This window comes from Salvelinus namaycush, chromosome 3, assembly GCF_016432855.1.
Source record: "Salvelinus namaycush isolate Seneca chromosome 3, SaNama_1.0, whole genome shotgun sequence".
NCBI classification, from domain to species: Eukaryota; Metazoa; Chordata; class Actinopteri; order Salmoniformes; family Salmonidae; genus Salvelinus; species Salvelinus namaycush.
This window is the reverse complement of record NC_052309.1, coordinates 92,410,667-92,482,755: the sequence shown is the minus strand read 5'-3', so window position 1 is coordinate 92,482,755 and position 72,089 is coordinate 92,410,667. Positions and strand designations below refer to the sequence as shown.

At 43.2% G+C, this 72,089-nt stretch overlaps 1 protein-coding gene across 1 annotated transcript; it reads right to left on the bottom strand.

The window, feature by feature from the left end:
• Nucleotides 1–12,686: 12,686 nt before the first annotated feature.
• spag9a (sperm associated antigen 9a) lies at nt 12,687–62,039 on the bottom strand. The gene is made up of 30 exons (XM_038987596.1): nt 61,477–62,039; nt 51,322–51,442; nt 45,292–45,362; nt 43,147–43,241; nt 37,623–37,773; nt 33,757–33,895; nt 33,501–33,594; nt 33,213–33,346; nt 31,148–31,205; nt 29,703–29,855; nt 29,411–29,462; nt 29,060–29,190; nt 27,654–27,710; nt 26,111–26,287; nt 24,473–24,602; nt 24,281–24,373; nt 23,788–23,910; nt 22,176–22,362; nt 21,745–21,954; nt 21,262–21,451; nt 20,973–21,089; nt 20,655–20,735; nt 19,579–19,646; nt 19,053–19,201; nt 18,392–18,563; nt 17,574–17,687; nt 16,955–16,999; nt 15,748–15,924; nt 15,446–15,589; nt 12,687–15,302 (listed from the first exon to the last, which is right to left on the bottom strand). The coding sequence occupies exons 1-30, from the start codon at nt 61,774–61,776 to the stop codon at nt 15,184–15,186; spliced, it is 3,852 nt and encodes a 1,283-aa protein (XP_038843524.1). The 5' UTR covers nt 61,777–62,039; the 3' UTR covers nt 12,687–15,183.
• Between the last annotated feature and the right edge of the window lie 10,050 nt (nt 62,040–72,089).

Below are 72,089 nucleotides of genomic sequence, written 5' to 3'. Positions count from 1 at the left end.
GCCTGTATATAGCCTCGCTACTGTTATAGCCTCGCTACTGTTATAGACTTGCTACTGTATATAGCCTCGTTACTGTATATAGCCTCGCTACTGTTATAGCCTCGCTACTGTTATTTTTCACTGTCTTTTTACTGTTGTTTTTATTTCTTTACTTACCTATTGTTCACTGAATACTTAAAAAAATTCAATAATTGCACTGTTGGTTAGAGCCTGTAAGTAAGCATTTCACTGTTGTATTCGGTGCACGTGACAAATAAACTTTGAATTGATTACAAGGTGTCAACTTGTTCCTTTTTTCACATCTTCACAGCTTCCCTCAAAAACAGTTACAGTTAGGACTGAGAGTCTGTGTAACTGTCTGAGATGATTTGATTTGCCTTATCTCGTGCCCACATGCTGCCAAGATGTTTTCCTGTGAACACAATTTATGTGAACACAATTTCTGTGAACATGAATTCTGTGAACACAGCACAATAATGGACAGCCTCAGTTTAGAAGTCGCAGTCAAGGACAGAGAGATCCTCATAGCTGTAAAATATGTTATCTACATTTTAATGAATCATCTCATCATCATGCACCATCAAACAGATCTCTTGGAAGAACCCACACCATCTATTAAATTACATTTCTCCAGTGGCTGTAAAGGTCGTCTTGTGGTGAATGAGCGGACCAAGGCGCAGCGGGTGATGAAGACATAATGAATATTTATTAACAGAACGACGAAACACGAAAACTCTTAAACAAACTACAAAACAAATAAACGACGTAGACTGACCTAAAACATGAGAACTTACAAATACACGAAGAACGCACGAACAGGTACAGACTACAAACAAACGCTACAGTCCCGTGTGGTACGAACATACATACAGACACGGAAGACAATCACCCACAAACAAACAGTGAGAACAGCCTACCTTAATATGGTTCTCAATCAGAGGAAACGTCAAACACCTGCCTCTAATTGAGAACCATATCAGGCAACACATTAAACCCAACATAGAAACACAATACATAGAATTCCCACCCCAACTCACGCCCTGACCAACTAAACACATACAAAAACAAGAGAAAACAGGTCAGGAACGTGACATAACCCCCCCCTCAAGGTGCGAACTCCGGGCGCACCACCAAAAGTCTAGGGGAGGGTCTGGGTGGGCATCTGTCCACGGTGGCGGCTCAGGCTCTGGGCGTGGTCCCCATCCCACCATAGTCAATCCCCGCTTTTGTAGCCTCCTCCCAATGACCACCCTCCAAATTAACCCCACTGGATTAAGGGGCAGCACCGGACTAAGGGGAAGCTCCGGACTGAGGACAGCAGCTCCGGACTGAGGGACGGCAGCTCCGGACTGAGGGACGGCAGCTCCGGACTGAGGGACGGCAGCTCCGGACTGAGGGACGGCAGCTCCGGACTGAGGGAGGGCTGCTCATGGCTGGCTGACGGCTGCTCATGGCTGGCTGACGGCTCTGGCTGCTCATGGCTGGCTGACGGCTCTGGCTGCTCATGGCTGGCTGACGGCTCTGGCTGCTCATGGCTGGCTGACGGCTCTGGCTGCTCATGGCTGGCTGACGGCTCTGGCTGCTCATGGCTGGCTGACGGCTCTGGCTGCTCATGGCTGGCTGACGGCTCTGGCTGCTCATGGCTGGCTGACGGCTCTGGCGGCTCATGGCTGGCTGACGGCTCTGGCGGCTCATGGCTGGCGGAAGGCTCTGGCGGCTCCTGTCTGGCGGAAGGCTCTGGCGGCTCCTGTCTGGCGGAAGGCTCTGACGACCCCTGTCTGGCGGAAGGCTCTGGCGGCTCCTGTCTGGCGGAGGGCTCTGGCGGCTCCTGTCTGGCGGACGGCTCTAGCGGCTCCTGTCTGGCGGACGGCTCTAGCGGCTCCTGTCTGGCGGACGGCTCTAGCGGCTCCTGTCTGGCGGGCGGCTCTGAAGGCTCGGGACAGACGGGCGGCTCTGAAGGCTCGGGACAGACGGGCGGCTTTGAAGGCACGGGACAGACGGGCGGCTTTGAAGGCTCGGGACAGACGGGCGGCTTTGAAGGCTCGGGACAGACGGGCAGCTCTGACGGTGCTTGGCAGACGGGCAGCTCTGACGGTGCTTGGCAGACGGGCAGCTCTGACGGTGCTTGGCAGACGGGCAGCTCTGATGGTGCTTGGCAGACGGGCAGCTCTGACGGCGTTGGGCAGACGGCCGACTCTGACCTGCTGAGGCGCACAGTAGGCCTGGTGCGTGGTGCCGGAACTGGTGGTACCGGACTGGAGACACGCACCTCAAGGCTAGTGCGGGGAGCAGGAACAGGGCATACTGGACCCTGGAGACTCACATTAGGCCTAGTGCGTGGTGCCGGAACTGGTGGTACCGGGCTGGGGATACGCATCTCAGGGCTAGTGCGGGGAGCAGCAACAGGACGTACAGGACTCTGGAGACGCACAGGAGGCTTGGTGCGTAGTGCCGGAACTGGTGGTACCGGGCTGGAGACACGCACCATAGGGCTAGTGCGTGGAGGAGGAACAGGGCTCTGGAGACGCACAGGAAGCCTGGTGCGTGGTGTAGGCACTGGTGGTACTGGGCTGGGGCGGGGAGGTGGTGCCGGAAATACCGGACCGTGCAGGCGTACTGGCTCCCTTGAGCACTGAGCCTGCCCAACCTTACCTGGTTGTATGCTCCCCATCGCCCGACCAGTGCGGGGAGGTGGAATAACCCGCACCGGGCTATGTAGGCGAACCGGGGACACCATGCGTAAGGCTGGTACCATGTAAGCCGGCCCGAGGAGACGCACTGGAGACCAGACGCGTTGAGCCGGCTTCATGGCACCTGGCTCAATACTCAATCTAGCCCGGCCGATACGAGGAGCTGGTATATACCGCACCGGGCTATGCACACGTACAGGAGACACCATGCGCTCTACTGCGTAACACGGTGTCTGCCCGTACTCTCGCGCTCCACGGTAAGTACAGGGAGTAGGCGCAGGTCTCCTACCTGACTTCGCCACACTCCCTTTTATCCCCCCCCCCAAGAAATTTTTGGGCTTGACTCACAGGCTTCCGTGCTAGTCGCGTACCCTCATAACGCCGGTTCCTCTCTCCGGTTGCCTCTGCTCTCCTAATCGCCTCCAGCTGTTCCCATGGGAGGCGATCCTTTCCAGCCAGGATCTCCTCCCATGTGTAGCAACCCTTGCCGTCCAAAACATCCTCCATTCCTGTCCATTCCTCCTTCGTGCGCTGTTGCTTTCTCCCGTTACACCGCTGCTTGATCCTTTGTTGGTGGGTGATTCTGTAACGGTCGTCTTGTGGTGAATGAGCGGACCAAGGCGCAGCGGGTGATGAAGACATAATGAATATTTATTAACAGAACGACGAAACACGAAAACTCTTAAACAAACTACAAAACAAATAAACGACGTAGACTGACCTAAAACATGAGAACTTACAAATACACGAAGAACGCACGAACAGGTACAGACTACAAACAAACGCTACAGTCCCGTGTGGTACGAACATACATACAGACACGGAAGACAATCACCCACAAACAAACAGTGAGAACAGCCTACCTTAATATGGTTCTCAATCAGAGGAAACGTCAAACACCTGCCTCTAATTGAGAACCATATCAGGCAACACATTAAACCCAACATAGAAACACAATACATAGAATGCCCACCCCAACTCACGCCCTGACCAACTAAACACATACAAAAACAAGAGAAAACAGGTCAGGAACGTGACAGTGGCCCATTTAATCAGAATCACGTGTGGGCGTTCACAACTGGTGATTGTGTAAAAGATGCGGTGCTTAAGCTCTATTATAAGCCGCATATTCTCATCAGTTGTATAGAAAGTCACTCCATTAACCATGTATAGGTAGAATGTGTAGACTAATATATACAGCACGTATTCTGTACCTATAGAATGTCTATGTATATATTAGTGAGTAACACTTTCATGGTCTCAGGTTGTACATCTTTTAAACAGGACCACCCACACTGACTGGGTCCCCTCTCCAAATATAGGCCTGTTTTCACAGTCCACTTCTCCCCTACACCCCCCTCTGCCCCTCTTCCTCCACTTCCCACCATAGCTCGCACTCAAGGTGTTATGGGGCTTGAGTTAGCTTACCCCCAAGGCTGACAGATTTTTAACCCATGAGGGTAACATCTTTTTGGGGTTGGAACTAATCAGTAGCTCACCACTTTTCTCCGATGCATGACACAAACACAAACACAAACACACACACACACATATAGAAAGAAACACAAATACAACAATTTTTGTTTTATATTTCAACATGACTCAATACATGTCAAACAGCATACTGTAAGCACACATAAAGAAAAAATGCAAACATACAGTAAATATATTTTGCATATGCAAAGGAATAAAATACTGTATTTTAGATCAATTGTATGGAATAGATAAAGAAACTGTCAAAATACAGTAAAATCAAGATCATAATCCAAAATGTCTGTTTTGTTCCTGGCACAGATTTTCATCAACATCCCAGGCATTGCCAGACAGCGGGGGAAATATCTTCTGGCATGACACATCCACCCCTGACAGGACTCTGCTGGAATGGCACCACAGGCCTCCTCAATTGCCTGGAGAAAGGCCATACGTTCATGGGGTTTGCGATCATACACCTTCCACCGCCATGCTGAAAACAACTCCTCAGTGGGGTGAGATATGGGGAATATGGTGGGAGATAGAGAACTGTAAACCTGGGATGGTCATGGAACCAGTTGCGGATCTGAGCAGCCCGATGGAAACGTTGTCCCAAATTAGAACATACATTTGCTGCTCAGGATCACCTGACCCGCTCTGCTCTGGCTGAAAAGGTGTTCAGGAAATATGAAAGAGATGGGCATTGTTGTATGGTCCAAGGGTGGCATGGCAGTGGAGAACCCCATTGAGGCTCATAGCTGCTCAGATGGTGACATTTCCCCCGCGCTGGCCAGGTACAGTACCTCAATAATGGCGCGTTGACCAATGATCTTCCCTCCTCTCCTCCTCGTCTTTGCTAAATTGAATCCAGCCTCATCTATGAATATGAGTTCCTGGGGGATGGGACTTGCATCCAACTCCATGATTCTCTGAAATGACAGTAAATACTGTAATTGCTGTATAGTAAAGTTCACTGGCATCATCAATGAGTCTCTAATGTTTCAATAGTGTAGTACTACTACATTGCTTACTTGCACACCGTTTATCCTTCACTCTGGGAATTCCTTTCAAATGGGACTCGATTTGCTTCATCCGGAGATGGTGTTTCTTAAGGATGGGGGCTGTGGTTGATAAGCCCCCTCTGATGTTATGGAAGATGGCAGGGTTTTCAATAACCTAGTTGTGAAGGTTGTGCCAAAGATTGAGAATTGTGTGTTGTGTTTTGCCAAATGTTTGTTATAGAATTGCAATCTGAGTGTAAAGCAAAACATGGGCCAGTAGTAATGTAGATCTGGTGTCTGGTTTTGCTAAATGAGTTAAAAGTGTGGGTCATTGTGCCTCGTGGGCCAGTTTTAGTGTGTAAACAATTGGGCAAAAACGTTTTTTTTTTACTCTCCAGCTGTTGGTTGTGCCGTTTACGTATACTCACACACGTCTGAGAAGGTGCTGAAAGGAACAGGAGGAAGCTTTCATGTCACCTCCTCATCAAAGGGTGATGACAGACAAAACAAAGGGGGTGAGATGCACACGAGGAAACACACAAAGAACCAACACACAGACATACACAAAGATACACATAATGCTCTACAGCTTGGCAGAGTAATGGAGAATGTGATGTAACAGAGTCAGTATTTCCCCCTGGCTGAGGCTTCAAGGGTCGTCAGTGTGATCAGAGTGAGGGGGCTATGGTGGGCAGGCCATGGTGCTGGGGAAAGGTCAGGGGAGCTTTAGGTCCAGTGGGAGAGAGGGGTGGGGGAGAGGGAATGGGACAAAGGAGGGGAGAGATGGAAAGAGGTAGGCAGGTTGGGGACAGGAGAGAGGGAGAAAGGAAGGGTTGGGGAGAGGAGAGCAGAGCAGAGCAGAGAAATGAAGGGTTGTGGGGAAAACAGGGTAGAGAAGAAGAACCATAGGGTAGAACTGAGAAAAGGGTAAAGGGTGAATTGAGAAAGGTGGGAGCAAAAGGAATGAGAGATAAGTTGAAAACAACTGTCCACCCCCCTCCTCTCCTCTCACCCACTGCCCAGCAGTTGGTCAGGTCTCTGAGGGACAGGTGACGTTGGGTGAGTGTTTACTGGACATGTGACGCACACCAGAGCAGAGGGAATGTGTGGTACGTCAAATGAGACGAGGGGGAGAAGAAGAGAGAGAAACAGAGATAGAGATATAGAGACAGACAGACAGAGAAGTACAGACATAAGGGAAAGAGTTAAGCGAGAGAGTGAGAACAGCAGGCAGAGTGTGTCTGTGTAACAGTAGCCGGGGCTAAGGGGCCAAGGGAGATCTATAAAGGAGAGAAGGAGTGTTATATTACCCATGTTCTCCTGCTGCCCCCAGCTACCGTCACGCTCCACTAGGTGCTGATGTCACTCACTCACGTCCCAACACTCAGACACACACATTAAGACACGGATGCATGCACATAGTTACGAACGCACACACACACACACAAGGACACAGAATCAGACCCACATGCACAAAGGTACTTACTGACATACTGTACACACACACACACCCCAGCTAGCAATGAGGAATTGGCCCAGAAGCAGCGCTCTTCCGGGGGGCTGGAACTGATTGAATCGGCCCGCAATGGCCTTTGATGGGGAGAACATCCACACCCTAGAGGACGTCCTCAAAATGAATGACTGCCCAGAATCGGCCCAAGTACATCAGGCCGTTTCCGTCTACCCGAATTCAGCCGACTTTTCTGACATCTTACCAGAATCACCCCAGAAGCGCCCGATGCAATTTTAAATAAATGTATACAAAATTACCCGATTTAGTAATTTAAAAATGACTATACTATATATACATTTTATTCATACACATTATACCCATTCACAATTTTTTGGGGGAATACATTTACCCCCTTTTCGTCATATCTAATTGTCTTATCCCATTGCTGCAACACCTGTACGGACTAGGGAGAGGCGAAGGTCGAGAGCCGTGCGTCCTCCGAAACACAACCCCGCCAAGCCGCACTGCTTCTTGACACAATGCACACTTAACCCGGAAGCCAGCCACACCAATGTGTCGGAGGAAACACCGTACACCTGCAGTGATCCTGCTCTTACCCTACTTCTTCAATGAAGACCCGAGTGGCCTTTATGTCCGTGACCAGGTATGCCTATGCACAAATGATCTGTTTCTTCATAAACATAATTTCATCATCTCTTGAAGACTGAAACAGGTTTCCTTCTCATCACCCCGAGAACACATCCCCACAGTGAAGCGTGGTGGCAACATCATGCTCTGGGTATGTTTTTCCTTGGCAGGGACTGGGAAACTGGTCAGAATTGAAGGAATGATGGATGGAGCTAAATACAGGGAAATTCTTGAGGGAAACATGTTTCAGTCATCAAGAGATTTGAGACTGGGATGGAGGTTCACCTTCCAGCAGGACAATGACCCTAAGCATACTGATAAAGCAACACTCGAGTGGTTTAAGGGGAAACATTTAAATGTCTTAGAATGGTCTAGTCAAAGCCCAGACCTCAATCCAGTTGAGAATCTGTGGTATGACTTAAAAATAGCTGTACACCAGCGGAACCCATCCAACTTGAAGGAGCTGGAGCAGTTTTGCCTTGAAGAATGTGCAAAAATCCCATTGGCTAGATGTGCCAAGCTTATAGAGACATACCCCAAGAGACTTGCAGCTGTAATTGCTGCAAAGGGTGGCACTACAAATTATTGACTTTGGGGTGGTGAATAGTTATGCATGCTCAAGTTCTGTTTTTTTGTCTTATATCTTGATTGTTTCACAATAAAAAATATGTTGCATCTTCAAAGTCGTAGGCATGTTGTGTAAATCAAATGATACAACCCCCCCATCTATTTTAATTCCAGGTTGTAAGGCAACAAAATAGGAAAGATGCCAAGGGGGTGAATACTTTCGCAAGCCACTGTAGATAGACAGGTGCCTTTCCAAATCATGTCCAATCAATTGAATTTGCCACAGGTGGACTCCAATCAAGTGTAGAAACATCTCAAGGATGATCAATGGAAACAGGATGCACCTGAGCTCAATTTCGAGTCTCATAGCAAAGGGTCGGAATATTTACGTAAATAAGGTATTTCTGTTTTTTGCAAACAAATCTTAAAACCTGTTTTCACTTTATGGGTTATTGTGTGAAGATTGATGAGGAAAATGTTGAATTGAATCTATTTTATAATAAGGCTGAAATTTAAGCGGTCTGAATACTTTCTGAATGCACTGTAATACTGTAGTTTTTACTGTAGTATTCTCCAGTATACTACAACATGCTATAGTAAGTATTACCCATGATTGAGGGATACTACCGTGTGTAGTATAGTATCCTATAGTATACTACAGTTTAGTATTCTATAGTAAACTGTAGTATTTTTTCATGTGGGCAACTCACTCTCACATACTCACAATCCAACGCCCTCACATCCCTTTTACCCCCAAACACGCAGGTCTCCTACACTCTGACGCTCATCACCTATTCAACAACACTTACTCCCTCATTCACATATTCACTAAACCACTCTCTCACTAACTCACCTATTCACTTCTTCATTCACCCACTCTGTAATGTATAACCCCCTAGTCCTGTCTTCAGCTTCACTCACCTCCTCATACTCTCCTAGCTATCTCACTCCCTAGGGCACATGAGAAACACTGCTTAGAGATAGGATAAAAAGATAGAGAGAATGATCTGAGACAGAGAGTTGAGGAGAGAGAGATGGAGAGAGAGAGAGAGGGAGGGAGTAAGAGAGAGAGATAGAGAGAGCGACAGAGAGCGGGAGAGATGGAGAGAGAGCGATAGAGAGAGAGATTGAGAGAGGGGGAGGGAGAGAGAGAGATGGAGAGAGGAGTGAGAGAGAAAGAGAGAGAGAGAGACGGAGAGAGAGACAGAGAGAGAGAGACGGAGAGAGAAGGAGTAAGAGAGAGATAGAGAGACGGAGAAAGATACAACCTATATTTATGTTGATTTATTTTCCCTTTCGTACTTGAACTATTTGCACATCATTACACCACAGTATATATACATAATATGACATTTGAAATGTCTTTATTCTTTTGGAAGTGTAATGTTTACTGTTAATGTTTTATTGTTTATTTCACTTTTGTTTATCTATTTCACTTGCTTTGGCAATGTAAACATACGTTTCCCATGCTAATAAAGCCTTTAAATTGAAAGAGAGAGAGAAACACAGTTCCATGTTCTCTTGCTCAGAAAACATGAAAAAGTGGGCCACAGAACAACAACCCCAATGCATACACCTAGACAGATAGATAGGACTGACAGGACTGTGCATTAAACCCAGCATACATATAGAAGGAACCAGTCTCTCTCCACTGCACCCATATAGACATGACCTCCCTCACTCACGGAGCACATGGTGTTACGTTGAATACCGTCCCCCTCTCAACCCCTCAGCGCTTCCGTCACACTCTACAAATAACTCACACAGGGTCCCCAGACACAGCCACACTCCCCTAGCATTGTTTATATGCCCTCACAACTTCTCATTGGTCGATACAGAGATGTCAATCATTGTTTACCTACTCTCGTGACCTTTTATTGGTCAATATGGAGCTGTCAATCATGTCCAAGCGCCGCCCAGTCCTGTGTTTTCTGTTTATTTGTGTGCGTTGTGTGTGCCTCCTGACAGTGCTGTAATGTGCTGTACTGTGCTGCGCTGGCTAGGAAAATGCTTACTGCAGCCGTGACTGTGAAATACTGCACGCTTCCACGGGCGGACAAGGGCACACACTCCTCATTCAGGGGCTTTAAATCACACAGCACTGGAGGAGGTAAACACGCACGCACACACACACAACATAAACACGTGAGTGCACACACGAGCGCGCGTACGCACGCACACATCCCCACTGCGGAATAGGTGAGAGGGTGATTTTTATGGTCCTGTTGTCCTCCTGTCCCCGTTAATGGTCAGCCCCTCCCTGCACCTGAACATCCTGTACACAGAAACACAGAGAGTGAGGATCAGTAATTGAAGAGAGGGAATCAGTCACTGCTGGACTGAACTGGACATGGGTGTCAATGAACTCCTCTATGGGGGCAGAGTTCAATACATGGTTGTATGTGTGTGTTTTGTGTCTGGTCAGGCTCTGTGGAGTAGACACAGTGTTAAATGTCTGCCGGGACACATGGGCATCTTTACACACATTAACAACAATAGCTGTGGCTGAACAGTTTGTGGGGAGACATTTTGTGCATGTGCTCACACACAGAATTACGTAAGCATGCTCGCACACACTGGCTGCTGTACATACACAGGAATTTCGCTCTCTCTCTCTCCTCTTCTCCTTCCTGTCATCTGCCCAGCCTCTCCCCTTTTCTATCTCCTTTAAAATCTTCACCTCACCCAATCTATTCTCCTATTCCCTCTCTCCCCTCTCATTTTCTCATCTACCCTCTCTCCTCCCCCTCTCCCACCGTCTCTCTTTCTCTCTCGCTGACCTGGCCATTTGCCCTGTGACACTTCCCTCTCTGGCAGCAGGGCCAAGTCCCTCTTCTGTCACTACATGTCATCACCCTCTCTCTTCTCCCTTGTCTCTCACTTTTCACCCCTCCCACCCTCATCTGACTCCCTCATCCTTAGGGCTCAGTCAGGGTGAGAGACAGAGTTATGCTGGTTTCGAGGCAGGGTTAGACAGACAGATTGGATGGATGGGTGGACTAGAGAAAGGCACAGGCACCAGAGCCTCATCCCACCCTAGCCTCTGTCTGAGACCACTAGACAGACAGGAAGAGAGAGATAGAGAGAAATGGAAACATAGAGAGAACAGCTGGTCTGGTAATGGTAGCGGAGTCTAACTCCATGTACTGGGCAATAGTGTAGGATAGACTGGGCTAGTCTGGGAGATAGTGTAGGATAGACTGGGCTAGTCTGGGAGATAGGGTAGGATAGACTGGTCTAGTCTGGGAGATTGGGGAGGATAGACTGGGCTTGTCTACCCCTTGACTGCTGTAACAACAGCCTACCACAGAGCACCATACTACCTAGTACACAGGATCTCTTTCTCTATCTCTGTATCTCTGCATGTCCCACCGGAACAGTCTCTTTTTCTCTCTCACCTACCCCATCTCCCTCTGTGTAACGTGTGTGGGAGACGATCCGTGAAATCCACCTGATAACCAAGTATACCGTTACCCTGCTGCTGCTGTGGAGTCATCACCTGGAGAGCAGTTGGACCTACAGGCAGGAGAAGGAGAGGAAGGAGAGGGAGGGAAAGAGGTGAGGGGGTGGAACACAAAAACACAGATGTATCTACATAAACACTAGCTATAGCTGGCATGCCAGAGGTGTTCTGACTGTGTACCATAACTGTCTCTCTCTTCATAAACAGCATTAAAACGATGCAGGCCAGGCTATTGAACGTCAGAGGTGTTTTTCTAACAGATTACCATCATCCCTCTGAGGCTGAACGAATGGCAACAGTAGCAGTAGCTCGCTAGGCTACATAACAGACTCAGAATCCCCTCTCTGGTTATGCGTGACATCAGACACCCAAGCACGTCAGCATGCGTGTACATATGTCCGTAGGATAGACTGGGCACAGCCCCTGCATGGCTTATGAGAGGAGTTGGGTGGAGCAGGGAGTGGGAGGAGGGGGAAAATTACATCACAATACAATTTCATGGAAGTAGTTTAACGTGCTGTAGCCCTTGACTGTGTGCAGAATAATGTTGCCCCCTACTGGTAGAAAATGGGACATGCATGGCTCTAAGCTCTTAAAAATGCAAATGCCACATTGAATGCTGCTAATGGATTTGTGCAACTCATCTATCCATTTTTACTCCACTTTCTACAACACATTTGTCTCATTGAGATAAAAGTGAGAATGTATTGTTTTGACATGTAACTTCTGCATTTGAAACAGGTTATCACTAGGTTTAAGGTCACATTATAATTCATAATATATTAAGGGAAAGGGGGATACCTAGTCAATTGTACAACTGAATGCCTTCAACTGAAATGTGTCTTCCCCATTTACCCCAACCCCACTGAATCAGAGATGTAGTATTTCTGTGTGATTTTATGCCGCTTCCTAGCTGTCACCTGTGGAATGCATTGACGCACAACTGCTATGTTAACTTGACTTATAAATGTCAATAAAACAATCAATCAATGAATCAATCAGCTGAATCAATAAATCATTAGTCATGAATTCCCCATGAAATTGAGTTTAATAGATTGTTAAAAATAAGGCTATGATGCTGTTTTAGCAAACATTTACCAGGAGAAACCACAGTTATGGCCATACGGCTTTAGGGGCCCAGAGAAAGGCCTGGTACATACTACAGACCATCCTCTGCGGTACTGGAGATACACATATGCACACACTCACGCGCGCGCGCGCACACACACACACACACACACACACACACACACACACACACACACACACACACACACACACACACACACACACACACACACACACACACACACACACACACACACACACACACACACACACACACACACACACACACACACACACACACACACACACACACACACACACACACACACACACACACACACACACACACACACACACACTCAAATGCAAGCCACACACACATGCAGACATCCACCCACCCAAAACGGTGGCAGTTAACAGGGATTTGAACCAACCAATACATAGCAGTGTTCTTTAAAAAAAAACATGCATAGCTTAGTACCATGAATGTGTTGTTCTCCTGATCAGTCCACAGACGTTACTGTTTAGCTTTGATCCTTGTGTATTTTCCATTTTCTATTAGCCACGGTTTCATTTTATGGCACCATTATCACTGATCAGTTTGAATATTCTCCTATTATGTTTTCCATGTAGAAAGTTACATTCTGAACCACCGAGGCTCAATAAGAAAAATAAATACTGGAATGGCTACAACACGATATGGACGTGATTTCTTCTGAATTGGAAAATAAATAGGCCGAGGCCTAACCAATCCCAACCCAGTTTCTTTTCTTCAAATATATAAAAATTAAACACTTGTCTATTGGTTTTTCTGCTTTCAGGTTACAGACACCATCAAAATACAGATTCATTTATAGAAGTGTCTCACAGACAACAAGTACAAAGAGCACAAAATCAAAAGTAAAAAAAGTTATTTGAATGCATTTGTAAAAACACAAAAACAAATGAAACACAAAGCAAACTTAGTTCTGTGTGGACAATGATTTTTAAGGTGCAACGTAAACACTTACGTTCATTAATAAATTCCCTGTGAAATATACAATTTTTCAGAGATGAAACCTTAAAAAATATATATTCATCATCAAATCATTGCTATTATGACTTTACTTAAAACCCCCAGAGAAGATGCAAATGGATAATGTTAGATACGAATGACATTTAATATTCTTTTCATACTTAATTTTTTTGTCCTTTGGTAACTGGGTACACCTTGACAGAAATAAATAGTCCGTTACACCCTTTTCCCCTAAAATAGTTAGCACATGTTTAGTATAAGTGCACATTACCACGGACGGGTGTTCTACTTCAAGCGGCCTACATTATGTTTAAAAGTGTCAGGGAGCTCTAGCATGAGGGAAGACCCTAAATTGCAGCAGGAGCACATTTCCCCAAAATGGCGGAACAGAGAGTTTGGCCCAAAATGGCAGAGCAAGCAGACATTTGGACGGAGATACAGTACAAGACTTCCCCAAGCAGGCTGATACTAACTTAAGCACCGTTACAGTACTTCAAAATGGATCTTTTCTCCCCGATTACTTCAAGAAAGTGAGGAAATAAGAAAGGCTTTTGAAAGTATTGGAACAGGGCCCTACATTCCATCTCACAGTCCTTTCTACACACATAGGTGCTCAAACATTGCTCACATTACCAACACCACAAAGGTAACAAAAATAAATCTGTTTTGTTCAAAGCTTACGATCTAAAATGCTCGACACGGTAAAGGCGACAGTGAACCCACACACATACAGTCCCATATCGTAACTTTACAAAATAAGATATCATCAATTCAGTGCAAAACCACTTAACCATTCCCTTTTGTCTTCTGTTTCTAAACATACAATACTGATGTTCCCTTATTTAATGTCATCTTAAATCAATATAATGCAGTTCCTCATCTTTGTTGACTGTACTGTTATTTTAATTATTTGTTCATCCTGTGCCATTATTGTATGTGCAGTAAATATCATATAAGAAGTTTGCCTCACAGGAAAATGACGTTATTTGACCCTTATTGAACTATGGGAAGTACGTAGCACCTACACATGGTGGTACAGTACATATGTAATAACCTGGCATAATATAAGCCTGTCCCTTTATAGTAACTGTCCAGTGTTTCCAGATTTCAATGAAATATGACCTATAATTAATGACAATATGAGTGACATAGTTTTCCTAGTTTAAAAATGTTTAATATGTAAAAAGAAAGCTGCTATTCTATGGAATGGTGTGGGCTTACCCCAACAACAGAATGGTGTGGGCATATACCGGTCATTAAAAATATTTATGTGAGTAGACCGCTGATTGGCCAGCTCATCCTCTTCAGGAGGATGACATCATCCTCAATGAGGAAATAGCAAGCATTTTTGAAACGGTCTGCTTGAGATACAAGTTTGAGGTGGGGGTTTTGAAGAGTCAACAATATTATTTGAGTATGAGTTAACAGAATACAAACTTCTAAAAGTGAGATTTTCACTGGACAGTTACTTTAAAACACTGAGCTGCATTTATACCGCATCGACTTCTAGAATGTGCTGCAGATATCTGGAGCAAGTGAAAACAACGGTTTGAAAAGGGCCCGGTGAACTGCACTTAAAAAGAGTGTACTTATCTATCCCATGTGCACTTATCAGGAGTTGACTTCACTTTAACCTTAGGGCCCCAAATGTATGGATACATTTAAAACAGACACTAAAAGAATCCTTAGCAACAATGTAGTCATCCACAGTAGTAATAATAATATCAATAATAACAACTTAAAACCTAAGGGAGGGGCATGCGGGGGGGTTGTGCGACCGAGTAGTGATGTGGCAGTCTGTGATCGGCTCACTCCTGGCAGGAAGTGACTTGCCAGACGATGATGTGGCTGCGTTCTGGTTTGGCGGGGGTGGCCTGCTTCATGGTGGGCTCCGATAGGCTGCCATCCACCTCTCCTACATCATCACCTGTTGAGGAGAGATACGTCATATAACGTCATACCCACACACACACACACACACACACACACACACACACACACACACACACACACACACACACACACACACACACACACACACACACACACACACACACACACTCTACTCACCCATTCTGAAGTCGATGTAGCCTTCTCCTCCACTCATGACCAGGAAGGTTTTGGCAGGTTCAGAGGTCGCCATGTCAGACGACTCAGAGGCGGGGTCATCCGACCCAGAATCCCCCCCGGGTCCGGGGGACGGGATCACCTGACCTGGAACAGGAAGTTAAGTATTGAGTACTTCCTCGGTCAAGTTCAGGAAGAAAACTGAATGAAACAGGTAGGGACTGCCTGCGCACAATCATTTTAATTTTCTGTTGCAAAATGTTTCTCGTTGCACACCCTAATGATCATTACCCCTTGCTGCTTACCTGGGACTGCTGCAAAGAACTTGACTGCGTCTCTGTGTCCGTGGAAACACAGCTGTGCCTGTGCCATGGAACAGTAGGGCACGAAGCTGCCTGGCAAAGTGCTCTCCGTGCCCTCCTCACTGAACACCCGTACGGCACCGCCAGGGCGATTTGGCACTGCACCCGCTGTCTTGTTGGCTACAACGTCACAACAACAACAAGACAACTATAGAGTTAAAAACAAAACCTATAGAGTAATGATGACCGGAAAAACTCCTGGCCTTAAATGAAGAATTTCTTAACTGTAATGTTTTGCGAAGTGAATCGATTTAGCTTGTTATCCATCCATAGCAAGCGGCACACTGCAAAGCCTCCATTATAAAATGGATGTTCGAGCCCTGAATGCTGATTGACTGACAGCCATGGTATATCAGATCGTATACCACGAGTATGACAAAAAATTGTACTGCTCTAATTACGTTGGTAACCAGTTTATAATAGCAAAAAGGCACCTTGGGTGTTTGTGGTATAGGGCCAATATACCACGGCTAAAGCCTGTGCCTAAGAACAGCAAGGCCATCCTGAAAACACATACAGTAGATCCAAAGCCAAGGTCACGCTGTAAACATGCTACACTTGGAAAGGAAGGAGTCATTATGAAATGAATGGAGTGAAACATTTAGAAACAATGCAGACAAGTTAAAACTAAAAGACATTGCCCTGACTGATTGCCCTGCACAGACAATGAAGCAGTCAGTTGGGTCTGTCTGTTTGTCTAGCTGCATAGAGAGAAGCAGAAAACAAACTGTTGTCTGTCTGTTTGTCTAGCTGCATAGAGAGAAGCAGAAAACTAACTTAAGGAGACCAGAGATCAACTATTAGGATCAGAAACAACATTCAGGGAGAGACCAGAGACCCACTACTAGGATCAGAAACAACATTCAGGGAGAGACCAGAGACCCACTACTAGGATCAGAAACAACATTCAGGGAGAGACCAGAACTGACCAAAGAGCACAAACCAGGCCCATATACACGGAGAGGAGGATAGAGAGAGAGAAGGGTAGAGAGGAAAAGAGGAGAAGATGCAGCTATATGGAACTGACTAGGAATAGAAGCACTAGAGATAGAAAGGGCAAGACAGCAGGAAAGAGAAGGAGGGATAGAGGGACAGAGGGAGAGAGTAGTAAAGAAAGAGAGAAGTTTGGTTAAGTGTGATGGAGACTCACCCCTGAGGCCCCTCAGTAAGACTCCATGCTGAGGAGGACCTATAGCTTCAGTGAAAGAGGGAGGAGAGGAGGAGGGATATATGGGGCAGCGGAGGAGTATAGAGTCTATGAATACCCACTCTCTCATTTACAGACAGCTAATTGGAGCTGTTTCATTGACTGTGTGAGTGTTAATGAAGCAGGTTGGTATTTATTGGGATGACTCATGTACTGAGGCAGCTCAGCAGGATAGCCACTAGCTGGCACAGCCACAGACATTAAACCCTGTAACCACACTGTTAACCTTATGCCTAACCTTAAATTAACACCAAAAAGCTCTTTTCTGTTTTCATTACTTTTTACAATACAGCCAATTTTGACTTTGCAGCTGGCCCATCAAGGGGAAATCGCTCAATAAACGTCAACCTGCGTGAATGAATGGGCCAAGTTAAAGTAGATACACCTTTTCACCACCCAACAACTACAGGGGCTTGAAACATATTTGTTGATCGTTACGTTGTTATAAAACTTAGTCTTTTGAGGGACGTGAACATTTTCAAGGGGCAAGGAACAATGAATGAGGGAAGGTGAGGAGAGGAGGCCATCTTCGATGACTGAGATGTAGCTCGTATGGACTTACCTTCTGACAGCGGGATGGAGATGATGACACCATTTCCTGTTCCGACCCACAGACGGCTACAGGATATCATGAGGGCTGTGATCCTGACGAAGGAGAAGCCCAGTTTACCCGTACCTAGAGAAGAGGAGAGAAGAGAGGACAGGGTCATAACACTGCTTAAACTCATGCTAAATTGACAGTGTAACAGGGTAACGTACACTGAGTGTACACAACACTTCCCATGACAGACTGACCAGGTGAATCCAGGTGAAATCTATGACCCATTATTCATGTTAAATCCACTTCAATCAGCGTAGATGAAGTGGAAGAGACAGTTGAAAGAAGGATTTTTAAGCCTTGAGACAATTGAGACGTGGATTGTGTGTGTGTGCCATTCAGAAGGTGAATGGGCAAGACAACAAAATGTAAGCATGGTACTGTTTTGATGATGTGTTTGATGTGATTTTCGATTTGATTTGCATTGACGTCAGAGTGGTTAGAGGGACAATAGAGCCCTGAGTACCGGGCCATTAGCGACCTGACGGTCGTTAGCGAGTTGGGTACTACTGTACCAACGCATGTCCAGAGTGCATAAGAGAAGATTACTGTGAATCAACGGTCATGTGGAATTTGACTGAGGTCATGACACATGACGCCGGTGTGGTGGTAATACGGTAACTGCAACAGCCCTAAGCACAATCATTCACGTATTCCCCATGCATTCTATTGAAACAAAGTTATTTTTCATCTATCATCCTAAAACTCCTCTGCTTTGTCAATGTCAATACTTCATGCCAATAAAGTTGTATTGATTTGAACAGTGAGTCAATGTACAGTACCCAGCATCTTGGAGACGTAGGGCTCTATGTCGACGTCCTGGAGGTGCTGGTAGGTGTGGGCGTGGAACAGTCTGAGGGTGGAGTCCAGGCGGATGGATACCCAGATCCCATCTCCCACCCAGGCCAGCTGACGCACCTGACTCTCCTTCCGGGGGTGGGCGTCAAACAACTTCTACACAGGAGGAAATAGATAAGTTAGCATTATAACCATGTTAAACCACACTATATCACTATTAGATATTGCACAGACATCATGGGCCGATATACAGTGTATATTCTATTTGATTGAGGTTGTACATTTGAGAGAATAAACAAATGTTAGATCACAAGAAACATAAGACACTGATCTCAAAGGTCAAAGTGGGCTGGAGTTATTGGAACCTACGTGGAATAAGTCACCAAAGGGGCTTTATCAATTTCATGGATGAAAGACTTAAAAGTAGAACTACAACAATTAGAACAACAAAACATCTTCAAACCAAAAGGGAGATTATAGTGTGAAACTTCCTTTTGGGAATTTTGGAAAAGATTTCTAACGGCTGTGGGGAAAGTCATAAGGATTCACATTTATCTAGCACTTTTCCGAAACACAAATCGCTTTACACTGTTCCCCCTTCTACCATCAGAAGGTTTACAGTATAAACCATGTCAGATGATGTACCTCTATCCTCATGGCCTTGGGTTGGATGACGTAGATCTTGTTCCTGTAGCCACACCACACCTTGTCATGCACCACTGTCATACAGCGGATAGAGTGGTGCGGCCGGCCCAGGTCTAGTAGGTGGTAGTTGGTCAGATCCCACTGTCCATCTGCATAGGGAGAAACACACAGAGAAACGATATGCTTGTGACACAAAATGGCTGCCAAGCCGTTTTACTCCAGGGAGCATCACAATAGCAGGTTGACGTTTATTACAGTCTGGTCCTGGAGGCAGAACTGAGTGATTTCCGCTAGATAGGCCAGCTGCAAAGTCACAATTGTCTATATTGTAAAAATGCATATAAACACACATTTGCTTTTGGGTCTTAATTTAAGGTTAGGGTTAGGCATTAGGGTTAGCAGTGTGGTTACGGTTATGGTTAGGTTTAAATTAATATTGTATTACTTTGTGGCTGGGCCAGCTAGAAGATTCATTACAAAAACGCTAACCAGCATCACAATATGGCTTGAATCAATGCATCCTTACCCAGGCCTCTGTGGAATATAGCCAACGTGCCGTCCGCCAAGGCAACCAGGACTCTTCCTCTCACATGCCTGCAGACAGAGAGCACACATAGACATGTCTGGTGAGATATACATGGCCTGAATACTCACTACAAGACATGTCTGGTGAGATATACATGGCCTGAATACTCACTACAAGACATGTCTGGTGAGATATACATGGCCTGAATACTCACTACAAGACATGTCTGGTGAGATATACATGGCCTGAATACTCACTACAAGACATGTCTGGTGAGATATATATGGCCTGAATACTCACTACAAGACATGTCTGGTGAGATATACATGGCCTGAATACTCACTACAAGACATGTCTGGTGAGATATACATGGCCTGAATACTCACTACAAGACATGTCTGGTGAGATATACATGGCCTGAATACTCACTACAAGACATGTCTGGTGAGATATACATGGCCTGAATACTCACTACAAGACATGTCTGGTGAGATATGCATGGCCTGAATACTCACTACAAGACATGTCTGGTGAGATATACATGGCCTGAATACTCACTACAAGACATGTCTGGTGAGATATGCATGGCCTGAATACTCACTACAAGTACTGTCTGTCTCTCTTTGGGAACCTTTGTGTGTGAAATAATCAAAAAATCATATCAATCATGTACAGTACCAGTCAAAAGTTTGGACACACCTACTCATTCAAGGGTTTTTCTTTAATTTTACTATTTTCTACGTAGAATAATAGTTAAGACATCAAAACTACGAAATAACACATATGGAATCATGTAGTAACCAAAACAGTGTTAAACAAATCTAAATATATTTAATATTTGAAATTCTTCAAAGTAACCACTCTTTGTCTTGATGACAGCTTTGCACACTCTTGGCATTCTCTCAACCAGCTTCAAACTTTTGACTGGTACTGTATATAAATGACAGTACTAGTGGAGTCCTCAGAGTACTCACACTATGTTGAGGATGGAGTCCTCAGAGTACTCACACTATGTTGAGGATGGAGTCCTCAGAGTACTCACACTATGTTGAGGATGGAGTCCTCAGAGTACTCACACTATGTTGAGGATGGAGTCCTTTAGCTTGATGGCGTGGAGACACTTCCTCCACCGAGCCACAGACGAGTGCACATACAAACTAGAGAGGGAGGAGACAAAGATTTAAAAACACAAACCCCAAATGAATGGGGATGATTTTCTACAGATAATTATACGGATCAGGGTGCATAAACAAAAATAAAGATTAACAGAGAAATTACAAAAAATGTATAATGCGTTTTTCTTTTCTTGACCAAAGAGATTCTACTGTATATTCCATACTCATTTATTTCTGTGTGGCCCTAGTGGCCCCTGGTGACCACTCCCTTGTCCTCACCATCCGTCCTGGGCCCCCAGCCACATGGTGGGCAGGGCGCTGCTCATCCTCTGGACGTCCTCCCCAGCAGGGAGCATGTCGTCGGGAAGAGACGCCTCACCCACCCCCTCCTGGTCCCTGGGAGACAGAGAGAAAGAACAGGGCTGGTGAGCTTTAGTGTATCAAACACACATTAAGAAAGTCATACATTCTTTAATTACTCATGTATATAACCCAGTGCCTTAAACAAGGGACCAGAGTTCTCCCTGGTCAGGTCACTACTAACTAGTACTAGGTCAGACAGTCTCACCTCTGTGTGTCTGCAGTGGAGGACTCATGGTGGCCGGCTCCCAGAGGGTCTGTGAACACGTGTTCTGTGTAGATGCCTGACTGACTGACGACCAGCCCCTGGCTCTCCTCCCCCTCCTCTGTAGCCTCTGTGGCCTCTTCCGCCGTGGGGACCCCATCCTCTGCAGGACTGGGCTCTCTGGACAGATCCACTGTTGGGTGGAGGTAGGGGGAATATGTAGAGAGAAAATATTACAGTAAGTATGCATTAGATACAAAAGGATGATTCAGTGTGGAACCCAGGGCATACCCCAGTTTCAATGTGTATGAAAGTGTGAAAATGCCAACACTAAAACCCCTTATTCAACTACATCTGGTTGAATCAAATGGTATAGTTCTGGGCAGGATCAAATGCCTTCAAACCCTGTATCTCTCCAGGACTAGTGATGGAGGTGACCACTGCTATAATGTCCTGAACCGCGGCCAGTTCCTGTGTCTGTGTTACCTGAGCTGTGCTGGGCCGGGAGGTCATTGAGCCCTGCCCTGGCCATCTGGAGGACGGCGGTGGTCCCTTCCATTGCCAAGGCGCCGTCGCTGCCCGTGGAGCCCAGACTGGCCACGCTGCCTGCCAATGACACGCCATCAACTGGCCCGGACTCCTGGTCCTGGGGTACAGGTAGCTCCTCCCCTGCAGGGTAGTCTGTCTCCAACACACCTGACAAACAGACATGTGAAAACACACAGAAGTGAGCACACACACACACAGTACCGTTTTATTAATTCCATTCAGACATTACAATGACCCCCTTCATCTGATTGAAAGTAAAACCAGCCAACACTGACATATACAGACCCATCTTGAAACATACGTACTATCTTAATACTATAAATTCCTCATAAACTGTACACAAACATACACAAACATCACACACACACCTGGTATGCTGGCGATGCAGAGGACGTGTGAGTTGCAGGCGTAGAAGCTGTCCAGCAGGTCAGAGGGCTGGTTGGCCTCCAGCACCATGACTTTAGTAGAGGAGTGGGTACTGGTACAGATCCACACCCTGCAGGACATCTCATCCTGCAGACGCAGCTCCTTGTCCTTCTCACCTTTCTCCTGCTCCTGGAGCAAGGACAGGACAGGCTGATCATGAGCAAGGACAGGACAGGCTGATCATGAGCAAGGACAGGACAGGCTGATCATGAGCAAGGACAGGACAGGCTGATCATGAGCAAGGACAGGACAGGCTGATCATGAGCAAGGACAGGACAGGCTGATCATGAGCAAGGGCTCCATTATACCAGGACTAGTATGTGTAAGGGCTCCATTATACCAGGACTAGTATGTGTAAGGGCTCCATTATACCAGGAATAGTATGTGTAAGGGCTCCATTATACCAGGAATAGTATGTGTAAGGGCTCCATTATACCAGGACTAGTATGTGTAAGGGCTCCATTATACCAGGACTAGTATGTGTAAGGGCTCCATTATACCAGGACTAGTATGTGTAAGGGCTCCATTATACCAGGACTAGTATGTGTAAGGGCTCCATTATACCAGGACTAGTATGTGTAAGGGCTCCATTATACCAGGACTAGTATGTGTAAGGGCTCCATTATACCAGGACTAGTATGTGTAAGGGCTCCATTATACCAGGACTAATATGTGTAAGGGCTCCATTATACCAGGACTAGTATGTGTAAGGGCTCCATTATACCAGGACTAGTATGTGTAAGGGCTCCATTATACCAGGACTAGTATGTGTAAGGGCTCCATTATACCAGGACTAGTATGTGTAAGGGCTCCATTATACCAGGACTAGTATGTGTAAGGGCTCCATTATACCAGGACTAGTATGTGTAAGGGCTCCATTATACCAGGACTAGTATGTGTAAGGGCTCCATTATACCAGGACTAGTATGTGTAAGGGCTCCATTATACCAGGACTAGTATGTGTAAGGGCTCCATTATACCAGGACTAGTATGTGTAAGGGCTCCATTATACCAGGACTAGTATGTGTAAGGGCTCCATTATACCAGGACTAGTATGTGTAAGGGCTCCATTATACCAGGACTAGTATGTGTAAGGACTCCATTATACCAGGACTAGTATGTGTAAGGGCTCCATTATACCAGGACTAGTATGTGTAAGGACTCCATTATACCAGGACTAGTATGTGTAAGGGCTCCATTATACCAGGACTAGTATGTGTAAGGGCTAACAATGTTGACTTGACTGAGCCCTGTCATGATGGCTTGAGGCCAGTGCTCGTAAATATGGGAGCTTTAACTTGTGTCTGTATGTATTACTATCCAGTCTTCTTTCTCCAGTCATTTACAGTACAAGCTCTCAAAAACAGAAATAAGCTGTTTTAAACACATTTATATTGTATAAAGTTCCAGCATACAGTACTTTTGTTGACTGATATACAAGCTCTCTAAAACAGTCAGAAGTTTCCATATACTGTCCTGTGATCCTGATGAGACACCCCCCTTATGTCAAGGTGCTTAAGGTACGGGCACATGCTCAAAACACCTCCCCCTTACCTTGTTCTCTGTCTCTAAATGGTCCAGGCTGCTCACAGAGCCCTTCCTGCTCTGTCCTTCCAACATGGACCCTCCCTCTCTGATCGTACCTCCTGACAGGTTCACACCCGCAGCACACCACAGCTGCAGACATATCAATCAATCAAACAACCTCAAATTTAGAGAAATTGCATTTAAAAAAGCTCAATACACCACAGGAGGTTAGTGGCACCTTAATTAGGGAGGACAGGCACGTGGTAATGGCTGGAGCGGAATGAGTGGAAAGGTATCAACAACATCAAACACAAAGTTTCCATGTATTGGATGCCATTCCATTTGCTCCATTCCAGACATTATTATGAGCTGTCCTCCCCTCAGCAGCCTCCATTGCAAAACATGTAATATACTTGTGTATCACAACTTGGTATTCAAATGTTGCATTGTGCACAAAAGTAATGTATGTTTTCACAGATCAAAATGAAGTTAACTTAATCCCAGTGTGTGCTGTGCTCACCTTCATAGAAGCATCTTTCTGGTCCAGGGGCCTCAGGTAGACTGGCACAGGTAGATTCTTCTCTTTGTTCTCTGTTGGGCCCCCGTTCACTACCTGAAAGGATACACAAGATGTCATATAAAAAAGAAAAACTTGGATATGGTTATTATTGCGAACTCTCTCCCTCTCTCTCTCCCTCCGCTCCTCTCCTACCTTAGATTTGCTGGGTAGACTCCATCCATGGGCCTGTACCTGTCCATCCTCCTTCTGCATGTGGGCTTTGACCTGTCTGTACTGGGCCCTCTTTTGCTCCCTACGGGATGGAGAGGCGCACGGGTCCATTCTGACAGGGAGGGAGACAAGACAAAAAGGGAATTTCATTACAAAAAATGACATTATGGGCTGGTTTGCTGAATCCTGGATCAGAGAGCACTGTCAAATGAGATTCTCCAATGAAAAGGCTTTGAGGTCCAGAAATATGCCCAATATGGGTCATGAGAAACAAGCCCTAGGAGTATATGAACATTTGTGTAGCATGGTTATGAAGAGTTCTAAAATAGAACAGGTTATGAAGAGTTCTAAAATAGAACAGGTTATGAAGAGTTCTAAAATAGAACAGGTTATGAAGAGTTCTAAAATAGAACAGGTTATGAAGAGTTCTAAAATAGAACAGGTTATGAAGAGTTCTAAAATAGAACAGGTCATGAACAGTTCTAAAATAGAACAGGTTATGAAGAGTTCTAAAATAGAACAGGTCATGAAGAGTTCTAAAATAGAACAGGTCATGAAGAGTTCTAAAATAGAACAGGTCATGAACAGTTCTAAAATAGAACAGGTTATGAAGAGTTCTAAAATAGAACAGGTTATGAAGAGTTCTAAAATAGAACAGGTTATGAAGAGTTCTAAAATAGAACAGGTCATGAAGAGTTCTAAAATAGAACAGGTCATGAACAGTTCTAAAATAGAACAGGTCATGAACAGTTCTAAAATAGAACAGGTCATGAACAGTTCTAAAATAGAACAGGTTATGAACAGTTCTAAAATAGAACAGGTTATGAAGAGTTCTAAAATAGAACAGGTTATGAAGAGTTCTAAAATAGAACAGGTCATGAACAGTTCTAAAATAGAACAGGTTATGAAGAGTTCTAAAATAGAACAGGTCATGAAGAGTTCTAAAATAGAACAGGTCATGAAGAGTTCTAAAATAGAACAGGTCATGAAGAGTTCTAAAATAGAACAGGTTATGAAGAGTTCTAAAATAGAACAGGTTATGAAGAGTTCTAAAATAGAACAGGTTATGAAGAGTTCTAAAATAGAACAGGTTATGAAGAGTTCTAAAATAGAACAGGTTATGAAGAGTTCTAAAATAGAACAGGTTATGAAGAGTTCTAAAATAGAACAGGTCATGAACAGTTCTAAAATAGAACAGGTCATGAACAGTTCTAAAATAGAACAGGTCATGAACAGTTCTAAAATAGAACAGGTCATGAACAGTTCTAAAATAGAACAGGTCATGAACAGTTCTAAAATAGAACAGGTCATGAACAGTTCTAAAATAGAACAGGTTATGAAGAGTTCTAAAATAGAACAGGTCATGAACAGTTCTAAAATAGAACAGGTTATGAACAGTTCTAAAATAGAACAGGTTATGAACAGTTCTAAAATAGAACAGGTTATGAACAGTTCTAACCATCATAAGTAGTTGACCCACATATCCATGATTCTATTATAAGTGCTGTGTAATACATGGAGTGAATGAGCATGGCTCATCATGGCAGAGGTCAAGAGAGGAATAAGGAGAGCTACAACAGTACTAACACATGACAGAATGAGTGCTGTGTCACTACTCACTCCTCGTTGAGGAAGTCGAAGGCCTTGGACTTCTCGGTGGGGAACTGGGAGAAGGTGCTGCTCCTCTTCTTCATTCCCCCTCCTGCAGGGGGCATGTACTTCACCTCCCTCCCATGGGACTCCGCCTTCTTCATCACTGCCGTGCTGGTGGAGGAGGGACTAAAGAGACGGCTGAAACTGCGGGGGGGAGAGAGAAACCATAGGGATGCGAAGGGGGAGGGGGGGGTTGGTATAGGGAGGAGCAAGGCCGGGGGTCAACCACCAACCAACAGTAAACAGTCACCCACCACCACCACCATCACCTCAAGTATAGTGAAGTGAAGCATGCTGGGGATTTGGGAACGTTGATTAACAGAGCCAAAGCCCATTCATCACAATACCACTCGTGGCCCCTTAACTGAACGGGAGTCATACATTTTAATATATAGTATTATAAGCCTACATACAGTACACTAGTACTGTACATTAGGACACCTACACCTGTGTATTTCTGTGTTTGCATATACGTTTTGGCATATGTTATCTGAATGTTGATAGCAGATAGTAATCTGATAGTGTGGGACAGATGGTAATCAAGCAGATAGATTTCAATAGACTGCATAACATGTGTTTACAATGAGCTCCACAGCACAGTAAGAGGAAAGAGCCCCATGTTAAGACAGTCACAGTAAAACTCACAGGGATGAAGGAGGACACCTCTGTCAGTTGATCAAAAGAAGCATGCAATTATATTTTTCATTGTTTTCTTCATATGTCTACACATCATACTGTAATGGACAGTAGATCTTACAAGAGTGCGCATTAATAAAGAGTTGGACATATTTAAATCTCTGCATTACAGCAGGTTATAGGCCTATTGCAGAATTAAGCACTTGTCCATAAATTGTCCTCTAAACAAATACAACTTCTGAGAGGACATGAAGGAGATACAATCAGCTGACATAGACCTCTCAGCAGTCTTTAAGCAGACTAGCAGGACAACATAAGGCAAAATAGGCAGGCGGGGGGGAGGGCAAGAGAATCACATGGGACTGATTTGTTTGTGGATTGGATGGAAAACATGAAGAGTAGTACACATCCAGGATATGTCTATTGTTCAGGGGACTGTAGCAGACCTGGGTTCAAATACTATTTAAAATCGTTCAAATACTTTGAACGTTTGCTTTAGCCTGCATGGACTGCCAGGTGGGCGGGATATGCGCAGTTGGGAATTTTCTATTGGTTCCGTTGCAATAGGCAAGCTCAATCAAGCAAAGCTAAAGTATTTGAAAGGATTTGAAATAGTATTTAAACCCATGGCTAGACTGTAGTTACTGTACCAAGGGGCAAGAGAGGGATGGCTATGACTTTTAAAACATTTACCTAAGACTGAACATTTAATAGCACATCCAAAAAGAAAGAAAACAGGGATGGAATTTCCAGAATGTTAGCATATGATATCATGATGATAGTGTTGAATACATCATATCAGAAATGTATATAATTCCTATGAGTTATTTCGTACAGGTAGTCATTGAAGGAAAGATTATTTGAGACTGCTTACAATTGCCAGATGCTGGATTTCTTCTTCTCAGTAAGGGAAGGGTTTTCTCTGGAGGCTCTGGTAAGACAACACAACATGGCATCATGTTAAAGGGACAGTTCAGCAGAATTACTTACGACATTGGTTAGTTTAACAAAACCAAAGTGTTGATTGCAGTCACTCCTTGTCCATAAAATGCCTTCTAAGTAAAGAGATATTTAGATAACTATGTAATTTCTCTGAACTATCCCTTCAACTCATTCATTTAAATTGGTAGAGCAAGGATAGAGCAGAAGGATGATTTCAGTGAAGTCTCAGAGTGGAGCTTAAAGAGTGTATATGAAAGGGGTTGTGGAGAAGGAAACCCTTCACTAGGCAACATAGTATTATGTTTCATTCTATTTATTAACATTTGATCTCCAAAAGTTTGGTGTTCTGAAACAATGGACTTTGACGTCTCTCTGGGAACCAGTTACAAAGCAACTGCAGCATATTACTATAGCAGAGGCCAAGGAAACAACTGGGGAAAGGATGAATATGTTGTATCCATAGTCCTTTGCCTATTCCTTCATATAGGTATCTGATTCTACAAAATATATATATATATATATATATATAGATAGTGAGCCTCTCTCTCTCGTTAGCTAGCTGGCTATGGCTATCCAACACTGGAACTCTTCCATGTCAAGGTAAGCTTTTGGTTTAATAAATGTATTGCCACGGGGCTCACCAGTGTAACTGCTGAACTGCTTACTGACTGTACACCGTACTGCATGATTGTAGCAGGTTTACTAACACATTAGTTCTTGTAGATATGTTGACTATGACATTAGCTAACATGGTGAAAACAATGTAGGCTTGGTGTAGTGGTTAGCGATCATTTGCACCTGGTCACAGACAGCTGTTGTGTTGTGCAATGACGTCCACACGCGAAGGGAAAGGGTGAGAAGAGGAGAGAGCGTGGATATGAGAAGGAATCATACAACAAACAAAGTGATTATGCTGTTTGTATGTGGCTTCTATGAAAGTGAACTGTGTTTGCGGGTGATCAGGGGTGAATTCATTCTACCGATTCTGTTGAATAAATAAATCTTAAACGAAAGCAAGCGGAAAAAAATGGGGAATGTGAATGACATTTATCCAATATGCTGTAATAGAAATAAGGCCATGCTCATTAAAAATTGTCCTCCCTGATCTTAAATGGCACCGACCGCCACTGACTCAAGTGTATGGCAGTGGCCTAGTTTCAAGTCTAGCATTCAGATTAAGAGGAAAGCCCTGGTTTAGTGGAAAATGTGGAGATAAAATTGACCAAATTGTTTATTTGGCCATATTGTTTAAAAATACATGGTTAGCTGAGGGATTGCATTGTATACGGGCTCTATTCGATTCCTTTCAATCATACTCTCTCCTCTCCTCCTCCTCACCTGATCATCTCTGTCCACCTAACAGCCTCCTGTAATTCCATCAGTCTCTCCTTGTACTGGTTCCTCTCCATGAGGACTCTAGCCATCTCCACCCTGGTGAACCTCTTTCTCTGGGCTGTAGGAACGTCACTCTGGAACAGCAGAGAGAGAGGGTGTTTTTTATTGGTCGGACATACAACGCACCAATCACAGTAACAAGCTGAATTTTAAGGAAGGTACATTTTGCAGCAATATGATAAGAATATACATTTAACAGTGATTACAATATAGAAAGGGGCACCACTAAAGGACATGAAGAGGTACAGTCACATTATACAGGACAATGTTATACATATGGTAAGAGGCACTCACATCCTCTTCCTCGTTTGGCTTCCCTTTCACCTCCTCCATCTCCACACGCACTCTGGAACAACAGAAGAATTGGTTCAATCAGGTTCATCAACGATATGCTATGCCATGTGTTCATGTTGACAGTTTACTCTTGGTGATTTCCCTAAAAACAGTCTTATAATTGGGTGGCCATATGAATATGGTGTGTTGCTGTTGTCCAATCAAATCAAATCTGATTTGTCACATGCGCCGAATACAACATGATCAGTTGTGTGTAGTGTGTTATCGTGTGTTGTTGTTGTTATTGACCCACTTCTTGAGCTCCTCCTCCAGCTCTCTGTTCTTCTCCTCCAGGTTTTTCCTGGTCTGTGTCACGGCGTCTAGTTCCCCCTGCAACACTTCCTTCTCACACGACAGCTCATCCACCCGCGCTATCAGGTCATTCTTCACCACATTCAGAGCGTTCCTACAGGAAACAAGGGGGGAAAGGAATGAATGTGACACCTTACAACACTGCATGCAAGATGTTTGTGTTATGTTGTGCTTCCAGTATATCGTCCAGTATAGTGGGATCTACAAAGCTATCTAAATATGGAATTGACTTTAGACCAGTTTAAAAGACTAATAACATTTTAATAACTTTGGGAGGTATACATTGAACAAAAATATAAATGCAACATGTAAAGTGTTAGTCCCATGTTTCATGAGCTGAAATAAAAGATCCCAGAAACAAAAAGCTTCTTTCTCTCAAATGTTGTGCTGAAATTTGTTTACATCCCTGTTAGTGAGCATTTCTCCTTTGCCAAGATTATCCATCCACCTGACAGATGTGGCATTTCAATAAGCTGATTACACTGCATGATCATTACACAGGTCCACCTTGTGGTGGGGACAATAAAAGTCCACTCTAAAATGTCATATTTTGTCACACAACACAATGCCACAGATGTCTCAAATTGAGGGAGCGTGCAATTGCCACGCTGACTGCAGGAATGTCCACCTGATCTGTTGCCAGAGTATTTCATGTTCATTTCTCTACCATAAGCCACCTCCAACGTCATTTTAGAGAATTTTGCAGTACAGCCAACTGGCCTCACAACCGCAGACCATGTGTATGTGATCGGGGGGGCGAGCGGTTTGTTGATGTCAACGTTGTGAACAGAGTGCTCCATGGTGGCGGTGGGGTTATGGTATGGGCAGATAACGTGATGAGATATTGAGGCCCATTGTCATGCCGTTCATCCGCCTCCATCACTTCATGTTTCAGCATGATAATACACGGCCCCATGTCACAAGGATCTGTACGCAATTCCTGGAAGCTGAAAATGTTCCAGTTCTTCTATGGTCTGGATACTCACCAGACATGTCACCCATTGAGCATGTTTGGGATGCTCTAGATCGATGTGTAGGACAGCGTGTTCCAGTTCCTGCCAATATCCAGAAACTTCGCACAACCATTGAAGAGTGGGACAACATTCCACAGGCCACAATCAACAGCCTGATCAGCTTTATGTGAAGGAGATGTGTCATACTGACAGGTTTTCTGATCCATGCCCCTACCTTTTTTTAAGGTATCTGTGACCAACTGATGCATATTTGTATTCCCAGTCATGTGAAATCCATAGATTAGGACCTAATGAATTTATGGAACTCTGTAACTCAAATCCTTGAAATTGTTGCATGTTGCGTTTATATTTTTGTTCAGTATAAACGTCAAATAAATCTAAAACTATACCACTCTCAGTGTGTTTTTCTTACTTTGTCTCCATTAGTTGTGTGTTCTCCGTGATCAGGTTCTCAACCTCACGACCCATACCTGTAAATAAGGAGCAACACCAGCCAGGGGAGAAATTACCTAGTTTTCTGCTTTGTGTTCATACAACTGGAGTTTATAGAACAGCATGTATAGAAGGCCTGGATTTATCCAAAATAAATCAATATTTATGGAGGTGCGTTTACTTCAATGGATGAACACAGTCACATTGACTGACTTAAATATTCATATAGATAAAATAAAGAATCAGTCCATTCAGGGTGTTAAATATCTCATAGTGAGATATTTCTAAGAAATACAAAACAGGGACAACCCCAACAGCCACCACACAGAACATGTTACATGTCGCAACAGAGTAGGATGGAGCGAGCGGGTGAGGTCTTACCAAGCAAGCTAAGATCTGAGAAAACCATGCAATCCAAGTCAGGCAAGAAAAGGAGAGAGAGGTGGAGAGAGTGAGACATGAGGTATGTATGAGGAACACAACGGAGGAATGAGAGCTAGGGTACTCCTAACAGGCTAGTGGGGAAAGGAATGAGTTACAGTTCTAGGGTAGAGAGACAGTTGGGAAAGCTAGAGAAGCTATAAAAACAAACACACAAACAAACTATTTAAGCTGTAAAGTAAAAAATGTGTTATTAAAGCTGTACGATGAGTTATTCTTCATGCTTATGGTGCATGTTAGACAGAAATCAGTATAACCAAAGCAGTTATATGAAGAACAAAAATTTTCCAAATGCATTTAGCCCTTCTAACAGCTTTCATATGTCCGGTTTCATCTTGTGATCAACTTTTGTTGCCACTGTAATGCTAGCGAGGTGCTGCGGGGGTCAAATTTAGGTCAAGGCAGTAGTAGTAGAGCTATGAGCTGTAGATATGAGGTGGTGAGAGGCCGAATGTAGAGCAGGCCAAATGTAGAGCAGGGATGGGCAACTGGTCCTGAAAGGCCACAGTGTATACAGGCAGGCTTTTGTTCCAGTCCAGCATTAAAACACACCAGATTCACAAAGCCTAATAAACTAGCTATGGTTTTCCAATATAGAACATGTTTTCTTTAATTAAGTCAGGTGTGTTAGGGTGGAGCAAAATCCTGCACACACAACTGCAGATACCCATCCCTGGAATAGAGTTTTTCTCTGAGGGCATAGAGAGAGGTATCGGAGGAGAAATAACAAAGGAGAAGGAGCAAAGGAGAGGTTTTGAGGTCATAATACACACCAGAGTACTCCACTGGGGTTAGGGACAAAAGCCAGAGGAGAGGACACAACGAGGAGAGAGAGAGGCGGGTTAGACACTGATGGAGCTAACAGCAGAGAATGACTTTTAACTGATACAAGCAGAACTTCTAAATCCAGTTTAGTTTTGTATTTACCTAACAGCAACGGTTATTTCACTTCAGTGCAACAGCCAGTGTGTATTAGTGAGCTGAATGTAGTAAAATAGTGTCAGTTTATTGTCTAACTCAGTGGCCTGCTACTATAGTAATTCATGAGTTAGCATGCATTGAACACAGGAGCAGGAACAACTGTGGGAGGTCACCTGGGTAAACAACACACTCAGACACTCACAAGGGGTTAACACAAGTCATCCCAAAACTAGTTCAACTCCATCTGTCAAAAGACATTCCAAAACTAGTTTAACTTCATCTGTCAAGAGACATTCCAAAGATACACTTTTAAATGAATCCAGTGGTTGAACTTTGTAGTTGACAGTGTCACACAGTTTGTACGTCCATTTTTTTTTTTTTTAAATAGATAAATCTTCCCAAAAGTTGCTGTAATGCTGGGGGAATGAATACTGTTCCTTGAAGGTGTCAGGCTTTAGTTCTTACAGTATAGCTTATATAGAAACGGATCCTTGTGTTGTAATTCATTATCATAATGTTACTACAACATTACTCAAATGCTAATAGCAACATATTGTTAAAGGTGTTATATTTCATTACCATAAAGTCACTACAGTGTTATAATAATGTTACTACAATGCTAAACGCTACACATCCATGGAGGTGTTTTGCTGCTATAGGAAGGGATTCCTTCCCTCGCTTACCCAGCAGGTCCGCCCCCTCGTCCACGTCTCCGATGACGTCCCCTATGCCTGCAGACGACAGCTCCGCAAACAGAGAGTCTGTGTTGCGGTCAAACGCCAGGTTCTCAATGCCAATGCCTCCTTTGTTCGGGGTGCTGCATAGTGGAGCGATTAGCAGAATAGCATTTAGCAGGTTGTACAGGAGTAATACCCAATGTATTTCAAGGTCTAAATTGTAGTCTCAATTTGTCAATGAAAGAGAGGATTTATCCCAAGTTGACTATATGGTGATGGTTTTGTAGGGGTTACCTAGATGCTTTGTATCCACTGAGGTCCATGTCCAGTTCAGGGGTGGACTCAATGATGTCATGCACATCTGAGCTATCCTCGTTCTCTGGCACACCTACAGGACACATATAATACAGACTAGAATCAAATCAAAGAGAACTTCATTATGTGCTATTAGATCATCAAGAATGGATACAAAGACAAATCTCTCTGTCATCTACCATTGTAATACTTGTCGTGAGGACTTAGTTGCAGTATCGTGAGTAACATTTCATACCCACTGATATTGACCTGTTCCCCAGTGCCGCCAGCAACTCCATGCTCTTACTGTTTGGCCCCTCCCCTTCCATGGCGACGTCCGAAGCCGTGGTGGACATGGGAGTGATCGACTTCGAGCCAAGGTCCGACAGCTCGTCCTGCAACCACAACCGATAGGGTCATCATAGAGATCATAGAGAGGTCAAGAGTCAAAGGTTAACCCTAACCCTGACCCATTAAGGGATAACATTTTCCTGAACTAGGGCCCAGAGTTTTTCCTGGTAAGGTCATGTGCGGAGGAAAAACTCCTGTCTCTAGTGCTAGGTACAGTAGAGACAGGACAGGAACTAAGGAACACAGGGATGTCACCATGGTAACAGTTCAGAGAGGGGAGACACCACAACACCACAGCTCAGCCTGGCTTAAAGCTAACACACTGGAGCTGGGGACAAAACTAAACAAGCACTAGTTAAAGACATTGAGGATACAAGTAGTGCAGACAGAAACCCATCGCCTGTGACTCCCATCAACTTCCATAAAAAATGTATTCTATTATGAGTCAGTTATGAACAAATTCTTATTTACAATGACGGCCTACCACGGCCAAACCCGGACAATGCTGGGCCAATTGTGTGCCGCCCATTGGGACTCCCAATCACAGCTGGATATAATTCAGCCTGGATTCAAACCAGGAGCTGTAGTGGCGCCTCTTGCACTGAGATGCAGTGCCTTAGACCACTGCGCCACTCGGGAGTAAAGATCTTTCATTTTAATATATAACATTTCTTAAAGGTATTTCTTTGAAGTGATGACTTTTTCTTTGGGAGAAGCTCTAAAAAACTGAAATTGGTATCCATTATTCTGTACAATAATCAAATATGAATTTGATGGTAGATTATCTATTTTCTGTAGTTTGAGCTCAGGAGCAGGAAGACGTTGACTGGGACAAGGAAGGGTAGAACACAGTCAACAGCTAATACACACTAATTCACACTTCACATCAGATCACAGGGCTCACATGGACTTCACAAGAGGTCAGAGGTCAACACAGAACATAAACCAATCATGGGCCCAGTGGATAGTGCCATTCCTTCACTGAGAGACAACACAGAACACACACACAACTCAAAGGTCAGCTCATAACAGAAACAAACACAAGATTCACTATGAATGACAACACAATAATAAGTGATCTAATCTCCAATGTTAAGTCTACATAGAGTACAATAAGATATACAACTACAGAGTGTAGTTCTACTGTGTAAAACTACAAAGAGTGTTATAACTACGAAGACTGTTATTTAACTACGGAGAGTGGTATGCATGCTAAAACTGTGAGATAACAACATACTGTGAGACAATTTGCTTCCAAGTTCACGTCAAAAAAATGAAACGGAGCTAGGACAGCAACAGCATGTGAAAGAAGTACAGCTAGTACCATGCAGTTTGGCAAAATGAAACACGACAACATAGAAGCTGAATGGAACCACGCCTTCCCCACTCTACAGACCACTGACTGATCAAAACAGCTCATTTTAGGGGGGAAACTAAATGGAGGTGATCATTGACTGTTCCTTTAGCTCACTGAGGAGGATCTATCTAGGATTTGAAGGGAAATCTGACATGGTTGCATTGGGCTCAGGTGGTCTGTGAAGTGAGGGACTTTGAATAATGCGCAAAGAGATGCTGCTTGCTCTGAAAAAATGAAACAGCACACTGAAGACAACTACTAAAGCCCACACACACACACACAACATGGGGCTCTCCATGGCATGTACAAGCGGGTTGCAGTGACGGTTTTCCTATCCACCAGCACAGAGACAACTACCTTGCAGTCGTCTGGGAGTGAATTCCCCCAAGAGATCTGCAGCGTACTGTAACCATCTCTTTTCTTTGGGGGGTCGTCTGCATCCAACTGCTTGGGAAAAGAGTTACAATGAAGAAGCACATTTCTGCAGAAGCACTGAGGCAACACACACTGCCAAGCGTGCGTGTGTGTGTGAGTGTGTGTGAGTGTCGGTCTACATTGCTCACAGCTGGTGATGGCTGGCTGAAAGTCAAGGTTATTAGATTCAACATGTCGGAGGTTTTGAGGTGACCAACTAGCCCAGTGACTACCATCTCACCACAGCTGACTGAAGCCTATGAAGTCCAGTCACTGAACCATACAGAAGAACCCTACTTACATAGTCAGAGTATTATTGTGTCAATGAAGTTTAGAGTTTGAGTTACTCACATACTGACTCTTGGGGTTGAACGCTTATGAGGTCGCCCTTATTTATGGAGAACTCAAAAACCGAATTCCAAATTCGAACACACTCGAATTCCAAACTAAATCTGAAAATACATATGTTCACATCTTTCATTGGTGGCTGCAATCTCCCTTTTCTAGGTTCTTCTGTATGGGTAAGAGACAGGTTATTGCAATGAATGATTGCGATACTATTCTAAAGGTCCAGGCATCAGAAGCAGTGGTAATCTGGTTGAAATGGCACGCAGCATTTGGTTCATGACTGCGAGACATATGTTTGCTGTTTGAATTGACAGCTGGACGAGAGAGCAGTGCTCAATCAATAGTAGTGAGTGACCGATGGCATTTGTTAATGAACTCAGAGCAGTTCATCTGAAGAGAATACACGTCAGAAAACAATGGTCATGTCAACATGGGGTTTGCACATAACCCCCAACTGGTTCTAATGACATCATTTCAACCAGCTTTGAGCGCTGGGACTGAGTATTTTTAGCCTATATAAAGAAAACCAATACAGTCTATAAGAGATACCACTGTCACTACACTTACAGATCAACAATAGACGATTCCATAAAGAAAAAGCTATTTCTAGGTTGGCCATACCATAAAATGTTATGTAGTAGAACATTTTGACAATCAATACAACTACTCATTTACAAAGAGTCAAAACATCCAATCACGTGCCGGCCTGCGCTCTTTCTCCCCCAGTGATTGGGTGCCTGCCAGCAGCCTTTATCCCAGAATGTACCACGTCACAGACCATCTACCCCTCGTCCCGGAGACCATGCCACACTTCTGAACGAAGCGGAGCAGCAGCCGAAATAACGCAGGCACCTTTAGGGTATTTTACCACCACTGAAGAGAAAAACAGATATGTACACAGACTCCATCCAGTAATATTCAAAGTGGTGATGCTTATTCCTACCACTTATGTAAAGGAACTGCAAAGCCCCGTTCAGGACGGTACAATAACACACTGTAAGTCTTTGTGACTGTGGGTCTGTGGGCAGTGTGACGGCATTTGGTTTACTACTGAGAATCTCATCCAGTGCCAGAGAGCGATGATGTCATGATGTTACCATCTGACAGACATCTAACAGCATGAGGACAAATGACTAAATAAGGAGCATTCTATCCTGCTAAGTTATGCATATTCATGAAGTTGGCCCTCTGAAACATGTACTGAGGAGGAGGGGAGGGCGGTTGTATGAATACACAGAAGCCCCTGTCAGATCCTTCTAGAAGACATCACAGAGGGGTGCCGACTCTCTCCCCTCAGAGCCCTCTCTAAAGGCCTCTTCATTAGGCATGCTAAGCGTGCCTAGTCCAAAGCCCTGTGCTCTAAGCACATGAGGGGGAGGAAACAATAGGAGGCAGCCACTTCAGACTATTGAGGTGCACCCTTGCTCTCTCACATTGTGCGTGATTAGTCCAAAGCCCACCTTCCTGCAGAGAGGCATTTCAAATGTATTTCAACAGGGCCCTATAGCCTCACCCAGGCAGAAATAAACAGACTCAGGTTTATTCAAATGTATCTGATCATTAAAATAGACAGTTTCATTGCCCCCATTTTTTTCTAGGCTGTGCCAATCACATCTCTGTGTATCTGTTATCGAGCCGTCCCCATTTCCCACCTTGAGGCTGGCATTGGAACGTGGATGTTCCAGGTCGTTGAATCTCCAGGCCTCTGCGCCCGGCGTCTCAGACCTGGCCTGGAGGTCAGGGGTCAAAACTGACCCCTCTCCTGACATGGGGAAGACACCCAGAGACATGGGACGCTCTTTCCTAGAGAGACAGAAGAGGAGGAGGGTCAGTCAGATTATACAGTGTGAGGGACATGTTTAGCATGACTGGCTACACTAACTACACTATAAATATATCTGGCCATTCGTATTGACAACGTTTAAAAAACATTCTGATGAGCTAGTTAAAAAGACTTAAAGTGGGCTTATTTTTTTGAAACAGATCTTGCCTCTCCCTAAACAGTAGGAAGCAGATTGTACAGTCAACTTTACTGCCAGTTGTTGACTATGGTGACACCATTTACCAGAATGCAGCAGCCACTACTCTGCCAAAATAAAGGAAACACCAACATAAAGTGTCTTAATAGGGTGTTGGGCCACCATGAGGCAGAACAGCTTCACTGCACCTTGGCAAGTGTCTGGAACTCTATTGGAAGGATGTGACACCATTCTACCACGAGAAATTCTTGTTGATGATGGTGGAAAATGCTGTCTCAGGCGCCGCTTCAGAGTCTCCCATAAGTAGTGGTGGAAAAAGTACTCAATTCTCATACTCGAGGAAAAGTAAAAACACCTTAATAGAAAACCACTCAAGTAAAAGTCACCCAGTAAAATATTACTTGAGTAAAAGACAAAGTATTTGGTTTTAAATATACTTGAGTATCAAAAGTAAATGTAGTTGCTAAAATATACTGTAGTATCAAAAGTAAAAGTACAAATAATAATAAAAAATCCTTATATTAAGCAAATCAGACAGCACAATTTTCTTGTTTTTTTATTCACGGATAGCCAGAGTCACACTCCAACACTCTGACATCATTACAAACAAAACATGTGTGAGTCCGCCAAATCAGAGGCAGTAGGGATGACCAGGGATGTTCTCCTGATAAGTGTGCGAATTGGACCATTTTCTGTCCTGCTAAGCATTCAAAATGTAACGAGTACTTTTGAGTGTCAGGAAAAATGTATGGAGTAAAAAGGACATAATATTCTTTAGGAATGTAGTGAAGTAAAAGTACATCACCGGGGCCAAGCTTCCTGCCATCCAGGATCTCTATACCAGGCAGTGTCAGAGGAAGGCCATAAAAATTGTCAAAGACTCCAGCCACCCTAGTCAGACTGTTCTCTCTGCTACCACACAGCAAGTGGTACCGGAGCACCAAGTCTAGGTCCAAGAGGCTTCTAAACAGCTTCTAACCCCAAGCCATAAGACTCCTGAACAGCTATTCAAATGGCTACCCAGACTATTTGCATTGCCCCCCCCCCCCTCCCCCATCTACTCTGCTGCTACTCTGTTATTATATATGCATAGTCACTTTAATAACTCTACCTACATGTACATATTACCTCAATTACCTCGACACCAGTGCCCCCGCACATTGACTCTGTACCGGTACCCCCTGTATATAGCCTCCACATTGACTCTGTACCGGTACCCCCTGTATATAGCCTCCACATTGACTTTGTACCGGTACCCCCTGTATATAGCCTCCACATTGACTCTGTACCGGTACCCCCTGTATATAGCCTCCACATTGACTCTGTACCGGTACCCCCTGTATATAGCCTCCACATTGACTCTGTACCGGTACCCCCTGTATATAGCCTCCACATTGACTCTGTACCGTTACCCCTGTATATAGCCTCCACATTGACTCTGTACCGGTACCCCCTGTATATAGCCTCCACATTGACTCTGTACCGGTACCCCCTGTATATAGCCTCCACATTGACTCTGTACCGTTACCCCTGTATATAGCCTCCACATTGACTCTGTACTGGTACCCCCTGTATATAGCCTCCACATTGACTCTGTTCCCGGTACCCCTGTATATAGCCTCCACATTGTACCGTTAAACCCTGTATATAGCCTCCACATTGACTCTGTACCGTTACCCCCTGTATATAGCCCCCACATTGACTCTGTACCGGTACCCCCTGTATATAGCCCCCACATTGACTCTGTACCGGTACCCCCTGTATATAGCCTCCACATTGACTTTGTACCGGTACCCCCTGTATATAGCCTCCACATTGACTCTGTACCGGTACCCCCTGTATATAGCCTCCACATTGACTCTGTACCGGTACCCCCTGTATATAGCCTCCACATTGACTCTGTACCGGTACCCCCTGTATATAGCCTCCACATTGACTCTGTACCGTTACCCCTGTATATAGCCTCCACATTGACTCTGTACCGGTACCCCCTGTATATAGCCTCCACATTGACTCTGTACCGGTACCCCCTGTATATAGCCTCCACATTGACTCTGTTCCCGGTACACCCTGTATATAGCCTCCACATTGACTCTGTTCCCGGTACCCCTGTATATAGCCTCCACATTGTACCGTTAAACCCTGTATATAGCCTCCACATTGACTCTGTACCGTTACCCCCTGTATATAGCCCCCACATTGACTCTGTACCGGTACCCCCTGTATATAGCCCCCACATTGACTCTGTACCGGTACCCCCTGTATATAGCCCCCACATTGACTCTGTACCGGTACCCCCTGTATATAGCCCCCACATTGACTCTGTACCGGTACCCCCTGTATATAGCCTCCACATTGACTCTGTACCGGTACCCCCTGTATATAGCCTCCACATTGACTCTGTACCGGTACCCCCTGTATATAGCCTCCACATTGACTCTGTACCGGTACCCCCTGTATATAGCCCCGCTATTGTTATTTACTGCTGCTCTTACCTCTTACTTTTTGGGGGGGTATTTTATTAAAACTGCATTGTTGGTTAATTAACTTCTCTGATCTACGGATCCCGCATACGGGTTTGAATTCGACAACATACGGTGATCGCCACAAATAGTCATATTAAACATTCCTGAAAATACAAGTGTCTCACATGCTTCAAAAGCCTAGAATCTTGCTAATCCAACTGCGTTGTCAGATTTAAAAAAGGATTTATTGTGAAAGAATACGATGCGATTATCTGAGCACAGAGCCCCATACCAAACTACTTTTTCAACCAGCACTGGCGTAACAGAATCACAGATTGCAATGAAATAAATCGTTTACCTTTGAAGATCTTGCTCTGTTTGCAATCCCAAGGCTCATTGTTACACAATGAATGGTCTTTTGTTCGGTTAAATCCATTTTTATAGCCTAACACGAAACATTTTGTGAACGCTTATCTCGTTGAATTTGGTGTCATTCAACGAAACATTCTACGTAAATACACAGACTAAACCTGACTTTATCCAGTCATGTTTGGTTTCCTTGCAATCAACTGTTTGTTTGTAACACAACCAAACTTGATGGGTCATTTCGCGGGACGTATTGACCCGAAGAAAACGATTGGAAGACAACAAGTAACGACCTCATTGTGCACCAATTATATGACCGCTGTTTCGTTGATTGACTGTATTTTAACCCAATGACCACTGATCGTCTTGAAATCTAGCTGGGTAGATAGCCAATGAGCAGAGGTAAACGGCAATATCTAATGTTTGTGTTTTGGAAGACCAACCCATGTAGTACACTCCGGCGTAAAGATCGTCATTCGCCATTTAAGTTTCATACTGGAAGTAGCCAAACTCATTACGCACAGCACTGTTTCGGTAACAAGCATCTTCAGATGTTTATATATCGAAAATCATGGTGAATAAGTCAGGGAAAGCTAAATCAAAGACTAGATATACGAATGTAGACAAAATTATAGAGGAAATTGATCGTGAAAGTGAAACATATGCTTTTGGAAGACGACTCAGTTAGCGACCATGACTCAATTGGAAGCATATTTTTGGAACGGAGAGGACATTGTTTTGGACTGGTAAGTTCTTCTCATGCTAATGCCGTTGTTTGAAATTAATAATATAAAATATTATTTGTGATTGTTTTTACATTTTATTTGCAATATATAAAAATGTAATGAAATGTGTAAAGTACACATTGGCTATACTTCCTCCAGCGCATGCTTCCTCAACTCAGTCTACATATTATGGATTAGAGGGAGCATGGTCGAGATGCGTGTGTCTGCCGCCAACGTGTCCATCCCCAACGTGTGTCCATCCCCCTCTGAAGCTGGTTCATCCAGCTGGACCCCTGCTGTCTCTGGTTCCACACCTCCCGGGCCATCTAGAGGTAAACTGCTCATATTTACTCTTGAGGGCTATATAAATTGATTTGATAGAGGACTGAGGGTCTTCCAAATATTGAAAGTGTGTAAATAGTTACCCATGTTATTTTGTAAATGTATATATATTTTTTCTTTATATTTTTTTCCCCCATTTTTTTTCTCCTCCATTTTTTGGGGGGGTGTGTTAGAATACCATTTTGGTATTTTGTATATAGTTATTTGTTTCAAAATGTATACCTTCACCAATTTGGCCACTTGGGTACATTTGGGCTACTTGTGTGGGACACCTGGGTGACTTCATGATAAATGTCATGTAGCACACTCATTTGGGAAGTTATCATTCTGAAACTTTGCACAAGTACTGTTGCCCTCTTATGTTTTTCACTGAAATTGTCCCCATATTCATATCTGAATGTTTGTTTTATCTTGTTCATTTTAAAGATGATGATACAACAATTAAAAAGAAAAAACGTATGGTTTTTTCATTGTATTATCTAAACCAGATCTATTGTGTTATATTCTCCTACATTCAATTCACATTTACACAAACTTCAGCGTGTTTTCTTTCAAATGGTACCAAGAATATGCATATCCTTGCTCCTGGGCCTGAGCTAGAGGCAGTTAGATTTGGGTATGTCTTCAGGCGGAAATTGAAAGAAGGAGGGTTATAAGAGGTTTTAAGGGCTTGTAAGAAAGCATTTCACTGTAAGGTCTACACCTGTTGTATTCTGCACATGTGACTAATTTGATTTGATTTGAAAAGTTGTCAAAAATATTAATAGTAAAGTACAGATACCAAAAAAATTACTTCAGTAGTACTTTAATGTATTTTTATTTAAGTACTTTTTCATGCTCATCAACTCTGTCTCCCGAGTGGCGCAGCAGTCTAAAGAACTGCATCTCTGTGCAATAAGTATCACTACAGTCCCTGGTTTGAATCCAGGCTGTATCACATCAGGCCGTGATTGGGTGTCCCATATGGCAGTGCACAATTGGCCCAGTGTTGCCCGGGGTAGGCCGTCATTGTAAATAACAATTTGTTCTTAACTGACTTGCCTTGTTAAATAAAAAAAAAGTTAATAATCAAACCACTCATACCCTGTGGATGGGGTCATTGTCATCCTATGGGGGCATAGCCATGGTGGCCAAAATAATGGCCTGCCCAGAATATTTATGCATGATGGGATGTTAATTTCTTAATTATCTCAGGAAACAGACCAGTGTGGAAGTACCTGTTTTCAATAGACTTTGTACCCTCATTTAATCAAGTGTTTCCATTATTTTGGCAGTTACCTGTATAACACCAAGACTTACCTGACTCTGCCCACCGTTCCAGAGTCTGAAGTCTCTACTACACTCATATGGTGGAGCTTGATCCTCTCTACATGCTCCATGTAGTTATGGATCATCTGTAATGGACAGAACAGACTGGTTAGTTCTACATGCTCCGTGTAGTTATGGATCATATGTAATGGACAGAACAGAGAGGTTAGTTCTACATGCTCCATGTAGTTATGGATCATCTGTAATGGACAGAACAGACTGGTTAGTTCTACATGCTCTGTGTTGTTATGGATAATCTGTAATGGACAGAACAGACTGGTTAGTTCTACATGCTCTGTGTTGTTATGGATCATCTGTAATGGACATAACAGAGAGGTTAGTTCTACATGCTCTGTGTTGTTATGGATCATCTGTAATGGACAGAACAGAGAGGTTAGTTCTACATGCTCTGTGTTGTTATGGATCATCTGTAATGGACAGAACAGACAGGTTAGTTCTACATGCTCCATGTGTTTATGGATCATCTGTAATGGACAGAACAGACAGGTTAGTTCTACATGCTCCATGTGTTTATGGATCATCTGTAATGGACAGAACAGAGAGGTTAGTTCTACATGCTCTGTGTTGTTATGGATCATCTGTATTGGACAGAACAGAGAGGTTAGTTCTACATGCTCTGTGTTGTTATGGATCATCTGTAATGGACAGAACAGAGAGGTTAGTTCTACATGCTCTGTGTTGTTATGGATCATCTGTAATGGACAGAACAGAGAGGTTAGTTCTACATGCTCTGTGTTGTTATGGATCATCTGTAATGGACAGAACAGAGAGGTTAGTTCTACATGCTCTGTGTTGTTATGGATCATCTGTATTGGACAGAACAGAGAGGTTAGTTCTACATGCTCTGTGTTGTTATGGATCATCTGTAATGGACAGAACAGAGAGGTTAGTTCTACATGCTCTGTGTTGTTATGGATCATCTGTAATGGACAGAACAGACAGGTTAGTTCTACATGCTCTGTGTTGTTATGGATAATCTGTAATGGACAGAACAGACTGGTTAGTTCTACATGCTCTGTGTTGTTATGGATCATCTGTAATGGACAGAACAGACAGGTTAGTTCTACATGCTCTGTGTAGTTATGGATCATCTGTAATGGACAGAACAGACAGGTTAGTTCTACATGCTCCATGTAGTTATGGATCATCTGTAATGGACAGAACAGACAGGTTAGTTCTACATGCTCTGTGTTGTTATGGATAATCTGTAATGGACAGAACAGACAGGTTAGTTCTACATGCTCTGTGTAGTTATGGATCATCTGTAATGGACAGAACAGACTGGTTAGTTCTACATGCTCTGTGTTGTTATGGATCATCTGTAATGGACAGAACAGACTGGTTAGTTCTACATGCTCTGTGTTGTTATGGATCATCTGTAATGGACAGAACAGACTGGTTAGTTCTACATGCTCTGTGTTGTTATGGATCATCTGTAATGGACAGAACAGAGAGGTTAGTTCTACATGCTCTGTGTTGTTATGGATCATCTGTAATGGACAGAACAGAGAGGTTAGTTCTACATGCTCTGTGTTGTTATGGATAATCTGTAATGGACAGAACAGACTGGTTAGTTCTACATGCTCTGTGTTGTTATGGATCATCTGTAATGGACAGAACAGAGAGGTTAGTTCTACATGCTCTGTGTTGTTATGGATCATCTGTAATGAACAGAACAGAGAGGTTAGTTCTACATGCTCTGTGTTGTTATGGATCATCTGTAATGGACAGAACAGATAGGTTAGTTCTACATGCTCTGTGTTGTTATGGATAATCTGTAATGGACAGAACAGAGAGGTTAGTTCTACATGCTCTGTGTTGTTATGGATAATCTGTAATGGACAGAACAGACTGGTTAGTTCTACATGCTCTGTGTTGTTATGGATAATCTGTAATGGACAGAACAGAGAGGTTAGTTCTACATGCTCTGTGTTGTTATGGATCATCTGTAATGGACAGAACAGATAGGTTAGTTCTACATGCTCTGTGTTGTTGTGGATCATCTGTATTGGACAGAACAGAGAGGTTAGTTTTACTTTTGGTACTTGAAATCTTATTCTTAGGAAAACAGTACAGATAGGAAGAGCTCCCTCTTCTCTCTCTCTCTCTCTTTACCTCTGTGTGTCTTTGATGGAGTGAGTTGAACTCCTTCTTCAGCTCAGACTCTCGCTCTTCCATCCTGCCGACTGAAGGAGAAGAGAAGAAAGAACATCAGTCAGACAGTCAGTCAGATTATCAATTTGTCAGACAGTCAGTCAGATTATCAGTTTGTCAGACAGTCAGTCAGTCAGATTATCAATTTGTCTGTCAGACAGTCAGTCAGTCAGATTATCAATTTGTCTGTCAGACAGTCAGTCAGACAGTCAGTCAGATTATCAGTTTGTCAGACAGACAGACAGACAGTCAGTCAGATTATCAGCTTGTCAGACAGTCAGTCAGTCAGATGATCAGTTTGTCAGACAGTCAGTCAGATGATCAGTTTGTCAGACCGTCAGTCAGTCAGATGATCAGTTTGTCAGACAGAGTCAGTCAGATGATCAGTTTGTCAGACAGACAGTCAGTCAGACAGTCAGTCAGATGATCAGTTTGTCAGACAGTCAGTCAATCAGATGATGAGTTTGTCAGAAAGACAGTCTATCAGATGATCAGTTTGTCAAACAGACAGTCTATCAGATGATCAGTTTGTCAGACAGTCAGTCAGATGATCAGTTTGTCAGACAGTCAGTCAGATTATCAGTTTGTCAGACAGACAGACAGTCAATCAGATGATCAGTTTGTCAGACAGACAGTCAGATGATTAGTTTGTCAGACAGTCAGTCAATCAGATGATCAGTTTGTCAGACAGACAGTCTATCAGATGATCAGTTTGTCAGACAGACAGTCTACCAGATGATCAGTTTGTCAGACAGACAGTCCATCAGATGATCAGTTTGTCAGACAGTCAGTCAGTCAGATGATCAGTTTGTCAAACAGACAGTCAATCAGATGATCAGTTTGTCAGACAGACAGTCAGATGATTAGTTTGTCAGACAGACAGTCAGTCAGATGATCAGTTTGTCAGACAGACAGTCAGTCACATGATCAGTTTGTCAGACAGACAGTCAATCAGATGATCAGATAGTCAGATGATTAGTTTGTCAGACAGACAGTCAGTCAGATGATCAGTTTGTCAGACAGTCAGTCAGTCAGATGATCAGGTTGTCAGACAGACAGTCAATCAGATGATCAGTTTGTCAGACAGACAGTGAATCAGATGATCAGTTTGTCAGACAGATAGTCAGATGATTAGTTTGTCAGACAGTCAGTCAGTTAGATGATCAGTTTGTCAGACAGTCAGTCAGTCAGATGATCAGTTTGTCAGACAGACAGTCAGTCAGATGATTAGTTTGTCAGACAGACAGTTGGTCAGATGATCAGTTTGTCAAACAGACAGTCAATCAGATGATCAGTTTGTCAGACAGACAGTCAGATGAATAGTTTGTCAGACAGACAGTCAGTCAGATAGACTGTCTGTCTGACAAACGGATTATCAGATGATCAGTTTGTCAAACAGACAGTCAATCAGATGATCAGTTTGTCAGACAGACAGTCAGATGATTAGTGTGTCAGACAGACAGTCAGATGATTAGTGTGTCAGACAGACAGTCAGTCAGTCTGACTGACATCATCAGTCTTATCCAACGCCAGTCTAGTCAGCTGTTAAATTAGTAGCTGTTCTTATAAGGAAACACACAGACACAGAGGCTAACCAATGGGAATCATCAGTAACACCATATTGTGACAAAAGGTAAAGCTTCAACGACCACACAAATAGAACTGCTCTGATTTGAACTGCCCACATTTCAACATCAATTGAAAGCAGCCCAAGACGGAAAGATGTGGGACTAACTGTACTCTACTCCCTGTAATGACAATTATCTGCCACTAGGTGTCCTCGCTTCAACAGTAATAAGCCATCAGACACTAGACTGATGTGTGACGCCAATGGGGCGGGGAACTCACAGCACTGAGAGGAGGTAATCTCTCTCAAATGATTTTAAATAGGCCCGATTTAAGAGGTGACAAAAAACCCTAATCCTCCCATTAGTCTGTCTGGTTTAGCCTAAACCTGGCATTGAGCAGCACAACAGCCGGAGCACAGCACAGGGATACTATCAATTACACTGACATTAACACTCTTCAAACGCTGCTGGGACACTGGGGTAATGTTTGAATTGAAAATACTGCTGTGATGTTATGGTAATGTTTGAATTGAAAATGCCATGACTATTCTAGAGGGATTCTGTGTTTGTTTCTGATGTGAAAGGAAAATAAGGGCGGGGTAACTTCATGTGATGAATTGATATGTGCTGTTGATGTATACTGATATAACAGAGCATCTCCACTCTGTGTCTAGATCAAACAGAGCATCTCCACTCTGTGTCTAGATGAAACAGAGCATCTCCACTCTGTGTCTAGATGAAACAGAGCATCTCCACTCTGTGTCTAGATCAAACAGAGCATCTCCACTCTGTGTCTAGATCAAACAGAGCATCTCCACTCTGTGTCTAGATCAAACAGAGCATCTCCACTCTGTGTCTAGATCAAACAGAGCATCTCCACTCTGTGTCTAGATCAAACAGAGCATCTCCACTCTGTGTCTAGATCAAACAGAGCATCTCCACTCTGTGTCTAGATCAAACAGAGCATCTCCACTCTGTGTCTAGATCAAACAGAGCATCTCCACTCTGTGTCTAGATGAAACAGAGCATCTCCACTCTGTGTCTAGATGAAACAGAGCATCTCCACTCTGTGTCTAGATGAAACAGAGCATCTCCACTCTGTGTCTAGATGAAACAGAGCATCTCCACTCTGTGTCTAGATCAAACAGAGCATCTCCACTCTGTGTCTAGATGAAACAGAGCATCTCCACTCTGTGTCTAGATGAAACAGAGCATCTCCACTCTGTGTCTAGATGAAACAGAGCATCTCCACTCTGTGTCTAGATGAAACAGAGCATCTCCACTCTGTGTCTAGATCAAACAGAGCATCTCCACTCTGTGTCTAGATCAAACAGAGCATCTCCACTCTGTGTCTAGATCAAACAGAGCATCTCCACTCTGTGTCTAGATCAAACAGAGCATCTCCACTCTGTGTCTAGATCAAACAGAGCATCTCCACTCTGTGTCTAGATGAAACAGAGTTGAAGCGGCTATGAGGTTTTCGTGGTGATGTTCTGGTACAGGGATAACCCTAGAATAATCTGTAAAGTCAGATAATTGCGTACTGGGAGAATGATATAACATGGGAACATGGCACCACTACAACAAGGTCAACAGTACCATTTCCATGATGTAGCCTACTGGCACTAGGAACGCATGTCACACAAGGCTGTGGTGGTGGGCCACTTATGATGATGTCATCGGACTGGCAGTGCAGTCCAGTAGTGGGTGCAGCGTGTCGTTATTCATGGGTCTTCATTACAGTATGATCAGATCCTCTTTGGTGGATGAATTCCCTTTGACCAGCATGGCAGGGACCAATGAATTCATTCTATCTGACTGTAGATTACATGATAAGGGCCGCATCCCCATCTCCCTAATTAACATTATCTCCATGTGGTGTTATTGATATTATATCAAGCCATTACACATCTCCTGAATGAGGGACCACTACTCCACATCACATAGAGGAGGACAGGTTGTTCTGACTCCGGATTAGGTAGGCAGGTAGGTAGGTAGGTAGGTAGGTAGGTAGGTAGATAGGTCTGTCTCCCTGTTTTAGGGCTAATTAGCCAGAGCCATATACTGTATGTGCTATACAACTGCACCCATATACCATGTATACTGTATGTGCTATACAACTGCACCCATATACCATGTATACTGTATGTGCTATACAACTGCACCCATATACCATGTATACTGTATGTGCTATACAACTGCACCCATATACCATGTATACTGTACATGTCTAGCCTGGTGCCTAACCGTCACCACATATGGATGGATTGATTCATCACGTTTTTTAAGAATCGGTGCAGTGTATTACATTAACATGCACATTGTGGTGGAAATACTTCCCAGCCATTCATACGAACCACAGTGACTGTGGCCAGCTATGGGAGGGGCCTTTCTCTCTGCCTGCCCTACAGGCATCCGCAGGACAGCTCTGTGGTCCTTCTCTGAGGAGTGGCGAGAGTGGGTATGATGTAGATCGAGTTAGTGTGTTTAGAACGTTGGCTCACTCTGTTGGGTGGACTGGGTGAGAGGAAGAACTGCATCTACGCAATATTCTGTTTCTTTTGACAAAAGACAATGAACGCCATTGTCAAAGAAACCAAGAGTTGTGTCTGTAGATCAGGGTTAGGGTCAATTCCATTTTAATTCCAGGCAATTCAGAAAGTAAACCAAAATCCAATTTTCATAAGTGAAAAGCATTGAAAATAATTGGAATTTCAGTGTACTTCCAGAATTGACTGGAATTGACCACAACCCTGCTGCAGATACACACCATGTCTAAACAGCAGTCTAGTGTAGCATTGTCCTGCAAAGTAACCACGGATCTGAAAGTCCACTCATCTTCTCCTTTCATACAAGCTTCCCAATTGAAGTAGGAGGGCAAGTAAGAGAAGATGCCTGCTGTTCAAGACTATCCACAGAGTAGCTTGTGGGCTACTCTACACAGAGTAGCTGTGGACTACTCTACACAGAGTAGCTGTGGACTACTCTACACAGAGTAGCTGTGGACTACTCTACACAGAGTAGCTGTGGACTACTCTACACAGAGTAGCTGTGGACTACTCTACACAGAGTAGCTGTGGACTACTCTACACAGAGTAGCTGTGGACTACTCTACACAGAGTAGCTGTGGACTCTGCCCTGGTTGGAGAACGCCTGTCTGGAACAGCATCATGACCAATGAATTATTCACCACAGACTGGGAGTGGCAGCAGCCAGGGCAGCGTGCTCTACAGATGGTTAACTACACAGATGGGACTCGTGACTGTTTATACACACAGGGCGTGTGCCGTTACAATCTGCATTTCCCAGTCCTGGATTGCCAGTCTGTTTCTGCTTTAGCAATTGTTTAGCATGACAACAATAAAGGAAATGGCTGAAGCAGGAACTGGCAGTCAGATTGGCATTTTCCTAAGACTGAAGAACAACAGCAGTATGTCAGTTTATGAAGCTGTGGTTCTCTCCTCCTCAATACGTCATTGCTAACAGAGGTTTGAGCTATCACATCAGACTGTGGATGCTTGTGTTCCCTAAAGGATGTGGTGCCTGGCTGCCACTTAAAGAGGATGGGAGTAACAGTAATCCTGTAATCCCATTACTGTTACCCAAAAAGAGTATGTGTGTGTGTGTGTGTGTGTGTGTGTGTGTGTGTGTGTGTGGAAATACATTTGCACTGGGCTCCATGGAGATGCTATATATGGACTGCTGTGTGCAAAATGGTAGGCATACCAATGATGTGAAATGCATGTATGTAGGTGTGTGGGTGGGTGGGTAATGTATGTGTGGATTCAGTGTGAGAGGGAGAGAGGAGAAAGAGGAGAACCACCTCCTTGCCCCTACCAAATCACTCCGTTGTCACGTGTTGCTGACGAAACTCTGAGGGTGACTTCCAGAGAGTGACGAGGGGATCAATAAACCCATCATCGTCAGGACACACTCCTGACTTGAATGATGCAATTCATGTTCCACTTTTAAATAATAAAACAAGCATGAATTTCAAGTGAACAAATCCACCCTGTCGTTTTACAAAATCTAAACCTCAGCAACAGTTAAACATTTAATTTGGGAGGTATTTCATCTTTTACATGTGTCAAGTCTCGACATTAGACATAAACAAATGCATAAGGCACGTCTCTCCATTCTTTTGTGTGAAATTGGGCAAACTCAAAAATAACGCAGTGCTTTATGGGATTGAACTTTGCTATGGAGCAGGCAGTGTTGCAGGCTCAGTCGAAGTGCCTACCGGAGGGGCTAATAAGCCCCTACACACCCTCGATAGTTTTCACTCACTCGGCTCTGGGACACTTGTGCAAATGGCGGAGGTGCGTGTGAACGTGCAAGTGAGGGTAAGGGGAGGGTAAGGGGTTGATTTGGGATTCAGCCTATGTGTGTGTGTGTGTGTGTGTGTGTGTGTGTGTAAACTTACTTTGGTCTGCGTAGTTCTTGATCTTGAGTTCCAGCTGGCGGGAGTGGGACTCCATTCTGCCCACATGGTTCTGAAGGTCCTTCTTCTCCTGCTCCTGACTGTCCTCAAACTCCATGAACTTCTGCTCAGAGACACACAGAGGACTCTCAGTAACTCTCTCTCGTCAGTAACATATATACACACACACACACCACTCTCTCACACCACACACACACACCACACATTGCGTAATACAGTTTAAAAGAGACACTGCGAATATAGAAAGCAGAATTATTATTTGACCAAATACAGGACCCCCCTGTACGTTATGCAGAGGGGTACATGTGTATCTACTGCCACAACATAGTCTAGACTACACTCTAAGAAGCAGGGATGTCTACTACTACGTTACACTCCCACAGGATAGAGAGGATCTGGAAGTCTTCTGTTCACCCTGAAATGCAGGTCCCCTCCCCTCCCACATCCTCCTGGTGTGTCAGAGAAGTGTGTCCTGGACAGAAAGCCAGTGTGTGTGTGTGTGTGTGTGTGTGTGTGTGTGTTTCCACATCCTGCCAGCTGTAATCCTTTACTCTAGCCTGCTCTTCAGTCCTCTCCTTTCTTCTTTTCTGTTTTCACATTTATAGATGCATTGAAATTAGAGCTACCTACAGTACATCAGATAATTCTATTTTTTCATCATTAAACAAAGCCATGACATTCTATACAATACATTTCTACCTGTAACGTTCAACACGGCAAGAAAGGCCGCAGCTAATCATCTGGCCACCATACTGTATTATCCAGGCCTTCTGTGCTCCTCTCCCCTAGAAGAACAAACCAGGGAGCGCAGAGCCGCTGGAAAACGTGTGGCAAGACAGCCTTTCCCCCAGTACTTCAATCTGGTGTGAATACAGCGGCATTGAACACGTTTACCAGACAAATTCAATAGTTCACGTCATAGAAAAACATTTTGCAACAGAAAAGAAAGCAGGCATTTCTTATTGGACAAGTTGACATAGTACCTCCCCCAATTTCAGCCCGTTTACATGTTTTAGTGAATAACACCCTGTCCCTGGGATTTCACATGGTAACCCCCATGCTCGCTGTGACAGGTGGATTCACTTGTCAGTCACAGTGGTCTCCTAGCTACAGCCTACAGAGCCTAATCAACCACGCCTCTCAGCAACTCTTTTTGGTTGCACCAGCACATCGTTTTTTGACTCTGCACTTGGTTTATTTCTTCGCTCACGCTCCTCTCCAGTGTGGAATCCTGGAGCAATCTGACTTTGTGGTCGTGTTATCTAGTGGAAACCCTCATGAGAGTGAACACACATTTTCATGGAAAACAAGGCATGTGTGAATAAAAGCAGTTAATAAAAGCAGTTTAGTCATCTAAAACGATCTAGAATGATCCAATCTATAGCTAGCTAGCTAACAAAATGACTAACGTTAGCTTTAGAGTAGCCTAACATTAGCTAGCTAGGTTGATGCAAGCATGCAGCCAGCAGCTAACATTATGATTTAGACTCACTGAATAAATGTGTTTGGCACAGGATAAAGAAGATGAAACGATCTGCTGCTGCTACCCAGGACAATGGATACGGAAGTTCCTGGAAAGGTTAGTCAGACAGTTTGTTAGTCCAGTAATGTTCATTGGCATATTATTTTATTTGCACAGCTGGTGATTATTCACAAAGGTTTGTGTTGCAAATTTCCCTGTCTTAAAAGTAAAAAACATACAAATTCCACCACAAAGCAGTCTACAGACAATATGACCACACATTAGCTAGTGCACAGTGACACCTACTGACATGTACTGGTAATGCAGGTTTGGTTAGAATAGAGTGCAATATAGAATGAGTGACATTCAATAAAATCTACTTCATGAAAAGGGGGATATTATTTTCAATGAAAATGTTGAAAGTAGTTGATTTAATAATTGAATATATGGATTTGACAGGCAATCAGTTCCTACAGTGAGCACCAGGGAACCAACCTATGCTGGGAAGGATGGACACAATAAAGAGGAAAGGAGAGAGGAGATGATGCATATGAGGAATCACAGCATGGAACATTCCATATCCCCATGATTCATAACACCCCTCATCGGGACTCTGGTTAATGCAGTTCAACAGTTAGTTTGCATCCCAAATGGCAACTTATTCCCTATGTAGTGCGCCAAATGGGCCCTTAGGGCTCTGGTCAAAAGTAGTGTACTATATAGGGAATAGGATGCCATTTGGGACACGGACTGCCCTGTCATCATCTCCACTCTCCACTGCAGCACTTTAGTTATCTAATGTTGCTCTTCTGAACGAGGCCCCTTGGCCTACCCAGAGATACTTCTTGAACCGATGGTTAAAATTGCATCATTTGTTTTGGAGTACTACCCGTGTCAGTTTGTGTCATCTGAAATGTTGGTGTTTCATTGACCGTCTCATGTCCCAACAAGGTGTTGTTGGAAGCAGTGTAGTGAGTCTAGGCAAGCAGAGTCTTGAAGGGTGAAATATGTTTTCACTGTCCATGGTCGAGAACATCTCAACTCAGCAAAAAAAAGAAACGTCCTCTCACTGTCAACTGTGTTCATTTTCAACAAACTTAACATGTGTAAATATTTGTATGAACATAACAAGATTCAACAACTGAGACATAAAATGAACAAGTTCCACAGACATGTGACTAACAGAAATTGAATAATGTGTCCCTGAACAAAGGGGGGGGTCAAAATGAAAAGTAACAGTCAGTAACTGGTGTGGCCACCAGCTGCATTAAGTACTGCAGTGCATCTCCTCCTCAAGGACTGCACCAGATTTGCCAGTTCTTGCTGTGAGATGCTACCCCACTCTTCAACCAAGGCACCTGCAAGTTCCCTCACCTTCCGATCCAACATGTCCCAGACGTGTTCAATGGGAGATCCGGGGTCTTAGCTGGCCATGGCAGAACACTGACATTCCTGTCTTGCAGGAAATCACGCACAGAACGAGCAGTATGGCTGGTGGCATTGTCATGCTGGAGGGTCATGTCAGGATGAGCCTGCAGGAAGGGTACCACATGAGGGAGGAGGATGTCTTTCCTGTAACGCACAGCGTTGAGATTGCCTGCAATGACAACAAGCTCAGTCCGATGATGCTGTGACACACCGCCCCAGACCATGACGGACACTCCACCTCCAAATCGATCCCGCTCCAGAGTACAGGCCCCGGTGTAATGGTGTAACGCTCATTCCTTCAACGATAAATGCGAATCCAACCATCACCCCTGGTTTGAACAAAACTGCAACTCGTCAGTGAAGAGCACTTTTTGCCAGTCCTGTCTGGTCCAGCGACGGTGGGTTTGTGCCCATAGGTGACATTATTGCCTGTGATGTCTGGTGAGGACCTACCTTACAACAGGCCTACAAGCCCTCAGCCCAGTCTCTCTCAGCCTATTGCAGACACTGATGGAGGGATTGTGCGTTCCTGGTGTAACTCGGGCAGTTGTTGTTGTTGTCCTGTTCCTGTCCCACAGGTGTGATGTCAGGATGTACCGATCCTGTGCAGGTGTTGTTACACGTGGTCTGCCACTGCGAGGACGATCAGCTGTCCGTCCTGTCTCCCTGTAGCGCTGTCTTAGGCGTCTCACAGTATGGACATTGCAATTTATTGCCCTGGCCACATCTGCAGTTCTCATGCCTCCTTGCAGCATGCTTAAAGCACATTCACGCAGATGAGCAGGGACCCTGGGCATCTTTCTTTTGGTGTTTTTCAGAGTCAGTAGAAAGGCCTCTGTAGTGTCCTAAGTTTTCATAACTGTGACCTTAATTGCCTACCATCCGTAAGCTGTTAGTGTCTTAACGACCGTTCCACAGGTGGGAAACAGTGTTAAACCCTTTACAATGAAGATCTGTAAAGTTATTTTGATTTTTATGAATTATCTTTGAAAGACAGGGTCCTGAAAAAGGGAAGATAATTTTTTTGCTGGGTTTATATGTGATGCATTGTAGGTAAATGGTGACTGACTAATTTACAAATAATAATGAGTAGGCCTAGTTACATATGATGCAAGGTGAATTGTAGATGAGTCAGTCACTACTCTGATGAACAAGCCTTGGCTGTGTCTTTGCTTCACTAGGCTGGCCAGCCATCATAATAACAACATTGTTAGACAACAACACAAGGTTAGTGGTTTTATAACTTACACATAAAAAAACTGTTACAAAGTCTACTGTGTATAGTGTTAAATGTAACCCTGCCTTACATAAAGCTTACAGAATTAATTGCAGAAGAGCATCTTTAATCAGATGACATAAAATGTAAACTTTCTACATTGAAACCTTTCTGTATTTATTTTTCAAAGTACACTGCTTAACATTGTGTGTGTGTAGAGTGTAATTAATATTTAAGGTCATTGTAACCATACTTTGCATAACGCTCAGCCCTGCTTTAGTAGTTCACTAAACTACAGACTATGTTGTCCACTGAAGTTGTTGTCTCTGGCTCTTTTGATATTATATTCAGAATGAATAACAACAAGGTTTGTGATAGTGTCACGACTTCGGCGTCGCCGGTCTTCTAGCCATCATCGATCCACTTTAATTTTCCTTTTGTTTTGTCTTGTCTTCCCAAACACCTGGTCTAATTTCCCTCATTACATGTTATGTATTTAACCCTCTGTTCCCCCCATGTCTTTTTGCGGAAATGTTTATTGTAAGTGCATGTGCACGTTTTCTCTGGTGCGCGACGGGTTTTGTACTCATTTGTTTGTTGTTCTGGTTTCCGGGGGTTTTTATGAATAAAACTGCTCCGTTGATTACCCAGTTTTGCTCTCCTGCGCCTGACTTCCCGCCAGTTACACACTCCCTTACAGATAGTTTGAGCCATTTTAGGTCAAGATTGTTTTCAATTCACATGACCAGACAATTAAAACCACAGGCCTATAGTCATAGCACAGATGAAAAGGGAAGCTGTGTATAATAAGAATATTTTGACATAGCCTGTGAATAGGACCCAGAGTTTTACCTGACCAGGTCATGATCAGGAAAAACTCCAGGCCCCAGAAGAGACACAGACTAATTTTGCCACACCACTTTTGAACCGGTGGTGCCACCTCTGAGGGAACGGCCATTGTTTGCATCCATGTAGATTCATAACATCGGTTACGGATGAAGTATTACTTGCCACATGTCTGTAAAGTGTCAGTTTATAACCACACCTTAGGGATGAATGTCGAACTGGAGTGAAACCTACTTACGCTCACTCACATTTATATAAACAGTCAAACAGTGTATCAATAATTTGTACAAAGGGAACTGCGTGATAAACTACTATATCATGGAGACTTTACTCCTCATAGTGGTGAGAAGATGCACATACCCAAACACCCTTTTTATTTTTACAGGTTTGTGTTTTCGATTTGAGCGATCTGTTAAATAACGACAACAGAATCAATACGTGGCAGAGTGGCCTATAAAAGCTGAAGAACACACGCACATCCAGGTACTTTTGCCTGATGAAGACCTAAGGGTGGAAACGTTGTTATAATAACATCACTTAGGAACATGAGCAGCAATGTGGCATTTCCTTTTTATATTTCAGAGTGGCCTATAAGACATTAGGGGAACAGATGTTGCTCTTTATTTTCTCCTGGATAAAATCCAAGAGGGTTTGACAAACCATTCCCTTGGAAACAGAGTAGGTCAATATTGAGTAAAATGGGGAAGGTTTATGGTGCAACACCAGGCCCAAGAGTACGTAATAGAAGCCAAGGCACAGGGAAGTCGCTCCATCTCATTGAGCCCTGGCCATCACAAAGAATCACATGACCTAGAAATCATAACCCACACAGCCTACAATACGAAAACCTCGGTCCCCACCCCCCCTCCTCCTCATCTGCATCTTTTCTGGGGAACACAGGGCTTCCTGGGATTAAGAAACCCAAGGCGGGCTGGAGTGTGTGTGTGTGTGTGTGTCTCACTGTCTCTGTCACAGCCTGGACAGAGCGGAGGGGCCTAAAACAGCACCACACGCTGAGTGTAGAAATAGGCATTGCAATTTACAGAGAGACAGACGGTCTGAATCACATCCAATTCTCCTTCACTAAGACTCAGGGCCAGGCAGCAAAAGGTCCACCAAACACACACACACATGGACACAAACCAAAACACACACAGAAATAGGTCAAACCAGACTGGGCAGTGCAGCAAGTGAAGCCGAACTGCACAGCCCAGTCTGGTTTGTGTCCGTGTGTGTGTGTTTGGTGGACCTATTGCTGCCTGGCCCTGAGTCTTAGTGAAGGAGAATTGGATGTGATTCAGACCGTCTGTCTCTCTGTAGTCCCAGTCTCGGAGTCTTGGATGAAGTTGTCTGTAACCACTGATCAAAGCTCAGTTTTGTTATTTTAACCCCAAATGGCTGAGGTAAAAATTGTGGTAGGATGAGCTGATCCTAGGTCTGCTGTAGGGGTAAGGCAACCTTTAGCTCTATGGTGATCGTTCTGCCCACTGAGGTAGGGTCATGACTGTGTATGGGCCTGGATAGATGCTAAGTTCCTCTTCTATTTCTTTACCTTTACTAGAGGAGCTTAATATGTTACCTTTACTAGAGGGAGGAGCTTAATATGTTATATTTACTAGAGGGAGGAGCTTAAGACACTATTTTTTCATTTAACCTTTATTTAACAAGGCAAGTCAGTTAACTTCTTATGGCTGGGGGCAGTATTGAGTAGCTTGGATGAAAAAGGTGCCCAGAGTAAACTGCCTCCTACTCAGTCCCAGATGCTAATATATGCATATTATTAGTAGTATTGGATAGAAAAGACTCTGAAGTTTGAATGATGTCTGTGAGTATAACAGAACTCAAATGGCAGACAAAAACCTGAGAAAAAATCCAACCAGGAAGTGGGAAATCTGAGGTTGGTCGATTTTCAACTCAGCCCCTATTGAACTTACAGTGGGATATTGGTCCTTTTGCACTTCCTACGGCTTCCACTAGATGTCAACAGTCTTTAGAAACTTGTTTGATGCCTCTACTATAAAGGAGGGGGGAATGAGAGCTCTTTGAGCCAGGTGTCTGGCAGAGTGCCAAGACCTGAAAATGCGTGTTCACGTGAGAGTTAGCTTGAGTTCCATTGCTCTTCTACAGACAATGGAATTGTCCGGTTGGAACATAATTGAAGATTTATGTTAAAAACATCCTAAAGATTGATTCCATACATCGTTTGACAAGTTTCTACGGGCTGTGACAAAAAAAAATTACTTTTCGTCTGCTTTGTTTGCTCGCGCGTCATGGATTTGGATTACTGGGAGAACAACAAGGAGGTATTTAGACATAAATTATTAACTTTATCGAACAAATCAAACATTTATTGTGGAACTGGGATTCCTGGGAGTGCATTCTGATGAAGATCATCAAAGGTAAGTGAATATTTATAATGCTATTTCTGATTTATGTTGACTACAAAAGATGGTGGATATCTGTTTGGCTTGTTGTCTTGTCTTAGCGCTCTACTCAGATTATTGCATGGTGTGCTTTTTCGGGAAAGCTTTTTTGAAATCTGACACAGCGGTTGCATTAAGGAAAAGTTAATCTAAAGTTCCATGTTTAATACTTGTATTTTCATCAACATTTATGATGAGTATTTCTGTAAATTGATGTGGCTCTCTGCAAAATCACCGAATGTTTTGGAACTACTGAACATAACGCGCCAATGTAAACTCCGATTTTTGGATATAAATATGTGCTTTACCGAACAAAACATACATGTATTGTATAACATGAAGTCCTATGAGTGTCATCTGATGAAGATCATCAAAGGTTAGTGATTCATTTTATCTCTATTTCTGCTTTTTGTGACTCCTCTCTTTGGCTGGAAAAATGGCTGTCTTTTTCTGTGACTTGGCGGTGACCTAACATAATCGTTTGTGGTGCTTTCGCTGTAAATCGTTTTTGAAATCGGACACTGTGGTGGGGATTAACAACAAGAGTACCTTTAAAATGGTATAAGATACTTGTATGTCTGAGGAATTTTAATTATGAGATTTCTGTTTTGAATTTGACGCCCTGTACTTTCACTGGCTGTTGTCATATCAGCCAGTGAAAGTGCTGTCAGCCCAAAGAAGTTAAGAACAAATTCTTACTTACAATGACAGCTTAGGAACAGTGGGTTAACTGTGTTGTTCAGGGGTAGGGATTTGATCTAGCAACCTTTCAGTTACAGGCCCAACGCTCTAACCACTAGGCTACTTGACTCTATCCACTATGCTACCTGCATCTAACCACTAGGCTTCCTGCCGCCCAGACGCATATCCAAAGCAGTTGAAACGATGCAGACTGACGGATGGAACTGACAGAAGGAACTTTATTCTCACAGTATTATACACTCCGGATTATTTTATATTTTTACATATTTGAGTAGCAATGTCATGATTACTCAAGTAACAACTCATTCAGGATGATACAGTGAGAAAAGGTGTGATTGCAGATATAGCATGAAAGCCCTTCATACTGCAAGTGCCAGTAAAACCCAGTTCTGTTTGATCTCCCCTCCTCTTCTCCACTCGCTTGTCCTGTCCTCTTAATTCTGTTCTGTCCTTTCTCACCTCATCCTCTCCTCCTCTCTCCATCCGATGAGCAGTCATGATAAACTGCTGAGTCACTAAACCTGCTGCTTCTGAGGCAGAATACAGCATCTTCTGTGTGTGTGTGTGTGTGTGTGTGTGTGCGTGCGCGTGTCCAATGTACCTTGCTCGATTAGGAATGTTTGTCTCTATAACATGAGTCCTGATTCACCCTTCTCATAAATGTAAGTGTGTAACTACTCATTCATAAACAGTTAAGGGTTTTTCCTAGACTACAATAGGTAAGTGCTGCCCACTTATGGACGCTGTATAATAGCCTGGCTGTATTTGTCTATACTCTTGTCTGATTACTGATGCTTTAGTTTAGAGCAGTGGTCACCAACCTTTACTGATGCAAGATCACTTTGAGTCTAAATGCAATCCGGGATCTACCGCTCAGATTTTGTTTTAAACCTAAACCTATGAAACATTAACCAATTAAAAACAGTTCTGTAGCAATGAGGTTTGTGCAGTAGACTATAGGCCCAATACATCATCACTGCATGTTGGCTATGCTTGAATTGCCCTGCCAAAGTTGTTCTTCTCAGACCATTTTGAAATTATATTAAAACATTTTAGGTATATGATCACACTGGTAATAGAACATTTGTTGGTATTACTTGCAAGGCACTGAGCATAATCATTTGCATTTATTTACTGGGACTGATGGTCTGCATCTGATGGTCAGTCAGAGGAGGGCGCAGCGGTGAAGCTGCCTCTCACCTGACTTACTTAAAGTCTGCATTAAAGTGTCTGTACTATAATAGGCGTGGCAAAAACAAATGTAGACATTGATAAATGCATTTCTATAGCTTCCAAAATGGTTGTTTTTTTTTTACAATTGATAAGTACCAAGATGACTGCTAGGTGGCTTAAATACAGCACCCCCTGTCAGTCATCCAGGGTTAATACACATCATTGGTCTAGACAGGGGCAAATGGCTATGAGAGCAGAACACAGGTGGGATGTTTCTGATGACATGACTGGATTTACCGCGACAGGAAGACTGTTCTCCCAGTGTCTCTGTCTATCTTTGGAGAAGAAACAATGTACTAAAGATATTTGCATGCAAAGTGATAGGAGGCTGACAGCTGTTTCTGTCAACTACAATAGCCAAGCAGGCAAACAGTCTGACAAAAAAGGATGGATGGTTGAATGTAACTGGGGGCTACGTCCTCATGGCAACATCAAAAGCGCACCTATAAACTTGGAGGAGAAAAACATCTAGGTCGCAGGCATTCTGTGTGTTAGTGCATGATGATGAAATTGAGGCTACTGTGAATCAATCCACCATGGATGGGTAGGCTACTGTTAGCATGATGCTAAACTAATCACACAGTTACTCCTCTAACTGGGAAGCAGATATTACGAACGTGGCTCTCCTTGCACAATAAGATTATTAGCCTCGTGGGTATCCCTTGTTGACAACGTTGCACCACGTGCATGTTCTACACTACACATAGACATCGGTAGGGATGCTTTGGCTGGCTTGCGTGGCCTTGCAGCGAGAGGCAGCGTTTAAAATCCGCTGTCAATGTCCTCCATCTCACTCCCTCTCTCCGTCGTTCGCTGCCCGGACTCACCTCCTCTGCGTGTTTCCTCAGCGCTTTCTCCCGTTCATACTGCGTGATGAGCTGTTCGTTGTCCTCCTTTAACAGTTCTAGTTCCACTTCATGTTCCTGGTTTTCCGCGAACACCGAATCCAGGTTCTCCAGCACAGCCACGACGAGCGGCATCAGTTCTTTCACCACATCTTCGTCATATTTTCCTATCAGTTTCTCGAACTCGCGGTAGATGGAGTTGGCCAGGCCCGATACCCGCTCCGACATCATAGCCGATGTCCCCGGGTCGTCCTGGTACACTACTCCGTCTTCCAACTCCATTTTCTTCCCTTCCTTGAACAAATGGGTCCTGTGAATAGGATTTACACTTACCCCGCCACTATGAATTCCGTTATTTTCTTTAAGAAAATCGAATGTGTATTCCCTTTAAAAGCTTGAATTGAAATGGCAATATCCGTGTAATTGTCCCTCACTGGAAGCGTTCGATATACGTGGATACTTTTTTCCTCCGGTTCCGTTCTCTCACAACAGAGGTGCGTTCAGTTCACTTGAACGTTTGCTACGTTGCAGAACTGTTTGTACTGAACGACACGTTTTCAAAAACGTTTTCGTACGTTCTTGAACAGACTGAGGTACGTTTGCTCCCGTTTGGTAGGTGTGGTGAGGTGTGACTTGAAGCAACGAGTGACATATTTAAAGGGCAGTGGCCATGCTGACAGCGTTCCCGCAACCGTTATTATTATACATCAGTTTCCCCAACCCACAACCTCCACGTTATTCAACTGGTCGTTCAGCACCGTTTCCGTTCAATTGAACGTTCCAGAACGTAAAAACTTCCTGAATGCAGCCCAGCTGAGTATCACGTGGTGACGTCATATTTTAACGTGGACAATGTAGTTTTACCGAATATTTGTAGCCTACAATGTTAAGCCTAGGGCTAGTCATATGATATAGTCAAACACATTATAGTAATACCATAGTAATACGACAGTATACTGTTAATAAAGGCATCTTTATTTAAATTCCATTGTCCTCAAATACTTTAAGATCCTGCTCTAATAACGATTACATTTTAGTTATTTAGCAGATGCTCTTATCCAGAGCGATTTACAGTTAGTGCATTGATCTTAAGATAGCTATCAGTCATGGTAAGTAAAGTTTTCCTCAATAAAGTAGCTAAATAATAAATAAATAAAATATAAAAATAATATATGCAATAAATAACATATTTCTTCAATAAATTATACATTGTATTTGTAACCCACTATCTCACAAACCCAAAGACCTAAACAAAAGACTAAAACAAACCAACAGAAAAAACATGTGGCAAAATTGTCCTACTCTAGAGGGATCATGGTTGTCAGTTATAAGCAAACACTGAAAGGAAAGCTATAATAAGACAGGAAGAAGTAGCCTACACTATTCTGTGGGGTTTTATGTGGCTGTATGACAGACTCGCTTGTATTATGATTCAGTGTAGGCTAGTATAAGCTAGCGACTCTGGATAATGTATGCATCCCTCAGTTGCTTCAGTGTTGTAGTAGCCTACTCAAGTCCGGCCTAGGAGTGTCTCGGTCTTGTCTTGGTGTCAGATACATTTTTACTCATAATTTCTTGCCGAGACCAACCAATACCAGGGGAGTGAAAAACTCATACTTATCAGATCCCATAAAAGCGCTTTGCCAGCCCAAATAGCCACACTCCTTTCATGACACATTAATATATTATAGACTATTTTCTGGTCTTCCTACTGTACTCTTAACATTACTGTCCTTTACTTTAATTGAAAAATATCCTAAAACTTTGTAGTGCTCCTCATAATTTCCTTGATGAGTGGGGATCATTGTTTGAAAGTTGCTCGCTCACTATTAGTAAGGGGAGTACTTGCTCAGATAAATTTTTTTCAGGTCTTTCTTCACCAATGGACAGGCGTCATTCACTCTGGTGAGAATAACCATTTGGGGAATCCCTGCCAGAGCAAACTGATTTAATCCAGCAGTCCTTTTTCTCTCCGGGCAATGCGATGACGCTCCTACTCAAAGACATAGTACACCTATAATACTATTAGTTTGTGTAGCCATCAAAATAATAGCAATGTACAGTAATTTTCTGACCTGGGTTGAAATATATGTGTATTTTATCATTTTCTATGTAAATACATATTTTCTGTGTATTTGAGTATTTTCAAATAATGTGGCCCAAATCAACTACTTCTATTGGAAGTATTTGAACGTTTTTTCAAATGATTGCGTAACACTTAATTTTAAGGGTCATTCTTACAGTGTGATTGCTGTAATAAGGACTTATTATAGTGTAATTCTTTACAAGTATTGTAATGAATTGTGATAATTCATAGTTACACTGTAATAACAACATGTAACTGGTGGTAATTGCAGTCTGTAATTATAGAGGTGTAACAACTAATGCTTGTTCCCATGCTTGTTTCAAATGTTAAAGTTTTCGATAGCATCCCAACGCACCATTTTAGTCAGTGCTATCCAGGATTCCTTGGGACATCCTTACCCTAACCCTAACCTTTACCCATACACTTACCCTTACCTTATACTTTGAAAGTATTTTCAAATACTTATTTCCAAATAGATTATTTCAAATACCAACCAGACCGGGTTCCAATTTTTTATTTATTTAACCTTTATTTAACCAGGTAGGCAAGTTGAGAAGTTCTCATTTACAATTGCGACCTGGCAATGCATGGGAGTATATAAGTGTATTTGTATTTTTTCAAATACATGCAAATACTTTCCAAGTGCATTTCCAAATACTGTATATTCCAATATTCAACTACTTGTACTTTCAAATAAAATATATCAAAATACTGACTTCCAAATGACTTTTGAAATACCCTAAATAGTATTTGAACACAGGTCTGACACTAAAATTTGCACTCTTACCCATATCAGCGGCTCCTACTCTGATGTTCCTCATCTTCTGGATGACACCAATCAAGACAGCCATTTTATCAGCTGATATGACACTGACCAGACAGTGAACTCTGTCCTCAGAACTGTGGGTATTTATGTAGCCAGGATCCTCTTCTGATAATGGTGATATGGGATTAAACTAGCCAAGAGTGAAATTTTAAAAATGTGTTTAATCAATACTGACTAACTGACTGTATCAGAGATTCCTTGTTGGTGATATAGTGTTTCGCTTTGTTTACTTTACCTTGTGGCCCTCTTTTACATGGCTCTTTAGGGCCTTGATGATGTCAACCTTATGCACACCTTTGACACTTTCTCCAGACACATTACATCATTGAACACCAATGGGAAATAGATTCCATGTTTTTCTTTTTTAGATTTTGTGGGTTTCGTACTATAAAATAGGATGTGCATTTCTAATGAATTATACAATTTGAGTATGCAGTAATAATTAAAATAAAATGGTTGACATTCACATCCATTTGCTTTAATATGTTATGGTTTCACTCAATGGGTTTCATATAACACTTGCTTATAACTTACTTAACTAACTTACTTTTCTGGTAATGCTTTCACCTGCAGCAGCGAAGTTGGCCAAGGTGATACTCGTAATGTGACCCTGAAACACACAATTGATGGAGTTGATGAAGCTGTATTTTCCCGCTCCAGCTGGTCCGTGGAGGAGGATTCTGATAGTCTTCACTTGAGGGTTTCCAGGCACATAGTCTTTCAGTTCCTTAAGCATTTCCACTTCCTGACTGTCAGAGGGCAGTAGAGGACAGATTTAGAGAGGTAGACTCAGCGATACATATCATCTCACAGCAGGCTTACAGAAAACAAAAACAAAATTCTAATCTTCCAAGACTGCCACATCATTTGGGTGATTTGTAATCTGTTGTTTTGTTGTTTTGACTTGTTTGTCGCACCACTTTGCATGATGCTGTCACATCACGGAGTGTACCTTTAAGTGAATAAAAAAGCAATGGTCTTGGAATGATGCCATTTACTTTATCGGAAGGAAAAGCAGCCAACAAGTGCTCAGCATATGTGGGAACTCCTTCAAGACTGTTGGAAAAGCATGCTTTTGAGGTTGGGGGATTGTGGAGGCCAGGTCATCTGATGCAGCACTCCATCCCTCTCCTTCTTGGTAAAATTTCACTGTGTGTTGAAAAAACAAATGAAGCTGGTTTAGAGAATGCCAAGAGTGTGCAAAGCTGTCATCAAGGCAAAGGGTGGCTATTTGAAGAATATAAAATATAAAATATATTTTGATTTGTTTAACACTTTTTGGGTTACTTCATGATTCCAAGTGTTATTTCATAGTTTTGATGTCTTCAATATTATTCTACAATGTAGAAAATAGTAAAAATAAAGAGAAACCCTTGAATGAGTAGGTGTTCTAAAACCTTTGACCGGTCGTGTATGTTGAAATAAATGCAATCAACATACATACAACATACTATAACATACTATTAACTACTATGATCTTAGATCAAATAGCTCTTCCTTATGTGTCATTAAACAGTTTTTCTGTTTATTTGTTAGTTTCTTATTTTGATACTGCTACAAATAAGTATTGTGTGTGGGCTAATAAGGGAGGCATAAAATCCTGTGCCGAGCTGCTATGACGCACACGACACATAAGACTGAGTTCAACCGAAACAGTAGAAACACCAGAGTGATTAGATATCTATCAAAAACGAGTCGATCACATACTGTAGGTACAAACACACTACAACTTGTAATGAATAGTCAGGGAGAAAAAGGTATAGATTCACACGCAGAGCGTGGCAGGTGTTTATTCCGGGAATTGTGGTCACAGGCAGGCAATGGTCATACACAAGTAGGCAAACACGCAGGTGAATCAAAACTAGAACTGAAGGCTATAACTGGTTCTCACAAACGAGCCAGGAAAAGGCTTCGTTAGTAGAGTCAAAAATAACAATACCTCACAAAGGCACAAACAGAATGAACTGAACTAAATAAGGAGCTGATGAGACCAGGTGAGTAACTAACACAGGTGAAATCAATGAACAAAAATTAAAGACAGGGCTACATTCAGGAACGCAAAGAAACAGGGCTACATTCAAGAACACAACAAAACAGAATACAAGGTTGACTAAGAAAATAAGTACAGAACCTTACACAACTAACCTATAGAAGGCAAAGGTGATGCAGGTGATATAAACAGCAACATCTCTTCAAAGACAAAGTCCAATGTAATTGCTGTACATAACACAGACTACCCACCCACACATAGACAAGTCTCTTACTTATACTTTCACTTATGATATTGGTGCATTTTATTTAGCTGAGATTTTTTACCCAGGTCTTCTCAGACTATGTGAGTGTAGTGTACAAAATGCTTCAAATGATGCAAAACATATTATAATCACACTTTTAGATTTTTACTGTAAGTGCTCTATCTTGAAAACTACTGCTGATGCACAATTTGTTGGCTGCATATCAACTAGACTAATAATAACAACACTAAAACAACCCTTAAAAATATGTGGTTAAACACCCAACTGTATAAAAAATAAGTAACTCAATTATATTATGTATGCCTAATGTCTGAATGTAACATACATCATTTTTTTCATTTTCCGGATTGTGTACAGATCCTTGCGACATGGGGCCTGAAACATGAGGCGATGACGGCGGATGAATGTCACGACAATGGGCCTCAGGATCTCATCACGGTATCTCTGTGCATTACAATTGCCATCGATAAAATGCAATTGTGTTCATTGTCCGTAGTTTATGTCTGCCCATACCATAACCCCATCGCCACCATGGGGCACTCTGTTCACAACATTGACATCAGCAAACCGCTCGCCCACACGAAGCCATGCTCGCTGTCTGCCATCTGCGCGGTACAGATGAAACCGGGATTCATCAGTGAAGAGCACAATTCTCCAGCGTGCCAGGGGCCATCGAAGGTGTGCATTTTCACACGGAAGTTGGTTACAATGCCGAACTTCAGTCAGGTCAAGACCCTGAAGACGGTTTCTGTCAGTTTGTGCATAAATTCCTTGGTTGTGCAAACCCACAGTTTCATCAGCTGTCCGGGTGGCTGGTCTCAGAGGATCCTGCAGGTGAATAAGCCGGATGTGGAGGTCCTGTGCTGGCGTGGTTACACATGGTCTGCGGTTGTGCCAAATTCTCTAAAACGACGTTGGAAGCAACTTTGCCCACTGGTAGAGAAATGAACATAAAATGATGTGGCAACAGCTCTGTTGGAAATTCATGCAGTCAGCATGCCAACGCTCCCTGAAAACATGAAACATCTGTTGCACTGTGTTGTGTGACAAAACTGCAAATTTTAGAGTGATCTTTTATTGTCCTCAGTGCAAGGTGCACCTGTGTAAGAATCATTCTGTTTAATCAGCTTCTTGATATGCCATACCTGTCAGGCGGATGGATTATCTTGGCAAAGGAGAAATGCTCACTAACAGGGATGTAAACAAATTTCTGTACAAAATGTGAGAGCGTACAAGTACTTGGGAGTATGGTTAGACAGTACACTGTCCTTCTCTCAGCACATATCCAAGCTGCAGGGTAAGGTTACACCTAGACTTGGTTTCCTCTTTCACCCCGTCTGCCAAACTAACCCTGATTCAGATGACCATCTACCCATGCTAAATTACGGAGATGTAATTTATAGATCGGCAGTTAAGGGTGCTCTCGAGCGGCTAGATGTTCTTTACCATTTAGCCATCAGATTTGCCACCGATTTATCACTGCACTCTGGAAACTGGCCATCACTGTATACCCGGCGCAAGACCCACTGGTTTATGCTTGTTTATAAAACCCTCTTAGGCCTCACTCCCTCCATCTGAGATACCTACTGCAACCCCCATCCTCCACATACAAAACCTGTTCTGCCAGTCACATTATCTTAACCTTTTACTGCAGTGGGCTAAAGCAGGGTCACACAGTGTTTCTTGGTAGTCTTAAACAAATCTACTTTGAAACAAAAGTATACACCTCACACACATAAACTCAGCACAAAAAGAAACGTCCTCTCACTGTCAACTGCGTTTATTTTCAGCAAACAACATGTGTAAATATTTGTATTAACATAACAAGATTCAACAACTGAGACTAAACAAGTTCCACAGACATGTGACTAACAGAAATGGGATAATGTATCCCTGAACAAAGGGGGGGTCAAAATCAAAAGTAACAGTCAGTATCTGGTATGGCCACCAGCTGCATTAAGTACTGCAGTGCATCTCCTCCTTATGGACTGCACCAGTCTTGCCAGTTCTTGCTGTGAGATGTTACCCCACTCTTCCACGAAGGCACATGCAAGTTCCTGGACATGTATGGGGGGAATGGCCCTAGCCCTCACCCTCCGATCCAACAGGTCCCAGACGTGCTCAATGGGATTGAGATCCGGGCTCTTCGCTGGCCATGACAGAACACTGCCATTCCTGTCTTGCAGGAAATCACGCACAGAACGAGCAGTATGGCTGGTGGCATTGTCATGCTGGAGGGTCATGTCAGGATGAGTCTGCAGGAAGGGTACCACATGAGGGAGGAGGATGTCTTCCCTTTAACGCACAGCGTTGAGATTGCCTGCAATGACAACAAGCTCAGTCCGATGATGCTGTGACACACCGCCCCAGACCATGACGGACCCTCCACCTCAAAATCGATCCCGCTCCAGAGCACAGGCCTCGGTGTAACGCTCATTCCTTCGACAATAAACGCGAATCCGACCAGCACCCCTGGTGAGACAAAACCACGACTCGTCAGTGAAGAGCACTTTTTGCCAGTCCTCTCTGGTCCAGCGACGGTGAGTTTGTGCCCATAGGCAACGTTGTTGCCGGTGATGTCTGGTGAGGACCTGCCTTACAACAGGCCTACAAGCCCTCAGTCCAGCCTCAGCCTATTGGGGACAGTCTGAGCACTGACGGAGGTGTTGTGTGTTCCTGGTGTAACTCAGGCAGTTGTTGTTGCCATCCTGTACCTGTCCCACAGGTGTGATGTTTGGATGTACTGATCCTGTGCAGGTGTTGTTACACGTGGTCTGCCACTGCGAGGACGATCAGCTGTCCGTCCTGTCTCCCTGTAGCGCTGTCTTAGGCGTCTCACAGTACGGACATTGCAATGTATTGCCCTGGCCACATCTGCAGTCCTCATGCCTCCTTGCAGCATGCCTAAGGCACGTTCACACAGATGGGCAGGGACCCTGGGCATCTTTCTTTTGGTGTTTTTCAAAGTCAGTAGAAAGGCCTCTTCAGTGTCCTAAGTTTTCATAACTGTGACTTTAATTGCCTACCATCTGTAAGCTGTTTGTGTCTTAACGACCGTTCCACAGGTGCATGTTCATTAATTGTTTATGTTTCATTGAACAAGCATGGGAAAAAGTGTTTAAACCCTTTACAATGAAGATCTTTGAAGATCTTTGTGTTTTTACGAATTATCTTTGATAGACAGGGTCCTGAAAAAGGGACGAGTTTAGTTATGGGCTTAAAAAAGAAAACCTGTACCAGGTTAGATACATTTTTTGAGTTTGCACATCAGTATTATACTTTATATACATCACAAAGACTAAAATAACAAAACTGTTTGACATAGAAACCCCAGATTTTCTGAAGTCTTTTGAAATAATGTTTTTTAATTAAGAAATTATGAAAAATATTAAATAACATTCCAGCCATGAGTCTACTTGGTCATTTGACTGCAGGAAAGAGCTCTCCATCTCTACATTCAAAACTCAATCATGGACTCTTACTGATACTGATACGTGATGTATTGTTGTCTCTACCTGTTGCCCTTTGTGCTGTTGCATGTGCCTAACAATGTTTGTACCGTGTTTGTGCTGCTACCATGTTCTGCTGCTGCCATGTTGTGTTGCTACCTTGTTGTTGTCATGCTGTGTTGCTACCATGCTGTGTTGTTATGTGTTGCTGCCATGCTGTGTTGTCTTAGGTCTCTCTTTATGTAGTATTGTGATGTTTCTCTTGTCGTGGTGTGTGTTTTATCCTACATTTTTATTTTTAATCCCAGCCCCTGTCCCCGCAGGCCTTTTGCCTCTTGGTAGGCTGTCATTGTAAATAAGAATTTGTTCTTAATTGACTTGCCTAGTTAAATTAAAATAAATATATATATATTGTCCTGCTGAAAGGTAGATTCCTCTCCCAGTGTCTGGTGTAAAGCAGACTGAACCAGATTTTTTCCCTCTAGGATGTTTCCCCATCCCGTTTCTTTTTATCCTTAAAAACTCCCCAGTATTTGCTGATGTCAAGCATAGCCATAGCATGATGCAGACACCAATATGCTTGAAAATAAGGAGGCAGTTACTCAGTGATGTGTGGCGTTGGATTTGCCCCAAACATAAGAATTTGCATTAAGCTAAAAAGTGCATTCTTAAAATCTTTTTTATTTATTTATTTATTTTATTTATTTATTTTACCGTTATTTTACCAGGTAAGTTGACTGAGAACACGTTCTCATTTGCAGCAACGACCTGGGGAATAGTTACAGGGGAGAGGAGGGGGATGAATGAACATACAAGATGCATGTTTTGAATATATTTATTCTGTATATTTCGATTTTTTTCTCTTCACTCTGTCATTTAAGTCATTATTGTGGAGTCACTACAATGTTGTTGATCCATCCTCAGATTTTTCCACAATACAGCCATTGAACTCTGTAACCGTTTTAAAATCACCAATGGCCTCATGGTAACATCCCTGAGCAGTTTCATTCCTGTCCCGTAGCTCAGTTCAGAAGGTCTGGGTGAGGTGTCTGGGTGGTTTAATACATAATCCACAGCATAAGTATTAACTTTGCCATGCTTAAAGAGATATTCAATGTCTGATTTGTTATTGTTACCCATCTACCAATCACTGCCCTTCTTTATGAGGCTTTCGAAAAGCTCCCTGGTTTATTTCGTTGAATCTGTGCTTGAAATTCAATACTTGACTAAGGAACCTTATAGATTTTGTGTGTATAGGGGATAGTATTCAGACCCCTTGACTTTTCCACATTTTGTTGCGTTAGTCTTTTTTTTAAATGGATTAAATAAATAACAATCCTCAGCAATCTACACAGAATACCCCATAATGACAAAGCGAAAACAGTGTTTAGAATTTTTGCAAATGTATAATTTTTTTTAAACAGAAATTCCCTATTTACATAAGTATTCAGACCCATGGCTATGAGACTCGAAATTGAGCTTAGGTGCATCCTGTTTCCATTGATCATCTACAACTTGATTGGAGTCTACCTGTGGTAAATTCAATTGAATTGTCTGTAGAGTTCTGAGACAGGTTTGAGTTGAGGGTACTGTGAGGGAAATGTTATGTTTATGTATCAAATCAATGCTACTTTCTAATAACTAATTAGATGGGTTCATGCAGGTGACTGATCGTGTATGGAGGAATCCTCACTATCACTCATCCTGAATATTGCTATGGAAACAACCAAGGTATGTCAGTTTCAAGGTCTCAACTTGGAGAGAGAGAGACAGCCTCGTGAGGTATTGGTCAGTCACATGTGCGAGCCACCAGTAGTGATGAATTAATTATGCTAAATCATGCAAATATAACTTGTCTGTGTATAGCCGTATATGAGACAACTGCTGGGACTGTCCCAACAAAACTTATAATAGACCTGTACAGTGTGCAGTGTTTGTTATAACCTCTCCAGCTTGCTGATAATAAAGAGTTATTCATT

Bases quoted from the DNA above. Each gene is read 5' to 3' on its own strand.
- spag9a (XM_038987596.1), bottom strand. From the start codon at position 61,776: ATGGAGTTGGAAGACGGAGTAGTGTACCAGGACGACCCGGGGACATCG. The intron at 27,711-29,059 runs GTGAGGAGGAGG...TTGTCTTACCAG, and splicing joins AGGTGGACAGAGATGATCAG to AGCCTCCAGAGAAAACCCTT. The intron at 21,955-22,175 runs GTGTGTGTGTGA...TCTGTTTGTCAG, and splicing joins CTGCATCGCCAGCATACCAG to GTGTGTTGGAGACAGACTAC.